General features: G+C 38.9%; 2 pseudogenes; both read left to right on the top strand.

Moving 5' to 3' along the window:
* Positions 1-25,982: 25,982 nt before the first annotated feature.
* LOC100362443 (hypothetical) lies at positions 25,983-28,896 on the top strand (annotated as a pseudogene).
* Positions 28,897-30,374: 1,478 nt separating this feature from the next.
* On the top strand, positions 30,375-71,046 carry LOC100911869 (uncharacterized; annotated as a pseudogene).
* Positions 71,047-72,089: the final 1,043 nt, after the last annotated feature.

Raw genomic sequence — 72,089 nt, 5'->3', positions numbered from 1 at the left:
AGGACTGGAAGAACTTGAAGGAGCTCGAGACTCCATAGGAACAACAATGCTGACCAACCAGAGCTTCCAGGGACTAAGCCACTACCCAAAGAGTATACATGGACTGACCCTTGGTTCCAACCTCATAAGTAGCAATGAATAGCCTAGTAAGAGAACCAGTGGAAGGGGAAGTCCTTGGTCCTGCCAAGAATGAACCCTTTGTGAACGTGATTGTTGAGGGGAGAGTGGTAATGGGGGGAGGATGGGGAGGGGAAGCCCATATAGAAGGGGAGGGGGAGGGGTTAGGGTGATGTTGGTGCGGAAACCGGGAAGGGGAATAACAATCGAAATGTAAATAAGAAATATTCAAGTTAATAGAGTTAAAAAAATTAGGCTTCACCAATAGTCTCTCATAGACTGTCTTTCCACTGTCAAGCCTCTACACCTTTGCATAACCCCTTCAGTCCTGGATTGTCCACTACAACTGAGACTACTTTCACCAACTGCATTCCATGGCCTCTCACAGTCCCCAGCCTCAGCTATTTTTCATGACACCATCTTGCTTTCAAAACCAGTACCATCTGGGTGATTCTTATACATTTCCAAGTGCATCTGCAGCATGAGGTACAACCTTGATTATCTCTGAAACACAGCCTTTTTTCTACTCTCAGAAAACACTTCCCAGAAGATTTCACCCCAGTGATGCTGACCTCTTTCTTAATCAACCACTAATTTCTTAACTCCAGCTGAACATCATCAATTGCCTCAGTAGTCCCATTCTCCTCTTGAATATAAAGCCAGAGACACATGGCCAAAGCTGCTGAGTTCTGCTGCTTACAGGAGCAGGAACATGACACTTTCATTCTATTACATTATCACTAAATTTCCCTTTTCTAACTCCTTCACTACCTAAGCTTGGTTGTCCTGCATTTTGCTCTGTAGATTAACCTTGAACACAGAGATCTGCATGCCTGTCTCCTAAGCACTGGGATTAAAGTTGTGGTCCATCAAGGCAGTAACTAAGTTTGTATTCATCTAGAACTTGCTCTGTGCTAAGCTGACCTTGAACTTAGAGATCTGGAGAGATCTGGTTGTCTTTGCCTCCTGGCATTAAAGGCTTCTACTAACATGCCTGAATCTATATTTAGCTGGGTGGAATCTTGCCCAAGGTCACTACTGCCTTAATTCAATTTGATATCTTTGAATCCAGGATTTAGCTCCATTTTACTTACTGGTGTCCTTTTAATATTCCAGATCCACACAATTCAAATAACTCTCATTAAAAAAATATTCCACATTCCTACTAGGACAGTCCATTAAGCCCAGTTTAAAGCATTCCACTGCTTACCAAATCCAAAATCCCCAAATCCACATTCTTACAAACAATAGCATGGTCAGGCCTATCACAGAAATATCTCAGCCCCTCGTACCAACTTCTGTCTTAGGGTCTTATTGCTGTGAACAGACACCATGACCAATGCAAGTTTTATAAAGGACAACATTTAATTGGTGCTGGCTTCCAGGTTCAGAGGTTCGTTGCACTATCATCAAAACAGGAGCATGTCAGCACCCAGGCAGGTATGGTCCAGGAATTGCTGAGAGTTCTACATCTTCATACAAAGGGAGCCAGGAACAAACTGAGCATCTTCAGGCAGCTAGTAGGAGGGTCTCCAATCCCACCTCTACAGTGAAACACTTCCTCCAATAAGACCAAACCTTCCAATAGTGCCAGACCCTGGGCCAAGCATTTGTAAACCATCATAACGTTCAAGTAGGCTGCATCCCAGGATTACAAGTTTGGTTCAATATACAAAAATTCATTAATGAAATCTTCTATATAAACAAACTCAAAGAAAAAGATCACATGAATATGTCATTAGATGCAAACAAAACATTTGACAAAATACAACATCCTTTCATGTTAAAAGTATTGGAGAGATCAGGAATCCATACCTAAATAAAATAAAAGCAATTTACTGCAAACCAAAAGCCAATATCAAATCAAATGGAGAGACACTTGAAGTAGTCCCATTAAAATCATGGACAAGATAAGTATGCCCACTCTCCTCATATCTATTCAATACAGTACTAGAAGTGCTAACTAGAACAATGAGACAACAAAACTAGATTAAGGGGATACAATTTGGCAAAGAAAAAATAAATCTATCACTCACTATTTGCAGATGATATGGTAGATAGTATACATAAGCTCACTCAAAAATACTGCCTGAGAACTTCTAAAGCTGATAAACAACTTCAGCACAGTGGGAGAATATAAAATTAACTCAAATAAATTTGTAGACTTCCTTATATAAATGACAAACAGGCTAAGAAAAAATTAGTGAAGCAACTCATTTCATAATAGCCACAATAATAGAAAAAGAAGTCAAGTTCCTCGTTTTGCAGATGATAAGATGATAGTATACGTAAGCAAACTCAGAAATTTTATCAGGAAATTGATCTGTATAGTAAATACCTTCAGCACAGTGACTGGATACAAATTTAACTCACAAAAACCAGAATCCCTCCTCAATGCCAGCTATAAAAAGGTTTAAAAAGAAATTAAGGACGAAACACACATTATTGTTGCAAAAATTAATACAAAATACAGTGGCTTATAACCAAGAAAGTAAAATACGTGACAAGAACTTCAAATCTTTGAAAAGAAAAACTGTAGAATATACCAGAAGATGAAATAACCTCCCATGCTCATTAGCAAAAGTAAACTAGAGACAGAACATAATTCCATACAACTTCAAAAGAATTATTTACAGAATTTTAAGAACAATACTTACATTCATAAAGAAAAATAAAGCAAAGAGAGTGAAATCACAGCATACCTACACAATAGTGCACAATAAAAAGACTTCTGGAGGTTTCACCATTACTAATGTCAAACTATTATCAGGAAATATTAAAAAGCAGCATAGTATTGGAATAATACCAGACACATTTGTGGAGACACAGAGATGCAGCTCCCAGGCAGGATCAAGTAAGGACTGGTGACAGGTGAAAACAGGGGCTGGAATGCTACCCTTGAGAAGAAAATACTTTTCTCACTTGACCTTAAACTATATTCTGCTATGTCCTGTTTCTGTGGGAGTGAGTCTCTTGCTCTCTGGGTTAGGACAAGTATATTTTGGTAATAGGAAGAGGGTGATTTGTTATATAATATTTTAAAAAGAAGCCTTTGCTTAGTCTCATTTCTTTGTTTAGTCTTGCCTCAGTTGTTCCTGATATCATGGGAATAACGATCTTATGATATCTTGCCAAAATGGAAATTGAAGTAATGCATATTCATGTCTATATAAGGATTAATAAAGCTTTTACCCCATCCTGCTCTTTGTTCTTCACAGTTCTTGCCCCCTTCCCCATCCAACAACCCTCTCCATGTGCCCATGGCCAGCCCCTTTTCTGCTCTTCTACTCTTCTCTCATTAAACATCTCCACGTGGAAAAAATAAGAATTAAAAAAGCTTGGAACTGCATGCAGTTGTTTCTGCCTTTTCCTGCATCCCCTGTGCCCTGGTTATTTGCGACCATACCCAGGACCCACAACATACTAGACGTTGATAATTGGTCCCGGAACAGGGACCCTTAAGGTAACTCAGGACAGTTGGATAAGGTAAGTATAATTTATTGCAGGGAAACGGGACAAGGTAAATCTTCTCCTTAACTTGCTATGCTCTAACACCTTTTAAAAGTGCAGGGAATTGATTTTTCTCAGTCTGATTTAGAAATGTGTTTAGGGACAGCAAGAGAGTCTCATTCTTTGTTCTCTGAAGAGGTTTCCATAGATTCTGATATCTGGATCAAAATGAAAGCTAATGTGGAAAGAATTGTCAGGCAGTGCAAAAAGATTCCAATTCGTTTTTGGTGTATTTGAGCTGTAATTTTTACTGTGTTCAAGGACATGAATGAAGAAAGGGTGATAATGAATATAGAACATGAAGATACACCTTCATTATGACAAAAATGAAAGTAAAAGTTTCCCTGTCTGCACCAATGCCTGAAGCCGTTTTTTTTTTTTTTTTTTTTTTTTTTTTGAGAAGGACAACTTTTAATGACTAGTGGGCATCAGGAAGGAAATTTTACAGTTCCCAGAATCATGAAAATGAGTGCATAACTTACCAGAGTCATCAGATACACCTAAAAATATTCCCCTCCTTTTTTCTGTGTGGGTGGTTAAGACATTTCTTTTTTTTTTTTTTTTATTAACTTGAGTATTTCTTATATACATTTCGAGTGTTATTCCCTTTCCCGGTTTCCGGGCAAACATCCCCCTCCCCACTCCCCTTCCTTATGTGTGTTCCCCTCCCAACCCTCCCCCCATTGCCGCCCTCCCCCCATAGACTAGTTCACTGGGGGTTCAGTCTTAGCAGGACCCAGGGCTTCCCCTTCCACTGGTGCTCTTACTAGGATATTCATTGCTACCTATGGGGTCAGAGTCCAGGGTCAGTCCATGTATAGTCTTTAGTTAGTGGCTTAGTCCCTGGAAGCTCTGGTTGCTTGGCATTGTTGTAGTTTTGGGGTCTCGAGCCCCTCCAAGCTCTTCCAGTTCTTTCTCTGATTCCTTCAACAGGGGACCTATTCTCAGTTCAGTGGTTTGCTGCTGGCATTCGCCTCTGTATTTGCTGTATTCTGGCTGTGTCTCTCAGGAGCGATCTACATCCGGCTCCTGTCGGTCTGCACTTCTTTGCTTCATCCATCTTGTCTAATTGGGTGGCTGTATATGTATGGGCCACATGTGGGGCAGGCTCTGAATGGGTGTTCCTTCAGTCTCTGTTTTAATCTTTGCCTCTCCCTTCCCTGCCAAGGGTATTCTTTTTCCTCATTTAAAGAAGGAGTGAAGCATTCACATTTTGATCATCCGTCTTGAGTTTCGTTTGTTCTAGGGATCTAGGGTAATTCAAGCATTTGGGCTAATAGCCACTTATCAATGAGTGCATACCATGTATGTCTTTCTGTGATTGTGTTAGCTCACTCAGGATGATATTTTCCAGTTCCAACCATTTGCCTACGAATTTCATAAACTCGTTTTTTTTGATAGCTGAGTAATATTCCATTGTGTAGATGTACCACATTTTCTGTATCCATTCCTCTGTTGAAGGGCATCTGGGTTCTTTCCAGCTTCTGGCTATTATAAATAAGGCTGCGATGAACATAGTGGAGCACATGTCTCTTTTATATGTTGAGGCATCTTTTGGGTATATGCCCAAGAGAGGTATAGCTGGATCCTCAGGCAGTTCAATGTCCAATTTTCTGAGGAACCTCCAGACTGATTTCCAGAATGGTTTTACCAGTCTGCAATCCCACCAACAATGGAGGAGTGTTCCCCTTTCTCCACATCCTCGCCAGCATCTGCTGTCACCTGAGTTTTTGATCTTAGCCATTCTCACTGGTGTGAGGTGAAATCTCAGGGTTGTTTTGATTTGCATTTCCCTTATGACTAAAGATGTTGAACATTTCTTTAGGTGTTTCTCAGCCATTCGGCATTCCTCAGCTGTGAATTCTTTGTTTAACTCTGAACCCCATTTTTTAATAGGGTTATTTGTTTCCCTGCGGTCTAACTTCTTGAGTTCTTTGTATATTTTGGATATAAGGCCTCTATCTGTTGTAGGATTGGTAAAGATCTTTTCCCAATCTGTTGGTTGCCGTTTTGTCCTAACCACAGTGTCCTTTGCCTTACAGAAGCTTTGCAGTTTTATGAGATCCCATTTGTTGATTCTTGATCTTAGAGCATAAGCCATTGGTGTTTTGTTCAGGAAATTTTTTCCAGTGCCTATGTGTTCCAGATGCTTCCCTAGTTTTTCTTCTATTAGTTTGAGTGTGTCTGGTTTGATGTGGAGGTCCTTGATCCACTTGGACTTAAGCTTTGTACAGGGTGATAAGCATGGATCGATCTGCATTCTTCTACATGTTGCCCTCCAGTTGAACCAGCACCATTTGCTGAAAATGCTATCTTTTTTCCATTGGATGGTTTTGGCTCCTTTGTCAAAAATCAAGTGACCATAGGTGTGTGGGTTCATTTCTGGGTTTTCAATTCTATTCCATTGGTCTATCTGTCTGTCTCTGTACCAATACCATGCAGTTTTTATCACTATTGCTCTGTAATACTGCTTGAGTTCAGGGATAGTGATTCCCCCTGAAGTCCTTTTATTGTTGAGGATAGCTTTAGCTATCCTGGGTTTTTTATTCCAGATGAATTTGCACATTTTCTGTCTAACTCTTTGAAGAATTGGATTGGTATTTTGATGGGGATTGCATTGAATCTGTAGATTGCTTTTGGTAAAATGGCCATTTTTACTATATTAATCCTGCCAATCCATGAGCATGGGAGATCTTTCCATCTTCTGAGGTCTTCTTCAATTTCTTTCCTCAGTGTCTTGAAGTTCTTATTGTACAGATCTTTTACTTGCTTGGTTAAAGTCACACCGAGGTACTTTATATTATTTGGGTCTATTATGAAGGGTGTCGTTTCCCTAATTTCTTTCTCGGCTTGTTTCTCTTTTGTATAGAGGAAGGCAACTGATTTATTTGAGTTAATTTTATACCCAGCCACTTTGCTGAAGTTGTTTATCAGCTTTAGTAGTTCTCTGGTGGAACTTTTGGGATCACTTAAATATACTATCATGTCATCTGCAAATAGTGATATTTTGACCTCTTCTTTTCCGATCTGTATCCCCTTGACCTCCTTTTGTTGTCTGATTGCTCTGGCTAGAACTTCAAGAACTATATTAAATAAGTAGGGAGAGAGTGGGCAGCATTGTCTAGTCCCTGATTTTAGTGGGATTGCTTCAAGTTTCTCTCCATTTAGTTTAATGTTAGCAACTGGTTTGCTGTATATGGCTTTTACTATGTTTAGGTATGGGCCTTGAATTCCTATTCTTTCCAGGACTTTTATCATGAAGGGGTGTTGAATTTTGTCCAATGCTTTCTCAGCATCTAATGAAATGATCATGTGATTTTGTTCTTTCAGTTTGTTTATATATTGGATCACGGTGATGGTTTTCCGTATATTAAACCATCCCTGCATGCCTGGGATGAAGCCTACTTGATCATGGTGGATGATTGTTTTGATGTGCTCTTGAATTCGGTTTGCCAGAATTTTATTGAGTATTTTTGCGTCGATATTCATAAGGGAAATTGGTCTGAAGTTCTCTTTCTTTGTTGTGTCTTTGTGTGGTTTAGGTATAAGAGTAATTGTGGCTTCGTAGAAGGTATTCGGTAGTGCTCCATCTGTTTCAATTTTGTGGAATAGTTTGGATAATATTGGTATGAGGTCTTCTATGAAGGTTTGATAGAATTCTACACTAAACCCGTCTGGACCTGGGCTCTTTTTGGTTGGGAGACCTTTAATGACTGCTTCTATTTCCTTAGGAGTTATGGGGTTGTTTAACTGGTTTATCTGTTCCTGATTTAACTTCGATACCTGGTATCTGTCTAGGAAATTGTCCATTTCCTGAAGATTTTCAAATTTTGTTGAATATAGGTTTTTATAGTAAGATCTGATGATTTTTTGAATTTCCTCTGAATCTGTAGTTATGTCTCCCTTTTCATTTCTGATTTTGTTAATTTGGACGCACTCTCTGTGTCCTCTCGTTAGTCTGGCTAAGGGTTTATCTATCTTGTTGATTTTCTCAAAGAACCAACTTTTGGTTCTGTTGATTCTTTCTATGGTCCTTTTTGTTTCTACTTGGTTCATTTCATCTCTGAGTTTGATTATTTCCTGCCTTCTACTCCTCCTGGGTGTATTTGCTTCTTTTTGTTCTAGAGCTTTTAGGTGTGCTGTCAAGCTGCTGACATATGCTCTTTCCTGTTTCTTTCTGCAGCCACTCAGCGCTATGAGTTTTCCTCTTAGCACAGCTTTCATTGTGTCCCATAAGTTTGTGTATGTTGTATCTTCATTTTCATTAAATTCTAAAAAGTTTTTAATTTCTTTCTTTATTTCTTCCTTGACCAGGTTATCACTGAGTAGAGCATTGTTCAATTTTTACGTATATGTGGGCATTCTTCCCTTATTGTTATTGAAGACCAGTTTTAGGCCGTGGTGGTCCGATAGCACGCATGGGATTATTTCTATCTTTCTGTACCTGTTGAGGCCCGTTTTTTGACCAATTATATGGTCAATTTTGGAGAAAGTACCATGAGGAGCTGAGAAGAAGGTATATCCTTTTGCTTTAGGATAGAATGTTCTATAAATATCCGTTAAGTCCATTTGGCTCATGACTTCTCTTACTCTGTCGACATCACTGTTTAATTTCTGTTTCCATGATCTGTCCATTGATGAGAGTGGTGTGTTGAAATCTCCCACTATTATTGTGTGAGGTGCAATGTGTGTTTTGAGCTTTAGTAAGGTTTCTTTTACGTATGTAGGTGCCCTTGTATTTGGGGCATAGATATTTAGGATTGAGAGTTCATCTTGGTGGATTTTTCCTTTGATGAATATGAAGTGTCCTTCCTTATCTTTTTTGATGACTTTTAGTTGGAAATTGATTTTATTTGATATTAGAATGGCTACTCCAGCTTGCTTCTTCTGACCATTTCCTTGGAAAGTTGTTTTCCAGCCTTTCACTCTGAGGTAGTGTCTGTCTTTGTCTCTGAGGTGTGTTTCCTGTAGGCAGCAGAATGCAGGGTCCTCGTTGCGTATCCAGTTTGTTAATCTATGTCTTTTTATTGGAGAGTTGAGGCCACTGATATTGAGAGATATTAAGGAATAGTGATTATTGCTTCCCTTTATATTCATATTTGGATGTGAGGTTATGTTTGTGTGCTTTCATTCTCTTTGTTTTGTTGCCAAGACGATTAGTTTTTTGCTTCTTCTAGGGTATAGCTTGCCTCCTTATGTTGGGCTTTACCATTTATTATCCTTTGTAGTGCTGGATTTGTAGAAAGATATTGTGTAAATTTGGTTTTGTCATGGAATATCTTGGTTTCTCCATCAATGTTAATTGAGAGTTTTGCTGGATACATTAACCTGGGCTGGCATTTGTGTTCTCTTAGGGTCTGTATGACATCAGTCCAGGATCTTCTGGCCTTCATAGTTTCTGGCGAGAAGTCTGGTGTGATTCTGATAGGTCTCCCTTTATATGTTACTTGACCTTTTTCCCTTACTGCTTTTAATATTCTTTCTTTATTTTGTGCGTTTGGTGTTTTGACAATTATGTGACTGGAGGTGTTTCTTTTCTGGTCCAATCTAATTGGAGTTCTGTAGGCTTCTTGTATGTCTATGGGTATCTCTTTTTTTAGGTTAGGGAAGTTTACTTCTATGATTTTGTTGAAGATATTTACTGGTCCTTTGAGCTGGGAGTCTTCACTCTCTTCTATACCTATTATCCTTAGGTTTGATCTTCTCATTGAGTCCTGGATTTCCTGTATGTTTTGGACCAGTAGCTTTTTCCGCTTTACATTATCTTTGACAGTTGAGTCAATGATTTCTATGGAATCTTCTGCTCCTGAGATTCTCTCTTCCATCTCTTGTATTCTGTTGGTGAAGCTTGTATCTACAGCTCCTTGTCTCTTCTTTTGGTTTTCTATATCCAGGGTTGTTTCCATGTGTTCTTTCTTGATTGCTTCTATTTCCATTTTTAATTCCTTCAACTGTTTGAATGTGTTTTCCTGGAATTCTTTCAGGGATTTTTGTGTCTCCTCTCTATGGGCTTCTACTTGTTTATTTATGTCTTCCTGGAATTCTTTCATTGATTTTTGTTATTCTTTCAGGCATTTTTGCGATTCCTCTCTGTAGGCTTCTACTTGTTCTCTAAGGGAGTTCTTCATGTCTTTCTTGAAGTCCTCCAGCATCATGATCAAATATGATTTTGAAAATAGATCTTGCTTTTCTGGTGTGTTTGGATATTCCATGTTTGTTTTGATGGGAGAATTGGGCTCCGATGGTGCCATGTAGTCTTGGTTTCTGTTGCTTGGGTTCCTGAGCTTGCCTCTCGCCATCAGATTATCTCTAGTGTTACTTTGTTCTGCTATTTCTGACAGTGGCTAGACTGTCCTATAAGCCTGTGTGTCAGGAGTGCTGTAGACCTGTTTTCCTCTCTTTCAGTCAGTTATGGCGACAGAGTGTTCTGCTTTCGGGCGTGTAGTTTTTCTCTCTACAGGTCTTCAGCTGTTCCTGTGGGCCTGTGTCTTGAGTTCACCAGTCAGCTTTCTTGCAGCAGAAAATTTGGTCTTACCTGTGGTCCTGAGGCTCAAGTTCGCTCGTGGGGTGCTGCCCACGGGCTCTCTGCAGCGGCAGCAACCAGGAAGACCTGTGCCGCCGTTTCTGGGAGCTTCAGTGCACCAGGGTTCCAGATGGTCTTTGGCTTTTTCCTCTGGCGTCCGAGATGTGTGTGCAGGGAGCAGTCTCTTCTGGTTTCCCAGGCTTGTCTGCCTCTCTGAAGGTTTTGTTAGCTCTTCCTCCCACGGGATTTGTGTGCAGAGAACTGTTTATCCGGTCTGTTTCTTTCAGGTTCCGGTGGTGTCTCAGGCAGGGGTCCTGCCGCTCCTGGGCCCTCCCCCACGGGAGCCCAGAGGCCTTATACAGTTTCCTCTTGGGCCAGGGATGTGGGCAGGGGTGAGCAGAGTTGGTGGTCTCTTCCGCTCTGCAGCCTCAGGAGTGCCCACCTGACCAGGCGGTTGGGTCTCTCTCTCACCGGGTCTGGGCGCCGTTTTTTTTTTTTTTTTACATAGTTTACTGAGGATTGCATATTAACGATAAGATTCAGACAATTATGATCATTAATTACCTGCTTTCTCTTTTCCTATCATTAGGCTAGCACTGGTTCAAGTTGTGGCTCAACCAGCTTATTATAAAGGATGATATTGGTCAGGTGAAAAAGACAGTGACTTTATATGAATCATATATTAAGTTTTGATCTATACTAAAATTAATATTGGAAAGAACAGTAGTAGGAGAGGAAGCTAGAAGAGAACAGCTGAAAAGGATTGCTTTTGAGAATGCTAATAGAAAATGTATCAGAACATTATTACATATAAAGGAGCCTGGAGATATTAGTGTTTATATGAAGGCATGCAAGGATATTTTTTTTTGGAAACGGAAAGATGAATTTTTGGCACATATTGATCCTGATAGTTATTAAATTGTATATTTTATATACTTTTGAATATTGTACAGACATTTTAGCTCAAAATGTGCTGCATTTAGAATGGATATGTATTAAATATAACTTTAGCAAAACATTAGCAAATTATGAGGAACAGATTTCTTGAACTTCTCAACTAGGCAGGCAAAGAGCTGTTATACTGTCGGGATATGATTGTACTGCTATTGTTTTCCCCTTAAGTAAAGATAAAGTTGAATATTTAATGCAGATGTCTGAAGTTTTTGAATTAGCCCTGATTTCTTGCACTGGAAATACTGAATTTTTTATCCCTGTAGTAAATTGAAGGATTGCTTTAGAAAACAGAAATTTGTGATAAATACACTAATTTCTCTTGATCCATTATCATCCACTGTTACTGTGTTTACTGATGGCTCTAAGACCAAGAGTGCTTATTGGACCAAAGATAAATTTTGGGTGCAGGAATCTTCTATTGGTTCACTACAACAAAAAAAAAGTATTAGCAGTATTTAATGTATTCCAGGATTTTACTCTGGAAGTAAATATTATAGCTTACTCAGCTTATGTTGTAGGAGTAGAACAGAATATTGTGACTGCTGTTCTTTCTGCATCTAAGCCTACATTAAATATTTTCTTTTCACATATTAAAAGACTATAATTATTAGGTACCTCTAGAATATTTATTACACATATTAGATCACATTCAAAATTGCCAGGACCTTTAACATTTGGCAATCATATGGTAGGTTAATTAGTGACATTTACTATCCAAGAAGAAGAACATAGTCATAATCATGCCAATGCATAATATTTACTTATTGAATAAGATTCCCTATTCTCAATACAAAGAAATTATTGCTAATTGTTCTATTTGTAAGCCTTTACATGTAAGATGTATTTCATCTGGCATTAATCCCAGAGGAATGCAACCTAATAAATTGTGGCAGATGGATGTAACCCATATTTCTGAGTTTGGTAGCCTTTCATATATACATGTAAGTAGAAATACTTTTTTCAAAATTTATATGGGCTACATGAGAAACACTGCTCATGTTATACAGTATCTGTTGGAAACTTTTGCTGTTATGGGATTGCCCTCTAAAATTAAAACTGATAATGGACTAGCATGTATTTCTTATAAATTTGAACAATTTTATCAACAACACTCATATTGTACATATTACTGGTATAGAATACAATCCACAAGGACCAGCTTTTGTTGAAAGAATACACCATACCTTGAAACAACAAATTAAAAATTAAAAAGGAGGGAAAGAGATGATCTTGCACTGCCTGAAGGGAGTTTGCAGTCAAACCCAGAGCGATATTGGAATATGCATTATTTGTTATTAATTTTCTTAATTCACCACAAGGTAAAGTTTTATCAAGAGCAGATAGACACTTTATTGAACTTCCCCCTGAAGGCATGGGTATTTAGGTAAGGGATAGGTTTTTGTCTCATTACAGAATGGGAGACAATTCTGGTTACCTGGGAGATGGATCCAAATATGGACTGATAAGAACTTTTCAACATCTTTAGTCATAAGGGAAATGCAAATCAAAACAACCCTGAGATTTCACCTCACACCAGTGAGAATGGCTAAGATCAAAAACTCAGGTGACAGCAAATGCTGGCGAGGATGTGGAGAAAGAGGAACACTCCTCCATTGTTGGTGGGATTGCAGACTGGTACAACCATTCTGGAAATCAGTCTGGAGGTTCCTCAGAAAATTGGACATTGAACTGCTTGAGGATCCAGCTATACCTCTCTTGGGCATATACCCAAAACATGCCCCAACATATAAAAAAAGACACGTGCTCCACTATGTTCATCGCAGCCTTATTTATAATAGCCAGAAGCTGGGAAGAACCCAGATGCCCTTCAACAGAGGAATGGATACAGAAAATGTGGTACATCTACACAATGGAATATTACTCAGCTATCAAAAACAATGACTTTATGAAATTCGTAGGCAAATGGTTGGAACTGGAAAATATCATCCCGAGTGAGGTAACCCAATCACAGAGAAACACACATGGTACGCACTCATTGATAAGTGGCTATTAGCCCAAATGCTTGAATTACCCTAGATGCCTAGAACAAATGAAACTCAAGACAGATGATCAAAATGTGAATGCTTCACTCCTTCTTTAAAAGGGGAACAAGAATACCTTTGGCAGGGAATAGAGAGGCAAAGATTAAAACAGAGACAGAAGGAACACCCACTCAGCCTGCCCCACATGTGGCCCATACATATACAGCCACCCAATTAGACAAGATGGATGAAGCAAAGAAGTGCAGGCCAACAGGAGACGGATGTAGATCTGTCCTGAGAGACACACTCAGAATACAGCAAATTCATAGGCAAATGCAAGCAGCAAACCACTAATCTGAGAACAGGACTCCCGTTGAAGGAATCAGAGAAAGAACTAGAAGAGCTTGAAAGGGCTGGAGACCCCATGTGAACAACAATGCCAAGCAACCAGAGCTTCCAGGGACTAAGCCACTACCTAAAGACTATACATGGACTGACCCTGGACTCTGTCCTCATAGGTAGCATTGAATATCCTAGTAAGATCATCAGTGTAAGGGGAAGCGCTGGGCCCTGCTAATACTGAACATGATTGTTGGGGGGAAGGCGGCAATGGGGGGAGGATGGGGAAGGGAACACCCATAATGAAGGGGAGGGGGAGGCATTAGGGGGATGTTGGCCTGTAAACCGGGAAAGGGAATAACACTCGAAATGTAAATAAGAAATACTCAAGTTAAAAAAATAAAAATGAAAAAAAAAAAAGAATTGTGCCTTACTCTTGCAGGAATTAAACCAGCTACATTTTCTCCTGATACAAGTCCTTCGGAGATAAAAGCAGTGTCTTTGGTTACTGAATCCATGTATTCTCTTAATGTTGATAAACAACAATGGAGAAGGATACATGCTGTGACAACCCCATTATGTATGTGATGTCAGGTGAAGCGATTAACCACTGAAGGACAAAAAATGTTGTCTTCTACAGGAAAGTCCTTTACTGCTGAACATTTATTTTTAGCAATGTGTGCTTTACTTATGGTATCTTCTGCTGAGACCAATGTGACTTTTTGGGCTTATATTCCTAATCCACATTTATTTGAACCTGCTCCTTGAGGGGAAACAGATATGGTTTTATATACTATTCCAAGCATTTTCTCATCTCCTTGGAATAATTTGACTTATTTGAATAGGCATGATGGAGCTTTGTATAATTTTTCTTACGCTGGCTCAAAGATGCCTTTATATTTAGGACTGAGACCATGCCTACAAATGGGTTATCAAAATTGTCTATTACAGGGAATAAATGTCACAGGCATAATATCATCCATTCACTTGAAAAAATTGCCTTGGTACTTTTGAAAAAAATCAAGATAAATGGAAAAATTGGGGTCCTTATGGCCAATTTATAAATACATGTTCAGAATGGAATATTACCACTGGTGATTTTTCTAATGTCAACAGAATGAGCAGAGAGAAGAATGAACATCTTAATCGATCGTTGCTGATGGAATGGGGAGATGGTGATACTACTGATAATTGACTGGCCTCTGCGAAAAGGTCTACTACATTTTAAATTCATTTGTGGAAGACTCCTGCTATATTAAAAGAATTTGTGCTTGCTAATGGAAGTGTCTCTGGGACTGTTTAATCTGCCTCTCAGTATAATTTTACATTTAAAAAAGAAAAGGTTACTACTTGTATTCCTATGCCATATATTATTAATAGGTAGATTTAATTTTACTCATAGATTTGCTTATATTAACTGCTGTTTGTATTCATGTATTCATTCCTCTATTCAGTTTAATATGAATCAAGATTCTATTATGATTATTCAACAAAAATTATATGTATGAATGCCTGTTTACTTGGGATATAGAGCTCTCCTGAGAGACACATCCAGAGCATGTCCAATACAGAGGACAATGCTAGCAGCAAACCACAAAACTAAGAATAGGACCCCAATGTGGGGAATTACAGGAAGTACTGAAAGAGGTGAAGGAGCTTGCAACCCCATAAAAACAATAATGCCAACAACAAGAGCTTCCAGGGACTAAACCACCACTGAAAGACTATACATGGACTGACCCAGGGCTCCAACTGCATATGTAGCAGAAAATAGAATTGTTGGGGCACCAGTGGAAGGGGAAGCCCTTGGTCCTGCCAAGGTTCAACCCCCATTGCAAGGGAATATGGGGTGGGCAATAAGGAGGATGTATAGGGGGAATACCTACATGGGGGAGGGGAAGGGGAGGGAATGTGGGCTTAGGGACAGGAAACCGGGAAGGAGAAGAACATTTGAAATGTAAGTGAAGAAATATATCTAATGAAAAATTTTTGACAAACAGCTAGAGGAACTACCCCTGAGGAAATAGCTAAATTATTGGCTGATCACTTGACAGGATTAGATCCCAAAGTTGGCTTCAAAGTATTTTCCATAGTATGGGAGGAGCTAGTTTTGCCATAATATTATGTGTATTATGTATTATGTTGCTTTATTTTTGCATGATTAAACCCCTACAAGGGCATTTAGCTCTCTTGTGGAAAGTGTTACTTTTTTTTTCTTTTTTCTTTTTTTTTTCGGAGCTGGGGACCGAACCCAGGGCCTTGCGCTTCCTAGGCAAGCGCTCTACCTCTGAGCTAAATCCCCAACCCCAAGTGTTACTTTTAAAACAAAAAATAAAGGAGAGAAGGAATTGTGGAGGCATACAGATGCAGCTCCCAGGCAGGGTTAAATAAGGACTGGTGACAGGTGCAAGTAGAGGCTGGAATGCCGCCCTTTAGAAGAAAATGTTTTTCTCACTTGGCCTAAACATATGTTCGACTGTGTCCTGTTTCTACAGAAGCAGTTCTCACGCTCTCTTGATAATGGCAAGTATACTTTGATAACAATAAGAGGTTTGATTTGTTATGTGAATATTTTAAAAAGAAACCTTTGTTTAGTCATAATTTTTTTGTTTAGTCTTGCCTCAGTTGTTCCTGGTATCATGGGAATAACGATCTTATGATCTCTTGCGAAAATGGAAATTGAAGTAATGCATATTCATGTCTATATAAGGATTAATAAACTTTTACCCCCTCTTGCTCTTTGTTCTTCGCTGTTCTTGCCCCCATCCCCACACCACCCCCCTCTCTACATGCCTACAGCCGGCCCCCTTTCTGCTCTTCTATTCTTCTCTCATTAAACCTTTCCACATGGAAAAAATAAGAATTAATAAAGCTTGGAACTGCATGCAGTTGCTTCTGCCTTTGCTCTACACCCCCTGTGTCCTGGTTACTTGTGACAAAACTCAGGGCCCACAATGCACTGGATGTTGACACATATTGATCAAAAAATTTAATCAAATACCATGAAAACTGTTCACATGCTGATATCTGTTCCTTGTATGCAACTGAAAGATGGATCCTGATTTTGTTTCCATATAGTTACATATACCAGAATGTGTCAGAAATAAAAAGACATTAATGGCCAATGATTGTTAATTCCTGGGTTTTTTTTTTCTGTTGTTTCTTATGGTGATGATGGTAGTATGCTTTTTATCTGTATGTGAGTTTCTCTCTCTTTCTCTCTCTGTCTCTCTGTCTCTGTCTCTCTCTCTCACTGTCTCTCTCTCTTTTTTCTCTCTCTCTCTTCATCTGTCTGTCTTTCTCTCTCTCTCACTCTGTCTCTCTGTAGGTATGTGTGTGTGTGTGTGTATGTATGTATGTATGTATGTATGTATGTATGTATGTATATGTGTATATGTGTTCTTCCAGTTAGTTCGTATGATTATTTCCTATGTCTTCATGAGTATAGTTATCCCCGTGGTATTAACTTCTGTTACAAACTGTGGGTTTGAATATATGAGTAGATAGTATTCAAATTTCATTTTATTATGGAATGTTTTATTTTCTTCATCCCCATTTTTTTCTATTTACTTTTAGTTATGGGCTTTTGTTAAACTGCTTTTATTATGTTGAGGTATATATCTTGCATCCCTATTTATTCAGGAGTTTTATTATATGTGAATTATCTCCACATCTCTATGATGGAGCCAACATAAATACTATGGACAGTATTTCTTCCATGTCCTTATTCATTTACACTGAATTTTGGTAAAAAGGGTTTGCATCTAATACATAGAAAACTTTGTCTTTAATTTTACTTAGATCTTTTTATGGTATGGATTTGGGACAATAGTGGGTATGATAAAATGCATTAAAATACATTACTTCAGTTTTTATGTTATGAAATAATTTGGAGAATATTAGCCTTAACTTTATTGTGAAATTCTCATAAAATCTGCAATTAATGTGTCTCTTTTTCTTTGATACTTTGGGATAGTAGATTTTTCAATTACTAATTTATTAGAAATTGTGGGTGAGTTTAAGTAATTAACCAAATCAGACTTAAACAGGGTAGGTGGCATATATGAATACATTCATCATTTTTATACTTTAAAGTTTGTAAGAGCACATACTTTACATTTGTTTTTAAGATTATACTTTAATTCCATTTCTTCCTAACAAATCCTTCTGATAACCCTCAATTTTTTCTGACAAATCTGCAGTATTATACTGAAAGTTATTTTGTGCCTACATACAGAGGTGTACACCAACCTCAACACACACACACACACACACACACACACACACACACACACACACACAAGTTTTTATATGAATTTATGTTTATATATGTATACACAAACACATACATATATACATATACATATTACTATGTAGTCTGTGTAATGAATGCCAACTTTGTAAATGTTTTCAAGGTTGATCATTTGACTCTGGTTTTCTTTTCCTTGGATAATACCAACTCTCCAATTTCAGCTTCCCTGAGTTGCCTATAATATATTTTCTAGGTTTGGGGTCTCCTTGTCTTGTTCCTTCCCAGTTTTACATGCTCTTTGATATCATTCTTCTGCTTCCAATATTTGAACAGTAATGATTGTGAGATTTTATAGTTATGTCTTCTGATATAACTTAGGGATACAATCTGAAAAGTAACTCCATAATACTCTTATGGTATAATCTTTCAGCTCCACCTTCACAGTATTTTCTTTTTTTTTTTTTATTAACTTGAGTATTTGTTATATACATTTCGAGTGTTATTCCCTTTCCCGGTATCCGGGCAAACATCCCCCTCCCCACTCCCCTTCCTTATGGGTGTTCCCCTCCCAACCCTCCCCCCATTGCCGCCCTCCCCCCACCAGTCTAGTTCACTGGGGGTTCAGTCTTAGCAGGACCCAGGGCTTCCCCTTCCACTGGTGCTCTTACTAGGATATTCATTGCTACCTATGGGGTCAGAGTCCAGGGTCAGTCCATGTATAGTCTTTAGGTAGTGGCTTAGTCCCTGGAAGCTCTGGTTGCTTGGCATTGTTGTAGTTTTGGGGTCTCGAGCCCCTTCAAGCTCTTCCAGTTCTTTCTCTGATTCCTTCAACAGGGGACCTATTCTCAGTTCAGTGGTTTGCTGCTGGCATTCGCCTCTGTATTTGCTGTATTCTGGCTGTGTCTCTCAGGAGCGATCTACATCCGGATCCTGTTGGTCTGCACTTCTTTGATTCATCCATTTTGTCTAATTGGGTGGCTGTATATGTATGGGCCACATGTGGGGCAGGCTCTGAATGGGTGTTCCTTCAGTCTCTGTTTTAATCTTTGCCTCTCTCTTCCCTGCCAAGGGTATTCTTGTTCCCCTTTTAAAGAAGGAGTGAAGCATTCACATTTTGATCATCTGTCTTGAGTTTCATTTGTTCTAGGCATCTAGGGTAATTCAAGCATTTGGGCTAATAGCCACTTATCAATGAGTGCATACCATGTATGTCTTTCTGTGATTGGGTTAGCTCACTCAGGATGATGTTTTCCAGTTCCAAACATTTGCCTACGAATTTCATAAAGTCGTTGTTTTTGATAGCTGAGTAATATTCCATTGTGTAGATGTACCACATTTTCTGTATCCATTCCTCTGTTGAAGGGCATCTGGGTTCTTTCCAGCTTCTGGCTAATATAAATAAGGCTGCAATAAACATAGTGGAGCACGTGTCTTTTTTATATGTTGGGACATCTTTTGGGTATATGCCCGAGAGAGGTATAGCTGGATCCTCAGGCAGTTCAATGTCCAATTTTCTGAGGATCCTCCAGACTGATTTCCAGAATGGTTGTACCAGTTTGCAATCCCACCAACAATGGAGGAGTGTTCCTCTTCCTCCACATCCTCGCCAGCCTTTGCTGTCACCTGAGTTTTTGATCTTAGCCATTCTCACTGGTGTGAGGTGAAATCTCAGGGTTGTTTTGATTTGTATTTCCCTTATGACTAAAGATGTTGAACATTTCTTTAGGTGTTTCTCAGCCATTCAGCATTCCTCAGCTGTGAATTCTTTGTTTAGCTCTGAACCCCATTTATTAATAGGGTTATTTGTTTCCCTGCGTTCTAACTTCTTGAGTTCTTTGAATACTTTGGATATAAGGCCTCTATGTGTTGTAGGATTGGTAAAGATGTTTCCCAATTTGTTGGTTGCCGTTTTGTCCTAACCACAGTGTCCTTTGCCTTACAGAAGCTTTGCAGTTTTATGAGATCCCATTTGTCGATTCTTGATCTTAGAGCGTAAGCCATTGGTGTTTTGTTTAGGAAATTTTTTCCAGTGCTCATGTGTTCCAGATGCTTCCCTAGTTTTTCTTCTATTAGTTTGAGTGTGTCTGGTTTGATTTGGAGGTCCTTGATCCACTTGGACTTAAGCTTTGTACAGGGTGATAAGCATGGATCGATCTGCATTCTTCTACATGTTGACCTCCAGTTGAACCAGCGCCATTTGCTGAAAATGCTATCTTTTTTCCATTTGATGGTTTTGGCTCCTTTTGTCAAAAATCAAGTGACCATAGGTGTGTGGGTTCATTTCTGGGTCTTCAATTCTATTCCATTGGTCTATCTGTCTGTCTCTGTACCAATACCATGCAGTTTTTATCACTATTGCTCTGTAATACTGCTTGAGTTCAGGGATAGTGATTCCCCCTGAAGTCCTTTTATTGTTGAGGATAGCTTTAGCTATCCTGGGTTTTTTATTCCAGATGAATTTGCACATTGTTCTGTCTAACTCTTTGAAGAATTGGATTGGTATTTTGATGGGGATTGCATTGAATCTGTAGATTGCTTTTGGTAAAATGTCCATTTTTACTATATTAATCCTGCCAATCCATGAGCATGGGAGATCTTTCCATCTTTTGAGATCTTCTTCAATTTCCTTCTTCAGTGTCTTGAAGTTCTTATTGTACAGATCTTTTACTTGCTTGGTTAAAGTCACACCGAGGTACTTTATATTATTTGGGTCTATTATGAAGGGTGTCGTTTCCCTAATTTCATTCTTGGCTTGTTTCTCTTTTGTGTAGAGGAAGGCAACTGATTTGTTTGAGTTAATTTTATACCCAGCCACTTTGCTGAAGTTGTTTATCAGCTTTAGTAGTTCTCTGGTGGAACTTTTGGGATCACTTAAATATGCTATCATATCATCTGCAAATAGTGATATTTTGACCTCTTATTTTCCGATCTGTATCCCCTTGACCTCCTTTTGTTGTCTGATTGCTCTGGCTAGAACTTCAAGAACTATATTGAATAAGTAGGGAGAGAGTGGGCAGCCTTGTCTAGTCCCTGATTTTAGTGGGATTGCTTCAAGTTTCTCTCCATTTAGTTTAATGTTAGCAACTGGTTTGCTGTATATGGCTTTTACTATGTTTAGGTATGGGCCTTGAATTCCTATTCTTTCCAGGACTTTTATCATGAAGGGGTGTTGAATTTTGACAAATGCTTTCTCAGCGTCTAATGAAATGATCATGTGGTTTTGTTCTTTCAGTTTGTTTATATAATGGATCACGTTGATGGTTTTCCGTATATTAAACCATCCCTGCATGCCTGGGAAGAAGCCTACTTGGTCATGGTGGATGATTGTTTTGATGTGCTTTGGATTCGGTTTGCCAGAATTTTGTTGAGTATTTTTGCGTCGATATTCATAAGGGAAATTGGTCTGAAGTTCTCTTTCTTTGTTGTGTCTTTGTGTGGTTTAGGTATAAGAGTTATTGTGGCTTCGTAGAAGGTATTCGGTAGTGATCCATCTGTTTCAATTTTGTGGAATAGTTTGGATAATATTGGTATGAGGTCTTCTATGAAGCTTTGATAGAATTCTGCACTAAACCCGTCTGGACCTGGGCTCTTTTTGGTTGGGAGACCTTTAATGACTGCTTCTATTTCCTTAGGAGTTATGGGGTTGTTTAACTGGTTTATCTGTTCCTGATTTAAATTCGGTACCTGGTATCTGTCTAGGAAATTGTCCATTTCCTGAAGATTTTCAAGTTTTGTTGAATATAGGTTTTTATAGTAAGATCTGATGATTTTTTGAATTTCCTCTGAATCTGTTGTTATGTCTCCCTTTTCATTTCTGATTTTGTTAATTTGGACGCACTCTCTGTGTCCTCTCGTTAGTCTGGCTAAGGGTTTATCTATCTTGTTGATTTTCTCAAAGAATCAACTTTTGGTTCTGTTGATTCTTTCTATGGTCCTTTTTGTTTCTACTTGGTTGATTTCAGCTCTGAATTTGATTATTTCCTGCCTTCTACTCCTTCTGGGTGTATTTGCTTCTTTTTGTTCTAGAGCTTTTAGGTGTGCTGTCAAGCTGCTGACATATGCTCTTTCCTGTTTCTTTCTGCAGGCACTCAGCTCTATGAGCTTTCCTCTTAGCACAGCTTTCATTGTGTCCCATAAGTTTGGGTATGTTGTACCTTCATTTTCATTAAATTCTAAAAATTTTTTAATTTCTTTCTTTATTTCTTCCTTGACCAGGTTATCATTGAGTAGAGCATTGTTCAATTTCCAAGTATATGTGGGCATTCTTCCTTGATTGTTATTGAAGACCAATTTTAGGGGTGGTGGTCCGATAGCACGCATGGGATTATATCTATCTTTCTGTACCTGTTGAGGCCCGTATTTTGCCCAATTATATGGTCAATTTTGGAGAAAGTACCATGAGGAGCTGAGAAGAAGGTATATCCTTTTGCTTTAGGATAGAATGTTCTATAAATATCTGTTAAGTCCATTTGGCTCATGACTTCTCTTAGTCTGTCTACATCTCTGTTTAATTTCTGTTTCCATGATCTGTCCATTGATGAGAGTGGGGTGTTGAAATCTCCCACTATTATTGTGTGAGGGGCAATGGGTGTTTTGAGCTTTAGTAAGGTTCCTTTTACATATGTAGGTGCCCTTGTATTTGGGGCATAGATATTTAGGATTGAGAGTTCATCTTGGTGGATTTTTCCTTTGATGGATATGAAGTGTCCTTCCTTATCTTTTTTGATGACTTTTAGTTGAAAATTGATTTTATTTGATATTAGAATGGATACTCCAGCTTGCTTCTTCTGACCATTTGCTTGGAAAATTGTTTTCCAGCCTTTCACTCTGAGGTAATGTCTGTCTTTGTCTCTGAGGTGTGTTTCATGTAGGCAGCAGAATGCAGGGTCCTCGTTGCGTATCCAGTTTGTTAATGTATGTCTTTTTATTGGGGAGTTGAGGCCATTGATGTTGAGAGATATTAAGGAATAGTGATTATTGCTTCCCGTTATATTCATATTTGCATGTGAGGTTATGTTTGTGTGCTTTCATTCTCTTTCTTTTGTTGCCAAGACGATTAGTTTCTTGCTTCTTCTAGGGTATAGCTTGCCTCCTTATGTTGGGCTTTACCCTTTATTATCCTTTGTAGTGCTGGATTTGTAGAAAGATATTGTGTAAATTTGGTTTTGTCATGGAATATCTTGGTTTCTCCATCTATGTTAATTGAGAGTTTTGCAGGATACAGTAACCTGGGCTGGCATTTGTGTTCCCTTAGGGTCTGTATGACATCAGTCCAGAATCTTCTGGCCTTCACAGTTTCTGGCGAGAAGTCTGTTGTGATTCTGATAGGTCTGCCTTTATATGTTACTTGACCTTTTTCCCTTACTGCTTTTAACATTCTTTCTTTATTTTGTGCGTTTGGTGTTATGACTATTATGTGACGGGAGGTGTTTCTTTTCTGGTCCAATCTATTTGGAGTTCTGTAGGCTTCTTGTATGCATATGGATATCTCTTTTTTTAGATTAGGGAAGTTTTCTTCTATGATTTTGTTGAAGATATTTACTGGTCCTTTGAGCTGGGAGTCTTCACTCTCTTCTATACCTATTATCCTTATGTTTGATCTTCTCATTGAGTCCTGGATTTCCTGTATATTTTGGACCAGTAGTTTTTTCTGCTTTACATTATCTTTGACAGTTGAGTCAATGATTTCTATGGAATCTTCTGCTCCTGAGATTCTCTTCCATCTCTTGTATTCTTTTGGTGAAGCTTGTATCTACAGCTCCTTGTCTCTTCTTTTGGTTTTCTATATCCAGGGTTGTTTCCATGTGTTCTTTCTTGATTGCTTCTATTTCCATTTTTAATTCCTTCAACTGTTTGATTGTGTTTTCCTGGAATACTTTCAGGGATTTTTGCGATTCCTCTCTGTAGGCTTCTACTTGTTTATTAATGTTTTCCTGTGTTTCCCTAAGGGAGTTCTTCACGTCATTCTTGAAGTCCTCCAGCATCGTGATCAAATATGATTTTGAAACTAGATCTTGCTTTTCTGGTGTGTTTGGATATTCCATGTTTGTTTTGGTGGGAGAATTGGGCTCCGATGATGCCACATAGACTTGGTTTCTGTTGCTTGGGTTCCTGAGCTTGCCTCTCGCCATCAGATTATCTCTAGTGTTACTTTGTTCTGCTATTTCTGACAGTGGCTAGACTGTCCTATAAGCCTGTGTGTCAGGAGTGCTCCTGTTTTCGTCTCTTTCAGTCAATTATGGGGACAGAGTGTTCTGCTTTCGGGCGTGTAGTTTTTCCTCTCTACAGGTCTTCAGCTGTTCCTGTGGGCCTGTGTCTTGAGTTCACCAGGCAGCTTTCTTGCAGCAGAAAAGTTGGTCTTACTTGTGGTCCCGAGGCTCAAGTTCGCTCGTGGGGTGCTGCCCACGGGCTCTCTGCAGTGGCAGCAACCAGGAAGACCTGTGCTGCCCCTTCCGGGAGCTTCAGTGCACCAGGTTTCCAGATGGCCTTTGGTGTTTTCCTCTGGCGTCCGAGATGTGTGTGCAGAGAGCAGTCTCTTCTGTTTTCCCAGGCTTGTCTGCCTCTCTGAAGGTTTAGCTCTCCCTCCCACGGGATTTGGGTGCAGAGAACTGTTTATCCGGTCTGTTTCCTTCAGGTTCCGGCGGTGTCTCAGGCAGGGGTCCTGCTGCTCCTGGGCCCTCCCCCACGGGAGCCCAGAGGCCTTATACAGTTTCCTCTTGGGCCAGGGATGTGGGCAGGGGTGGGCAGTGTTGGTGGTCTCTTCAGCTCTGCAGCCTCAGGAGTGCCCACCTGACCAGGCGGTGAGGTCTCTTTCCCACGGGGTCTGGGAGCAGAGAGCTGCTGCGGGCCGGGATCCGCGGGTGTGTGATTTCCGGAAAACACAGGAGGTGCCCTGTCCTAGAGGAGTTCTGCCTCTGTGTGTCCCTATTTCACCAGGCAGCTTTCTTGCAGCAGACAAGTTGGTCTTACCTGTGGTCCCGAGGCTCAAGTTTGCTCGAGGGGTGCTGCCCACGGGCTCTCTGCAGTGGCAGCAACCAGGAAGACCTGTGCTGCCCCTTCCGGGAGCTTCAGTGCACCAGGGTTCCAGATGGCCTTTGGTGTTTTCCTCTGGTGTCCGAGATGTATGTACAGAGAGCAGTCTCTTCTGGTTTCCCAGGCTTGTCTGCCTCTCTGAAGGTTTAGCCCTCCCTCCCACGGGATTTGGGTGCAGAGAACTGTTTATCCGGTCTGTTTCCTTCAGGTTCTGGCGGTGTCTCAGGCAGGGGTCCTGCTGCTCCTGGGCCCTCCCCCACGGGAGCCCAGAGGCCTTATACAGTTTCCTCTTGGGCCAGGGATGTGGGCAGGGGTGGGCAGTGTTGGTGGTCTCTTCTGCTCTGCAGCCTCAGGAGTGCCCACCTGACCAGGCAGTGAGGTCTCTTTCCCACGGGGTCTGGGCGTATTTTCTGAGCCTTACATGCAAGTACAATTTTAGATATGTCCAGTGAGAGTGGATTAACAAATCTGCATTCTTATTGGTTATGTTTTCTGGAGAAGTCTTTGAAACAGGTTAATATTTTTACTTTGTCTCATTTCCATCTTTACTTACAAGTGATCGCGATACTTTTAAGATACAGTTATAGTTACTTCAGAAGAAATTTAACCAACAAAACCACATAGCTTCAAGTCCTTAGGAATACAGTGACCTGCCTGGATGTTATACTTTTGTAAGTTCTATAAAGGTTATGGGAGTAACAAACAACATTTATATTGGACTGTCTCAGGGTCCATTTCAAGAGGTAGAACCCATTTACAACAATGCCTAAGTCGACAAGCACCTGATATTAGATAAGTCATCACCATAGGAGAAACCTAGTCCTAAAATTCTAATCAAGGCATATTGAAGTAAGATCACTCTTAATATAAACCTCATTTACTCATAGATTTTGGCCTTACTCAACACATTTCATAGGCTTCGTTTGCTGTAGATGATAATTAACAAAGAAACCGACAAACCCACAGTGTTGGAGACATTGAGGTATGTACTGCTAAATGATATCTGTTCATCATGCTGCTGTGATTCATGAGACTGTGATAGTATGTACACAAGTTCATACCAGACAATACCAATATCGTCATAAAGTAATTAACACAAAGAATCACCACTCTCCAAGAATTTATTTTTATTGAAAGCCTGCTAGAAAAAAGAAAGACATTTTTACCAAAGGAACATCACTTTGTACATCTAGGACAGCCAACATGACAGGGAGTAATAACAGCACTTATCAATAACTCTTGAGAGTTTTTTTATTATCAGAGTATATTTCAAATGGAACAACTCATCATTGGTACACGAAGATAGATCTGTAAATTAGTTTTTTGAGGGATTTCTAAGTGGATCTGTATGAAGCACTTGCATTTACACTATAAGATTCAGACATGAGAATTGCCAGATACCAGATACCGTTAGGCTATCATATTTGTGTGGCATAGCATTTTTTACCTGTCTCTGGTTGTAAATGCAAACTTACTGCCACTTCAGTTCACTGCTGTAGATCTTCCTTTGTAAGTAAAAAGGTGTGAGTAAGGTATTACTGAAGTCACCATCAATTGAAATCCCATATTTTGGCTGTAACTTTTCAAGGGATACAATTACTATTTTCTCCAAATAGGGAATCACATGCCACAGAAACTGTCCAGTATTGTTTTCTTCGGAGGGAAAGTTTTTGAGCCAGAAGATCCTGATTTTAGTACCTTTATAAATTTTGCAAGGAGAGTAGCAATGAAATTAACCACCGACTTGGTAGCTGCAAACATTTGTTTACTTGGAATTCTACTCAAGCACCCCATGCCATCACTCAGGAAATAATTTTCTATGACCATTAACACTTACTACCTCCAAAGTTATGAATGCAGGACACATCTAAATGAATTTGCGCATACATTACATGTGGAGTCTTTATTTTTTGCTAAGAGATATATACAAGTTAGTCTGGGAAATTGATATGCAATAATCAAAAAAGTGCATCTTCTAAAAGTGTTTATTTGTTTATTTCATGGGTAAGTTATGGAAATATTAACAAGTCTTCATGGTTTTCATGTAAATTTTAGATGTTAGTCTTCAAGAGTGAATTCAGGATCTTTCAGGGTTTCAGCAATCACTCTCCTCTGAGGAATTTCCTTGGCACAGATATCTAGAGACTTTGAAAGTCATGTTATTATGGCTTTAATATATATATATATATATATATATATATATATTAAAAGTTTTGCATTTCAGAAAGAGTATATAAGAATAACATTCCACACTGTTAGTTTGATCTATTTAGTGTTCCTTTTTGAAATGCATCTATATGTTCCTATCTCTTTTCCTGTGTGTTGTGTCCCTGTCCTTGTATTAAAGCATGTATACATATATAAGACTATACATGTCTCATGTAGGGATTTTAGACATGCATCTTCATAAAATATGGATTATTTTTATTTTGATTGTTATTTCTCCAGAATTCATTGCCCAATAGATATGTGATAGTCCTGAGAAGTAATTTAGAAATTATATTTGAAAATCCTTGTGATTTTTATTCTCATTTATTTATGTATGTGTATTGAAAACACAGATGACAAAACATCACCTTTCATGTGAAAATATATACTTTTTTTCTTACTATAATTACTATCAATATTCTTTGTTACTAAAGCTTACAATTTATTACTTGACAAGTACATTGAAATTGTGAGAGTAAAAACACTTGTAGATGGTAATCCTTTCATGGTTCTAGATTTCCAGTCTTCTTATATCCTTACTTGTATTATGTTAACCATTAATGGCTAGACTTCTCTTTCTTCATGATTTTTTGTTGGGAATATTTCTTAATTTACATTTCAAATGTTTTCCATTTCCCAGTTTCCTGCCTATAATCTCCCTATCTGCTTCCCCTCCCCAACAAGGGTGTTCCCCCCTTCCACCTCCCCTACCTTAATCCCAACATTCCACTGTCCTGGGAATCCAACCTTGGCAGGCGCAAGAGCTTCCCCTCAACTAGTGCCCCAACAAAGCTATTCTCTGCTACATATGCAATTGGAGCCCTAGGTCAGTCCATGGTTAAGTCCATGGAGAAGGTTCTTAACATCTGCTGCCATGTTCTCCCAGTTCCTTTTTCCCTGCTTCTTTCTCCTTTGTAAAACCTGTGTTCCTGCCTCCATTCCTTCTCTTCCAATGACAGAAAATGGCCTCATTTTATCTTGTCTGCCTTAACTTGCATAATGCAACAGACTGTTCCTATATTTCTGTTCCCAGAGGCACTGTGCAGTTTCCTTTTAGACCATGGACCTGGGCAGAGGTGGGCAGAAGTGGCAGTCTGTCCTGCGGTCTCAGGATGTTCCATACTTCTGGATGTTCAACTCTCTGCCCCACAGGATTTGGGTGCAGAGAGCTCGGCCATGGTTAGACTTTATAAATGTAACTGTGTGAAATTAGTGGCATGTGGTGAGATCTTAGTACTCTATGTACAGTGACTATTTTGTTCTGCCAAATTCCTTTGTGTCCCTGTCTTGACTTTATACTTCTTCAATATTAGCTTCAGATTTAGCTGTAGAAAGGAGTGCATCTACAAGTTGAGTGGATTAATTATCAGCTTATCAGCTTTCCAGTTGTAAATGCTCATTGCCAGCAGCTTATGCTGGCAGCTGTGGGAATTTGACAATGTTGTGCAGTTTGTGTCCTTTGGACTATGGGAAGCATATTGTCAACAGCTTAATGTCTTTTGGACACTAACCAAGATGCTGGTGTACACCCTATTAATTCAACTTTGAAAATTTCAAATGAATTTTTGTATGCACAAAACCTTGTAGTATGGGCCATTTGATGAAGCCTGTGGTTCTGACTTTCAGTGCAATGCCCTTTAAGATCAGCTGCATTAAAGACCAACTTCTGGAGATGCAGATATATTGCTATAAGATTTCTGCCTTAATTTTGTTTGTTAGCAGCATGTTCATATTTGTTTCTGTGACCTGGAACCATATGGTAGATCTTTATGGCCAAACCAGTCTTGAATTTCCACCTGAATTTCTGGTTAAGAAAAAAAAACACTGAAAAGCAAACCTTTAACTGCAGTGTTACCAGTAGGCCTCTTCATATCCACCATGACTTTGTTTTCTATATTCATGTTCATCTCTGAGATAAGAAACTACAGAATCCTCTGAAAACCAAATCTGGTTCCACAACAACCCGACTCAATGCCTGAAGCTAACAATTATGCATTTGTAACATCTTTGAGAATGTTCCTTGTGAAGTTTCCTATTCCTACAGGGAACTCATGTGGCCACCTACTCATTCTAAATAACTTTGTTCTATATCAAATTTCAAATGGTTCCCAGGCTGTGGTTAAGCTTACTTCATCCTCCATATCCCTTGATATTTTTACTTTTTTAATTTTGTTATATCCCAAACACTAAAGTCTATGATAATGTCTTCAAATTTTTCCAACAAGCAATTGCTAACAGGTAGAATAATTATCATCTTAAGTACTCATTGCAAAAATAAACAAATGCCAAGTGAAATCACTTCATAAAGAAGTTGATGCCTAAACAAAGAAAAGTAAGCAAATTCCTGTGTGGAGAAATTCAGATCCTAACAATAGATAAGGCCCTTTTAAAAACTTTATGAAAATCCACTAATAAACAAACTTCGTACATATTTACACATTTGTAAGGGATTTAAACAGTGTCACAACCTAATTGGTGACATAACTCCCACAATAGATATTATATGTCTCCAATAAATTTTCAGTTGACAGGATGGAAAACATTATTTTTAATCAGTGGTGAGTAGAGTTCCATAAAAATATGCTTCTGGAGGTAAAACAAAACAAAACAACACCATAGACACTTGTGATTCCACTCATAATTCTCTACATTGAGATATTGCTGCCCTGTTGTGGAGAACAATATTTTCATGCAATTGATCATGGGACATTAGAACACATGCCAAATATATCTTCACCACCTTTTGATAAGTATTCGTGAAAATTAATGTTAGACTACTTCCTATTATCAATATCAAACAGCTGCAATTCCTGTGAACTACCATTGTGACCTGATTAGTGAGCTATTGGTATAATGGTGTCAGAAATGTTATGTGAGTAACCAACATAATTTAAATGGACTTAAGGCACATTCCATGAAATAGAAGCCATTGAATATATGCTGAAGTGGAAAGGATCCTGATGTTATAGACTTAGAAAACTTCTTTACTCTTTCTGTTCAAAAAAGATAGAAATAAAATGACTTTTAAAATAATACTGATATACCCACAGATTAGTGTCTTACATACAACACTTAGTAGAATAATATTAATTAATGGTAAAAAATAGATCATCACTAGAACAATTCATTGTACCATCTGTCTATGCATAAGTAGGTTAGGAAATTATGGCAATGTTCTTATGAGTAAAGAGATCAGCAGAAAAAGCCAGCATGTTATCTCTGAACACATATCAAGTCTGGACAGAGTGCACCTGGTGTATCTGTGCTAATTTATAAAGGATTTCACCAAGGTTTTGCGATCTAGGGGGCACAGGCAGGTGGATCATGAGGAACCATGTCAGAAGACAGAAAAACTCGGGAGGTAAAGCAGATTTTGGAGCCCCAGAAATTCTCACACTTGAAAGTGTTAAGCTTTTAATTCTGCTACAGATCAGATTCCTATCATTATCATGCGACCATGACACCCCGATATGATTTCTATCATCATCATGTGACCATGACACCCCGATATGAAGATCATGACAACTGGTCATATCACACATGTAGGGAGCGGCTCGGTAAAACAAAGATGGCACCGACATCCAGTCCCGTCTGGTAGTAAATGACTTATAACGCATGCGCAGGCTTGTCCCCTTGCCAGGGCGGCCTTAGGATAATGAGGTGATCCGGCGCCCACCTGTGGTGAACAACGGTACTGCGCATGCGCTGGTTTTGCACCTGGCATCAGTTGGCAGGGACGTTAATATGCTAATGAGGGATTCATGCTCCGCCAATCTCTGAAGGACAACTAGCATAGACCCAGCCTGCTGTGTATATAAGGCGAGAGCTTTTGCAGCTCAAGGTCCCCGTATCAAGCAAAGAGGTGGTCCTGTAATAAAGGATGTTGAGAAGAATCCGACCGTGTTGCGTCTTCCTTGCCGGCCGAGGCGGGCGTGACAACACAGACCAGATTTCTCCATTTTAATGAGGTATATAGATATACCTTGATTTCTGGGGCATACACTCATGGAAAAGGTATTTAATATTTTGTCCAAATTGAATAAATAGTAGGCACCTTTTTGACCATAAATAAACTGATTGGCACAAGGGTGGAATCCTTTGTTATATCAACCAGCATCTAAGTCTCCTGCGTAAAAACACTCCATAATCCTGGTACTCAACCCTGAACTAAGCTGGATTTCCCTGTCTCCAGGTTCATCTTAGGACCAAGAGCCTCATTCTAAACTCTTTGCAGTTCCCAGGATGGTCTGTGTGTCCAGAAGTTTGAAAACAAACACCTTGGTTCTAGTCTTTTCAGTGTTTCTTGTGGAGAAACACAGTCTTCGATCCATATTTTAGGCAGCATTTAGCCTCCCCAGTGAGATTACTGGCTTGTTCCCAATCATGAAACACATTCAATACTGCTTATGCCAAGAAGTATTTGCTGACAGGAGCCCGATATGGATATCTCCTGAGATGTTCTGCCAGAATCCAGCTGATACAGATGAGGATGGTTTCAGAGAACTATTGGACTGAACAAGGGGACCCCAATGTAGGAGTTTGAGAACACTGAAGAAGCTGAAAAGATTTGGCACCCCAGAGGAAGAACAACAATACCAACCAACAGGACCCCACCAGAGCTGCCATGGACTAAACCACCAACCAATGAGTACACATGGAGGAACCCATGATTCCAGCCACAAATGTAGCAGAGGATGACATAGTCCATCGTGCATCAAAGGAAAATCCTTTGGTCTTGTCAAGGTTCATTGCACCAATGTAGGATAATATTGAGATTGGAGTGAGTAGGTGGGAGTAGAAGCATCATTACAGAATCAGGTGGAGGTTGGAGGAGTATGAGAGAGGGGAGAAAGGGAATAACATTTGAAATTCAAGTACATAAAATATCCAAGAAAAATGAAATTAAAAAAACATAATTCTCAAGAACTGAATATCAAAAGATCAGGAATCACTAACAGATATTCAAGATCTATAGTCATCAGGGAAATATGAATCAAAATGATCCTGACATTCCATTTTACTTCCATATTATAGATAAAAATCAAAATCTCAAGCAACAACTCATGCTGTAAAGGATTAGGCACTAGTCCATTGCTGTAAGAATTGCAAACATTTACAACCATGTTGATTTGGAATTCAACTTGATGGTTTCTCTGTAATTTAGGAATAGTTCTGTCTTAAGACTCAACTATACCACTCCTTGCTCTATACTCAAATAATGCTCTTTAACACAAGGACAAATGCTCCACTATGTTCAGAGTCACTTTTTTAATAGTCCTGCAAAACTGGAAACAACCTAGCTATCTTTCAACTGAAAAATTGATATAGAAAATACAGTGCATTTGCACAATAGAATATTACTCAGCTACCAAAAATAGAGCATTATGAAATGGGTAGGTAAGTGGATAGAACTAGAAATTATCATCCTGTTTGAGATAAAAGAGACTCAGAAAGACATGTGTGGTATGTACTCAGTTATAATCGGATATTAGCCACAAAGTACAGCATCAGCATGCTAAAATCCATAGACCCAAAGAAGCTCATTAACAAGTGGAACTAAGGCAGGATACTTGCATCTCACTGAGAAGGAGATTAAAATAGATAATTGTGGGAGATTTGAGGTAGGGTCCTGAGAGGAAGAGGGAGTAGGGAGGGAAACAGGATGGATCAGTGGTGATGATCACCATGGGAAAGCGAACTGGGAGATTGAACTGGGATTGGTTGGTGGTGCCATCTCTAGGATAAACTAGAAGCCCAGGGCAAGGGAAACTGCCAGGAAACTATCGGCATGACCCTAGCTAAGACTCCTAGCAATATTAGATTTGGAACCTGAAATAGCAACCTCTTATAACTAGGTAAGACTTCTAATGGAGTAATAGGAACACCAATGTACCCACAAAACCTTTCACTCATAATTTGTTCTACGTGCAATATGTGCATGTATAAAGATGAAGCAAAATAGAGGGCTGGGCCAACCAAAGACTAGCCTGACTTAAGACCCATGCCATATGAGAGGGCTCACGATTGACAATATTCATGATATTCCTATACTTGCAGAGAGGAAGCTAGTAAAACTTTTATCTGAGAGGCTTCACCCAGCAGTTGATGGAAAGAGATGTAGAAACCCACAGCCAAACATTAGATGGAGCTCTGGGAATAATGTGTAAAAGGAAGCATAGAAATATACTAATAGGTCAAGGATAACACAGGATATCTTAATCAATCAACTAAATTGGGCCCATAGTGGATAACAGATACTGAAACACCAACAAAAGAGCATTCATGAGGTGGTCCTAAGTCCCCTACTCTTATATAAATTTGTGTAATGCCTAACAATTGGATCAGGGTGTGTCACTAATTCCATTTCCTGCCTTTAGATCCATTTCCTTTAATATGTCTGCCTTATCTAGACTTCATAGGAGAAGATACCCTAATCATGCAGCAATAATTTGCCTAGGCAATTGTTATACATAGGAGGCCTCTTGTGCTTTTCTGAGGAGAAACTTAGGTGGCAGGGAATGTGCAGGTGAGAGGGAAGGACTGAACGTCTAGGAGGAAGGGAAAGTTGTGAAAGGGAAGAGGGAGGGGAAAATGGGTCAGAATAAGTTATGTGGGTGAGAGAATAATTCCAAAGAGAATGAATGGAGATATGAAGCTGTGGGAGGTGAGGTGGGGGTAAACTTTAGAAAGTACTAGAGAGCTCTGATATGAGAGGCAGCTAGGACTCAGTGAGGATGACATTAGCTAAAATGCTTACCAGTGGGGAGATGAAACTTGAGGAGACAATTTCCAGGAGATAGACAGTTTCCCCAGTTTTGGGATGGAGTCACCCAACAACAAAATTGTTGACTGAGAATCATTTCTGTTTAAAATAAACACAAGGGCAGAACAGAGTAGAGACTTAACTAAAGGCAATCCAGCGACTGGCCCAAATTTGGATCCATCCTGTTTACAGGCACTAAACCCTGACACTATTTCAGAGGCCAAGTTGTGCTTGCATTCAGGAGCTTAACATAGCTGTCCATTGAGTGGCTGTACCAGCACCTGTCTGAGACAGATGGAGACACATGATAAAAATATACATTCTGTTTATCTGGGCATGGAAACTTATCTAAAATGGATTACATTATGAACATGAAACACATTTTAAAAAGTTCAGAAAATTTGAAATAATTTCAAATATCCTACATAGCCAGTATGTAATAAAACCATGAAATCAACAGCAAGGGAATCCACAGGATTCATCCAAAAATGCAGAGATTAAACATTTTAGCATTAATTTTTTAAATTTTAATGTACAAAATGAGCGTTCTTAAATGCTTCACCCTCCCTTTAACCCACCAGCCAACAGAGATAGTGGGAAAGTAAGGATATGTGAGAAATGGACATGATTAGAAAGGTTCTTTGGAACTCAAGAAGTTAGACCGCAGGGAGACAAATAACCCTATTAAAAAATGGGGTTCAGAGCTAAACAAACGATTCACAGCTGAGGAATGCCGAATGGCTGAGAAACACCTAAAGAAATGTTCAACATCTTTAGTCATAAGGGAAATGCAAATCAAAACAACACTGAGATTTCACCTCACACCAGTGAGAATGGCTAAGATCAAAAACTCAGGTGACAGCAGATGCTGGCGAGGATGCGGAGAAAGAGGAACACTCCTCCATTGTTGGTGGGATTGCAGACTGGTACAACCATTCTGGAAATCAGTCTGGAGGATCCTCAGAAAATTGGACATTGAACTGCCTGAGGATCCAGCTATACCACTTTTGGGCATATACCCAAAAGATGCCCCAACATATGAAAAAGACACGTGCTCCACTATGTTCATCGCAGCCTTATTTATAATAGCCAGAAGCTGGAAAGAACCCAGATGGCCTTCAACAGAGGAATGGATACAGAAAATGTGGTACATCTACACAATGGAATATTACTCAGCTATCAAAAACAATGGCTTTATGAAATTCGTAGGCAAATGGTTGGAACTGGAAAATATCATTCTGAGTGAGCTAACCCAATCACAGAAAGACATACATGGTATGCACTCATTGATAAGTGGCTATTAGCCCAAATGCTTGAATTACCCTAGATGCCTAGAACAAATGAAACTCAAGACGGATGATCAAAATGTGAATGTTTCACGCCTTCTTTAAAAGGGGAACAAGAATACCCTTGGCAGGGAAGAAAGAGGCAAAGATTAAAACAGAGACTTAAGTAACACCCATTCAGAGCCTGCCCCACATGTGGCCCATACATATACAGCCACCCAATTAGACAAGATGGATGAAGCAAAGAAGTGCAGACCGTCAGGAGCCGGATGTAGATCGCTCCTGAGAGACACAGCCAGAATACAGCAAATACAGAGGCGAATGCCAGCAGCAAACCACTGAACTGAGAATAGGACCCCCGTTGAAGGAATCAGAGAAAGAACTGGAAGAGCTTGAAGGGGCTCGAGACCCCATATGTACAACAATGCCAAGCAACCAGAGCTTCCAGGGACTAAGCCACTACCTAAAGACTATACATGGACTGACCCTGGACTCTGACCACATAGGTAGCAATGAACATCTTAGTAAGAGCACCAGTGGAAGGAGAAGCCCTGGGTCCTGCTAAGACTGAACCCCCAGTGAACTAGACTGTTGGGGGGAGGGCGGCAATGGGGAGAGGGTTGGGAGGGGAATACCCATAAGGGAGGGGAGGGGGGAGGGGGGAGGGGGATTTTTGCCCAGAAACCGGGAAAGGGAATAACACTTGAAATGTATATAAGAAATACTCAAGTTAATAAAAAAGAAAAAAAGAAAGAAAGGTTCTTTGGGGCAACGCCCGTCTGTGATGTCTGGAAATCTGCAGGTCAGTGCACAGGTTAGCAGAAGTAGTTAGATCCACTTGCAGACAGTTCACAGATGCATCAGTAGTCCAGATTTGGTAGAGTCTGGGTAGCTCCAGCAGTGACACTACCTAGAAGAGCCATCCAGGTTTCAGCCTCAGGATGACTCTGCACAAAAGACCAGGACTAATGTCAGGAGAATTTATTGGCTTGGCCTATTTCAGTGAAGCAAAGGTAAGTGAAGACTAGTAGTAACCTACAAATATTGCAGTGACCCCAATAAGCAAGAACAGCACAGACTTTACCATTGTCCATTAAGTCTTATTTATACATTTCAAACTTCACCTGTCTTCCCTAGTTCTTGTCATCACATATGTTGCCTCAGAAGAAGTGCCTCTCTCAGCTGACATCACTCTGTCAATCTGCCAGTGTCCACAGAATTGGCAAGAAACTGCAGCAGAGCACTAGAAGATTTTTGTTGCATTTCTTTCTGTGGAGTCCTGGCAAATGCAGCTCAACAAATCAATATTAGGCAGACCAATACATGCATGTTTTCTTCTTCACATGTGCTTTCAACAATCTTTCTCTTGTGTCTGCTTCAGCAAAACATTCCTTGAAGTGTCTGTCTTAGACTTTCACACCTGTGTCCACTTTAATGAAACATTCCTTCACATGTTTGTCCTGGCAAGGCACCATCCAACTGACTATCCAAAGTTTCAATTTTACTGAATGATGAGTTGGGGATAGAAGAAATGAAGAAAGAAGCAAAAAACTTGCTGGAACAAAAGTGAGTGAATATGAAAGCAAATAAAAGAAGCTTCTGAGAGAGTTGTTGATATACTCTCAATTAATCCCCTTGTGAATAATTATACAAAAGAAAATACACACCACCTGATCAAGCCTTCCCTTTCCCCCCAGATCTACATTATGCCTCACTGAATAGAACCAATTTTCAGGGTTACAGTCCCATTGTGCTTACTTTCATTCCCCTTCATCTGGCTCTCATTAGAAACGTGGTCTGGGTCATTTTATTGCTGATTCTTTTTCAATCCCAGCTGAATATCAAGTTTTTTTCTTGTGTTCTCACAGGGGAAAACCATGATTAAGTAGACACAAAATTAAAACATAAATAAACCATATTAATAATTATTTAATTAATAATAATTTTAAGTTGTAAATTCTTTTCTCTTATAACTTTTAACTGTCAGGTGTCAAACAGGTATCTTTAAATGAATCACAATTTTAGTAAGCAAAAAAGTATATTTAGAGTCAGTAAACAACTATGCTTCATTCTATTACCTGGAATTAAAAAGCAAAAGTGATTTGTGGCTTTCTTCATCTTATGAACCTCAATTTTATAGATAGATAGGTAGATAGATAGATAGATAGATAGATAGATAGATAGATAGATACATAGATACATAGATAGATACATAGATAGATACATAGATAGATACATAGATAGATACATAGATAGATACATAGATACATAGATAGATACATAGACATACAGACAGATATAAATATAGATAGATATTTATATACATATATCTATATATATCTTTCATGTAGTCATAAAATTCTTAATTTGTGACAAATACAAATACAATACACAAAGGAAACACAGTAGGAGAGCCTTTGCTTGGGTTATTGCCACCAATAACCAAGGAATTTGGGAAGAACTCAAGCTGAGTGCACAGAGAGTAAGCTTCCTACTAATTTGCTTCACTTGGCTTCTTTAGAAAATTTAAAATTTATTCACTTTACATCCTGATTGCTGTCACTACTCCAAGTGTCTGCCTCCCACAGTCTGTCCCTCATCCCTATCCCCTCCACGTCTCAGAAAATGGATGCTTTCCCTTGGTATCTCCCATTCTGTGACATCAACTCTGTCAATGGCAGGCCCTTCTGCTCCCATGAAGGCCAGACAAGACAACAAAGTTAGGGGAAGGATTCAACACAACAGCTCTAGGGATAGAAGTTGCTGAAGTTGTTTGGAACCCACATGAATACCAAGCTATATATTGCCAGGAGAGCTAAGGTCCAGCATGTGTATGCCCATTGGTGCCAAAAGAAACCCAGCTCTGACACTAGAGGTTAAATTCGAGCACAGAGACAATATTGAGTCAGTCCTGACTCTGGTTAATGTGAGTGGATCCAGATACTAGGAGTTGCTTCCTATTGGTGCCAGTTTTTGGAGAGTAGAGAGAAAATTCTCTCTGCCCCTCTCTCTCTCTCTCTCTCTCTCTCTCTCTCTCTCTCTCTCTCTCTCTCTCTCTCTCACACACACACACACACACACACACACACACACACACACACACTGGATGTGCAAAAGTAAAAGCAGAGTCCAAATAACTTCATACATGAAAGTAAATAAATACTTGCATATTTTTCAAACACTGTTCTGAATCTCTGCTAATTTCATCCCCCACTGATTATTTGGAACCTACCCTATCCAAGATATATGGCATACCTGATAGATGGCCCTTAACCCAAACTCTGCCACCTGTAGCTGTTCATTCATATTTACTACCTTCTGGCTCTCTCCAGTTTCTCCTCACATATAATCCTTAATCCACACCCTTAATCTCCAGGGCATTTCTTCTCCCTCACAATTTCCTCCCACCATATGCCTCATATGACTAGTTTATTCTCTCCTTCAAAGTGAACTCTGATCATCCTTGCTTGGTTCTTCCTTCATCTTTAGCTTTTTTGTTTCTATGGAGTATAGTGTGAGTATCCTGATTTTATAGCTAATACCCATTTGTAAGTGACTACATACTATGCATTTCCTTTCTGGACTAGGCTACTTCACTGTAGATACTATTCTCAAGTTCCATCTCTTTGCCTGGAATATTCATGATAATTTTATTTTAATAGCTGGATACTGTTTAAATTTTTAGATATGCCATTTTTATCCATTCTTCAGTTACTGGGTATCTATGTTGATTTAAATTTCTGAATCTTATGAATAAAGCACCTATGAACATAATTGAGCAAGTATTTTCACACAGTAGGGTACCTTTGGGGTATATGCCCAGAAGTGATAATGTTAGGTCTTGAGGTATAACAATACCAAGTTTTCCAAGAAACTGACAAATTGATTTACAAATTGTACAAGTTTACACTCACAACAGCAAGGGTGGAATGTTCCCCTTGTTCCATACCCTCATCAACAAGTCAACAACTTGAGTTATTATATATTAATCATTCTAAGGGCTTTGAGATGGAGTTTCCATTTTCATTTTGTTGGTTCTGAAGACTGTTGAACACTTCCTTCAGTGCATTTCAGCCGTTTTAAATTCCTCTGTTGAGAATTATTTTTGGTTCTGCACCACATTTTTTTTATTAACTTGAGTGTTTCTTATTTACATTTCGAGTGTTATTCCCTTTCCCGGTTTCTGGGCAAACATCCCCCTAATCCCTCCCCCTCCCCTTCTTTATTTGTGTTCCCCTCCCCATCCTCACCCCATTGCTGCCCTCCCCCAACAATCACGTTCACTGGGGGTTCAGTCTTAGCAGGACCAAGGGCTTCCCCTTCCACTGGTGATCTTACTAGAATATTCATTGCTACCTATGAGGTCAGAGTCCAGGGTCAGTCCATGTATAGTCCTTAGGTAGTGGCTTAGTCCCTGGAAGCTCTGGTTGCTTGGCATTGTTGTTCATTAGGGGTCTTGAGCTCCTTCAAGCTCTTCGAGTTCTTTCTCTGATTCCTTAAACGGGGGTCCCGTTCTCAGTTCAGTGGTTTGCTGCTGGCATTCGCCTCTGTATTGCTGTATTCTGGTTGTGTCTCTCAAGAGAGATCTAAACGCGGCTCCTGTTGGCCTGCACTTCTTTGCTTCATCCATCTTGTCTAATTGGGTGGCTGTATATGAATGGGCCACATGTGTATGGGCAGGCTCTGAGTGGGTGTTCCTTCTGCCTCTGTTCTAAGCGTTGCCTCCCTATTCCCTGCCAAGGGTATTCTTGTTCCCCTTTTAAAGAAGGAGTGAAACATTCACATTTTGATCATCCTTCTTGAGTTTCATGTGTTCTGTTCATCTAGGGTAATTCAAGCATTTGGGCTAATAGCCACTTATCAATGAGTGCATACCATGTGTGTTTTTCTGTGATTGGGTTACCTCACTCAGGATGATATTTTCCAGTTCCAACCATTTGCCTATGGATTTCATAGAGTCATTGTTTTTGATAGCTGAGTAATATTCCATTGTGTAGATGTACCACATTTTCTGTATCCATTCCTCTGTTGAAGGGCATCTGGGTTCTTTCCAGCTTCTGGCTATTATAAATACGGCTGCGATGAACATAGTGGAGCACGTGTCTTTTTTATATGTTGGGGCATCTTTTGAGTATATGCCGAAGAGAGGTATAGCTGGGCCCTCAGGTAGTTCAATGTCCAGTTTTCTGAGGAACCTCCAGACTGATTTCCAGAATGGTTGTACCAGTCTGCAATCACACCAACAATGGAGGAGTGTTCCTCTTTCTCCGCATCCTCACCAGCATTTGCTGTCACCTGAGTTTTTGATCTTAGCCATTCTCACTGGTGTGAGTGCACCACATTTTTTATTTGGATTATTTGGTTTGCTAGTGTCTATCATTTTTTAGTTCTTTTATACATTTTGAGTATTTTCCTTTTGTGAGATGTAGGATTGGTAAAGACCTTGTCACAATTTGTAGGCTGCTGTTCTGTCCCTATGACATTGTCCTTTTCCTAACAGTAGTTTTTCACTTTCTTGAGTCCTGTTTATCAAATTTTTATACCCTAAGCAATGGGTGTCCAATTAAAAAAATAGTATATTGTACCAATTCATTCAAGAGTATTTTCCATTTTTCTGTTATGAGATTAAGTGAATTCAGTATTACGTTTATGTCCTTTATCTACTTGAACTTGAGTTTTATGCAGCATGACAAATATAAAACTATTTTTGATCTACCACATGTAGACATCAAATTAGACCAGTATGATTTGTTGAAGATGCTTTCTTTTCTCTATTGTACAATTTTACCTTCTTTGTAAAAATTGAAATGTCCATAGGTGTGTGTGTTTCAGAGGCTTCAATCTGACTACATGAATCAAGCTGCATGTTCCTATACCAATACCATGCAGTTTTTATAACTAATGCTCTGTAATACAGCTGTAATATCATCTGTAATATAGTGTCTTAACCACAAAAGAACACATATGGTATACACTCACTGATAAATGGATATTAGCCCAAAAGCTCGGAATACCCAAGATACAATTCACAGACTTCATGAGGCTCAAAAAGATGAAAGACAAAAGCATGGATGCTTCAGTCTTTCTTAAAAGGAGGAACAACAAAATACTCAAGGAAAGAAGTACAAAGACAAAATGTGGAGTATAGACTGAAGAAAAGGCCTTCCAGAAATGGCCTCACTTGCAGAAACACCCCATAAACAAACACCAAACCCAGACACTATTGCAGATGTCAATAACTGCTTGCTGACAGGAGACTGATACATCTGTATCCTGAGAGGTTCTGCCAGAGTCTGACAAATACAGAGGTGGATGGTCATAGCCAACCATTTTAATGGGGACATGGGTTGCCAAATGGAGGAGGTAAAGAAAAGGATTGAAAGAGTTGAAGTGTTTGGTACCACAGGAAGAATATCAATATCAACCAAGGTGACTGCCCAGAAGTCAAAGGGACTGAAGAACCAACAAAAATTATGCATGGAGTGACCCATGGCTCCAGCTACATATGTAGCAGAGGATGGCCTTCTCAGGCACCAATGGGAGGAAAGTCTTTTGGTCCTGAGAAGGCTCAATGCCCCAGTGTATGGAAATGTCAGGGCAGAAAGACAGGAGTGGGTGGGTGGTTAGTTGGGTGAGTAACCTCATAGAAGCAGGGGCAGGGAGGATAGAGGGTTTCCAGAGGGGAAACTAGAAAAGGGGATAACATTTGAAATTTAAATAAATAAAATATCCAAAAAACCAATCAAAAATAAGTGCTGGTTTATTTAAAAAATTAACAAGATATACAAACACTTAGTGAAGGACAGAGAGACACTATCCAAACTAAAAAATGTGACATAAAAATGGAGACATAACAACAGACACTGAGGAAATCCAAAGAGTCGTGAAGTCTTACTTCAAAACACTATAGTCCACAAAATTAAAAAAAAATGTTCAAGAAATTAATGATTTTCTAGACAGAGGCAACTTACCAAAATTAAATATTTAACCGGACTACAACCCCTAAGGAAATAGAAGCACTCATTAAATTCTCCTAATCATAAACTGCAGGGTCAGATGGTGTTAGTGCATAATTATGCCAGTAGTTCAAAGAAGTGATATTTATGACCTTGGCATCTTATAAATGTTTTTATCATTTACCAGTATGCATGGTAAAATCTACACACAATTGCTAAAATAAAGGTCACCCTCCATTCTTTGTTTTTGTTTTTATTTTTTTCTTTGCTCTTCATTGTCTTTCTTTTTTTAAACATTGTTAAGTGGATTATTAAAATTTACATTTAATTGTTATCAACTTTCCCTGTTTCCCTTTCATAAACCCCCTGATGCACACTTCCCCCTTCTTCTATGAGGGTATTCCCCACCCACCAACCCTTTCCTGACTCCCTGACCTGACATTCCCCTGAACTGGGGAGTCCAGCTTTGGTAGGACCAAGGGTTTCTCCTTTCAATGTGCACAATATGGCCATCCTCTGTTAATATGCAGATGGAGCCTTGGGTCTGTCCATGTGTCCTCCTTGGATAGTTGGAAGCTGTGGTTCGTCGGTATTATTGTTCTTATGGGGTTGCAAGTGCCTTCAGCTCTTTTAGCCTTTTCTCTAACTCTTTTAATGGGGACCCCATTCTCAGTTCAACGGTTGCCTGCAAGCATTCACCTTTGTATTTATCATACTCTGGCATATTCTCTCCGGAGCCAGTTCTATCAGGCTTCTGTCAACTTGCACTTCTTGGCATCAGCGGTATTGTCTGGGCTTGATCCTGGGCTGGATCCCCAGGTGGGGTAGGCTCTGAGTGGACTTCCCTTAAGTCTCTGCTCCAAAATTTGTCTCCATATTTAGTCCTATGAATATTTTTGCTCTCCTTTCTAAGAAGGACTAAAGTATCTACAATTTGGTAATCCTTCTTCTTGAGCTTCATGTAGTCTGTAGATTGTATCTTGGATAACCCTAGCTTTGGGGCTAATATCGACCTAACAGTGAGTGTATATCATGTGTGTATTTTTTTGATTGGGTTACCTCACTCAGGATAATATTTTCTAGTTCCATCCATTTGCCTATGAATTTCATGAAGTCATTGTTTTTAATACCTGAGTAGTACTCCATTGTGTAAATGTACCACATTTTCTGTATCCATTCTTCTGTTGACAGATATCTCGCTTATTCCTTGGTTCTGGCTATTATAATTAAGGCTGCTATGGACATGGTGGAACATGCATCCTTGTTATAGGTTGGAGCATACTTTGGGCATATGCACAGGAATGGTATAGCTGGCTTCTCAGGTAGTACTATGTCAAATTTTCTGAGGAACTTCCAGACTAATTTTCAGAGTGGTTGTACACCCCAACAATGGAGGAGTGATCCTCTTCTTTCACATCCTAGCCTGCATCTGTTGTCAACTGCATTTTTTAACTTACCTATTCTGACTAGTGTTAGGTAGAATCTCAGGGTTATTTTGATTTGCATTTTCCTGATGAGTAAAGATGTTGAACATTTATTTAGGTTCTTCTCTGCTATTTAATATTCCTCAGCTGAGAATTCTTTGTTTAGATTTGTACTCCATTTTAAAATGGTTATTTTATTCTCTCTAATATAACTCCTTGAGTACTTTGTACATGTTGGTATTAGCTTTCTATGAGATGTAAGATTGGTATATATCTTTTCCCAATCTTTTGGTTGCCATTTTGTCCAAATGACAGTGACCTTTGCCTTACAGAAGCTTTCTAATTTTATGAAGTCCCATTTGTTGATTCTTTATCTTAGATCATAAACCATTGGTGTTCAGTTCAGTTAATTTTCCTCTGTGCCTATGTGTTCAAGGATCTTCCCCACTTTTTTTCCAATTAGTTTGTGTGTATTGGTTTTATGTGAAGATACACTGGGACTTGAGCTTTTTACAGGGAGATAAGAATGGTTCAAGTTGATTCATCTACATGCTGACCTCCAGTTGAACCATTTTGTGAAAGTGCTATCTTTTTTCCACTGGATTGTTTTAGCTATTTTGTGAAATATCAGGTGACCATAGGTGTGTGGGGTCCATTTCTGTATCTTCTATTCTAATTGATCTACTTTCCTGTCTCTGTACTAATATGATACAGTTTCTGTTACTATTTCACTACAATGCAGCTTCTGATCAGGGACGGCGAGAACCTCAGAAGTTCTTTTATTGTAGAGGCATAGGTTTTACTATCCTGGGTTTTTGTTATTCCAAATAATTTTGTAAATTGCTCTTTCTAACTCTATGAAGAATTGAGTTGGAATTATGATGGGCGTTGTATTGAATCTGTAGATTGCTTTTGGCAAGATACAAATTTTTACAATATTGATCCTGTAATTCCATGATTGTGGGAGGTCTTTTCATCTTCTGAGATCTTTTCAATTTCTTTCTTTAGAGACTTGAAGTTCTTGTCCATCAGATCTTTCACTTGCTTGGTTAGAGCTACAGCAAGGTATTTTATATTATTTGTGACAATTTTGAAGGGTGTCATTTACCTAATTTCTTTCTTAGCCTATTTATCTTTTAAGTAGATGACAGATACTGATTTGTTTGAATTAAATTCATATCCAGCCACATTTCTGTTGTTGTTTATCAGGCTCAGGAGTTCTCAGGTGGAACGTTTGGGGTCACCAAAGTATACTATCATATCATCTGCAAATAGTGATATTTTGACTTCTTCCTTTCCAATCTGTATCTCTTTTACCTGTCTTGGTTTTCTGATTTCTCCCCCTAGGACTTTGAATACTATAGTGAATAAGTAGTAAGAGAATGTGCAGCCTTGTCTAGTCCTTGATATTAGTGGGGTTGCTCCAAGTTTCTCTCCATTTAGTTTGATGTTGGCTACTGGTTTGCTCTATATCACTTTTACTGAGCTTAGTTATGGGCCTTGAATTCCAGATCTTTCCAAGACGTTTTACTTGAAGGGGTGTTGAATTTTGTCAAATGCCCTCTCTGCATCTAATGTGATAGATGATGTGTTTTTTTTTTTGACTTTGTTTATGTAGTGAATTACATTGATGGATTTCCATATATTGAACCATCCCTGCATCCCTGTGATGTAGCCTACTTGAACATGATGGATAACAGTTTTTGGTGTGTTCTTTGATTCTGTTTGTGAGAATTTTATTGAGTATCTTTGTGTTGATATTCACAAGTAAAATTATTCTGAAGTTCTCTCTGTGTTGGGTCTTTTGGTGGTTTAGGCATAAATGTAATTATGGCTTAATAGAAGGAATTGGTTAGTATTCATTCTATTTATTTTTGTGCAATAATTCGATAGTATGTTAGGTCTTCTATGAAGGTCTGATAGAATTCTGCACTAAACCCATGTGGTTGTGGGCTTTTTTGTTTGGGAGAACTTTCATAACTGCTTCTCTTTATTTAGGAGCTATGGAACTGTTTAGATGGTTCATCTGATGTTGATTTAACTTTGGAACCTGGTATCTCTCTAGAATTTTTTTATTTCATCCAGATTTTTCAGTTTTGTTTTCAGTAGGATCCATTTTTTTAATTTACTCATATTCTGTTGTTATGTCTCCCTTTTAATTTCTGATTTTCTTCATTTGAATACTCTCTCCCTCCCCACTGGTTAGTCTGGCTAAGGTTTTATGTATCTTGTTGATTTTCTCAAAGAACCAGCTCCTGTTTTTCTGTTTGCTTGTTTTTCTTTTTTAATAGTTATTTTGGTTCTAATTGGTTGATTTCAGCCCTGAGTTTGATTATTTCCTGCCTTCTACTTCTCTTGGGTTATTCGTTTCTTTTTGTTCTAGTGCTCTTAATGTGTGTTGTCAAGCTGCTAGTGTATGCTCTCTCCTGTTTCTTTTATGAGATTCTCAGATCTATGAGTTTTCTTCACAGCACTGTTTTCATTGTATCCCATAAGTTTAGGTATGTTGTGCTTTCATTTTCATTAAATTCTAAAAAGTCTTTGTTTTCTTTCATTATTTCTTTGCTTGGGTCAGCGTACCATAAATTTGACTACCAGCAGTAGGCCGGGATTAGATATCTCAGAAGCATGTGGCAGCTTCTTGTACAAAAGTATGGTGTCTGGGACCCTGAGGAGCAGGAGACCCATCCCTCCAGGGGAGCTGTAATCTGAAATAAGAGGCTGCCCACAGTTGGCTGGAATGGAGACATCTCAGGAACTGCCAGAAGCTTTTTGTAAGAAAAGGTTGTTCCCATTTCTCTGAACCTTAGCTCTGGACAATGACTGTATAAATTTCATTTGTGTGTGACTGATTTTCAGTTGTCCTTGCTGTGTATATTTATTCTATGATATCTGACTTTTCTACTTCTTTATCCTTCTGCTCTGGTAAGTTCTAGGAAACTAGATGTTCCTTGATGTAATAACTCTTAAACAATTGGAAATTGAGTCATAGAAGCACAGCACAACACAGCCTTAATGACCTAGGTGCATGCTGTGTGTTCTCATCTTAGAAACAATGTAATAACTCCACAATGGTAGTTCCAGATTAATGCTTGACTTTCAAAAAAACTTTGAAGAAATTATTAGAAAATAAATTAGAGCCAACATTGAGACCACAAGAAAGGAAAAGAGTTATTGATGTTAGGAAATAAGTTTTGCATAATATTTGCGAGTGGTTTCTGGATAAGGAAGTATAGAATGCATAAAATTTTATACTAGTAAAACTAAGTCAAAATACTGGGACTCTTATGAGAGTCATTGTGTGCAATGTAAAGGAACAGATTGCTAGGGGAACTAATGAGATTAGGGTTAACTTGGTTCTTTCTTGCCACTGACTGGCAGCTTTGCCCATATCATTTATCAATATATCTTCATAGGAAAATGAATGTTGCTGACCTCACAGCTCGGAGCTCTTAAGTATAATAAGGCAAAAGTTAAAGTTTAAAAATGGTAAGTTTGCAATTATTATTGGCTACAGGCCTAGGAATAGAGGAAGCTTGAATATTTGGGGAACAATTGTAATTCTTAATTCTTTATGGGATGTGGTTATTCTTTTGAGTTTGATTTGGCAATGACTATACAATGTCTTTTTTCTCCCTGCTTTTGGGTTATCAATAACAGACTGGGGCAAGAGAAAAGCTAGAGAGTGATTGAGAGAACAAATGAGAAAGCTAGTGAAGGTGTGAGTGAGAGAAAATGTGTGAGCTTCTAAAGAGCAAATGGAGAGTAAGTAGAGAGAGAGTGAGGTGTACATGAAATTGTGTGTTTGTGTGTTTGTGTGTGTGAGAGAGAGAGAGACAGAGACAGAGATTGAGAGAGAGACAGAGAGAGCACGCACGTGAGAATAACATGTAAAGAGTGAGTGAAGAGATAATGTGAGGTGTGTATAAAGACTGTGTGTGTGAAAGGAGAGTGGATGTGGTGTGTGTGGTATATGTGTGACGTATGTGTGAAGAGTGTGGGTAAGGATAAAAGAGTAATGGACAGCGGTGTGCATGAATGTGGGAAATGAGAAAAGAAAAGGACAAATGAAAAAGCAGAGTTTAAAAGGAAAGCAGAAAGTGTATAGCCACAAGCTGCAGGCAAGCAAGAGAGAGAGAGAGAGAGAGAGAGAGAGAGAGAGAGAGAGAGAACAGACAGTAACTTCTTTGAGCCTTGAAATTTCCTGTCAGTTTGTACTCAAAGAGTAGTTTGTGTATATTTATTATGAGCCTTCCAGATATCCCTGCTTCCAGCTGAGAATTCTGATCCAGTGTTGAGGCTAGACCACAGCATTTCTTCTTCAGCAAGATATCATGAAGTAGAGGATGGTTCAATTTCCATGTGTATGTTGGCTTTCTGTCATTTTTATTGTTATTGAATTCCAGCCTTAGTTTGTGGTGATTTAATCGGATGCAATGGATTACTTCAATCTTCTTGTATCTGTTCAGTCCTGTTATGTGACAAATTATGCGGTCAATTTTGGAGAAGGTACCATGAAGTGTAAGAAGAAGGTATATTATTTTGTTATGGGATGAAATATTATATAGATATCTGTTAAATCCATTTGGCTCATAACTTCTATTAGTTTTTCTGTGTCTCTGCTTAGTTTCTGTTTCCATGATCTGTCCTTTGCAGAGAGTGGGGTGTTGAAGTATCCCACTATCATTTTGTGAGGTGCAATGTGTGCTGTGAGCTTTAGTAAGGTTTATTTTATGGAACTCACTGCCATTGCATTTGGAACATAGATATTCTGGATTGAGAGTTCATCTTGGTGGATTTTTCCTATGATGAATATAGTGTCCTTCCTCATTTTTTTACAAATGTTTGTGGAAAGTCAATTTTATTTGTTATTAGAATGGCTACTCCAGATTTTTTTCTTGGGAACATTTGCTTGGAAAATTATTTTATAGCATTTAATTAAGGGGTCTGGCTTTTTCACTGTTCTGTGCTGGATCCTCTTTATGTATCCAGTCTCTTAGTTTATGTCTTTTTATTAGGGTATCATATCTATTGATGTTAAGAAGTATTAAGGTATAGTGTTTGTTGTTTCCTGTTACTTTTGTTTTTAGAGGTGGAATTACATTTGTGTGGCTCTCTTCTTTTGGGTATGTTATAAGAATATTACTCTCTTGCTTTTTCTAGGGTTTAGTTTCCCTTCTTGTGTTGGAGTTTTCCATCTATATCTCTGAGTTCAAGGCCAGTCTTGGACAGAGAAAATTCCAAGTAGAGAAAACTTGAAGGGTAAGTGTGATGACATGTGCCTATAATCACAGCTTTCAGAATACAGAGCCCTAGAGATCACTGAGTTCAATGTCGATCTACAGAGCAAGGTCTTGTATAGCCAAGCTTATGTAGTGAAGGAGTTAGAAAACCAAAAGCTGGTGATAATTTAATAGAAAAGGGGGCAATATTCCAGCAGCCCAAGGAGGCAGCATTAATCAGTAGCTTTGACAACTCCTCTCTGGATTTCCAATTCGAAATTGAAGGGACTTCAGGGACAAATTATGCTCATTACATGAAGTTAGGAATTTAGCACTTATTAAGAAGGTATCAGCACCAACAAGCTTAAATATGGGAGATGTTTTCTAGAGCATAAAAAGGCCATGTTCCAAAGATAGCCAACTTTTTATGTTGTGCTGTAGCTGGACCTAGTAGTTTTGTAGGCAAGAGAAAATCATTGAGAGATGCTGGTGTTTGGCACTGTGAGAGATGAGCAAGAGACATTGATGAAGGTGCAGCCTCAGTTGTACATGATATCCCAAGAGTGAAAGGGTCATGCAAAGTATTTAAGGATTGGAATCATGTAAAGAACATACCGGAGACTATTGATTAAACATAGTTACAGCAGAAGACGTTAGGGTATTTGAGATGCCAGTACAATGAGATGAACAGCAAAAGAAGCAGCAGTGAAGTGGAGTAAAGTAGAACCTGGAGTGTAAAGAGAGAAGACATATATGTTATCTAAGCCAGTTGGAGTCCAGAAGATCACATGTGGATCCCAGATACTGGTACAAGAGGCTGTTATGTTGAAGTTCCCTTGGAGACCCCAAGAAGTTCAAGATGCCAGCACCACAGGATACCTTCTGAGCAAAGCGCTATCAGAGGGTAGAACTACACATAATAAAAGAACTGTGCTGCAGTCAACAAAGCAGAAATGGGTTGGAGATCTAAAGAGCACTTTGATATCTGTTATGGAAATGCAGAATTTGAAGTTGACCCATCTGGTTATTGAACTGGCTGTGGTTTTTGATTTATAATCTGCCTTTTGCTATTGATTTTACAGGGGATTCCATTAAGGTATTATGTGAATCTCAGAAGTAACATTGAACTTTGGAAATCTAAACATTGAAAAGACTGATAGACTGGGGATTTTTGATGTTGGACACAATTCATTTTGCATTATTGTATTGCTAAATATGACACATAGACTCATAGACTCATGTATTTGAACAAGCATATGTTGACCAGAGTGTGGAATGTGGTGGTTAAATATGTTTGGCCCTGCGAGTGGCACTATTTTGAGGTGCGGCCTTTTTGTAGTACGTCTGACTTTGTACAAATTTTGTCACTGTGAGGGTGGGCTTTAAGTCATTCCTCCTAGCTTTCTAGCAGTCAGTCTAACCCTATATGCCTTCAGAAAAAGATGTGGAACTCTCAACTCCTCTTGCCTCACATTTGTCTGGATGATTTCATGTTCCTGCCCTGATGATAATGGACCAAATCAGTGTACCTGTAAACCAGCACCAGTTAAAAGCTGTCCTTTATAAGAGTTACTTTGGTCATTGAATATGTTTACAACACTAAAATCCTAACTAAGACAGCAGTGTAGGTCCTATCATTCAGTTAAACATTAACTATCTTTTCTAGTGGTGTGGTTATAATTTGAACACTCCTAGTTATATCAAATACCTTCCTCTCTCTAGGTGTTTTCTCTTTGTAATTTCTGGAGTTCATTTCATGTCTTCAGTTATTGCCAACACACAAGACTGCTGGTATAATTCATGTTTCAATAGTAAGCATAACAAATATAATGCAAATGATTGGATGTAGGGAAGCTGGAACCTCAACTCTGAAAAGAAACCACTTCATGTCTGGGAAAGTTTAAGTACCTATATATTTGGGGGGTAAAGCTGAATATCTTAGCCTTTGCATTGTTGACAGTGAGGGCCAACTTGGATCAGGGAGGAAATTCTATGCACTTTGGATGCTAATGCTATTTGTTTCTTGTCTCTATGAGAAGACAATAGCCATCTACTCACTTGACTGTGAATATCACAAAAACCAAGAGGATTCCAACGTGATCTTGTGGCACAAGTATTTTATATGTAATGGCAGCTTGTCAGAGTTGGTGGTGTTGTTTCATCAGCATGAAGCCCGTAAAATATATGTCAATATACAAGGTAGATCTGGTGAAGGTTGTACTTAACAATATATGGATTACTTAGATTTTACAGAAAGACATGAACCAGTATAATTTAGAAAGGAAATTGACCTATGGAAGTACAAGTCAACCTATACCTGAGGCTGTGAGGATGGAGTCGATACACAAGGTTCTGTTAAAATTATATTTAAAATTTAAGCAATGACACTTAATGGAGCCATTCTTACAAGAGTTTATGTGTCCTTGCAAGTTTTTTTGGAAACAATCTGAAGAAAATTGGTTCAGGAACTGAATTGCTAGCCATAGTTTTAAGAATGTTGTGATGGATTCATTGGGAATTTTGAGTTGATTCCACCATTTGAAGCTAGTGACAGAGTTATATTGACAGCTAATCCTGAAAATATTATAACACTGGTAGAATGTACTCTGAAGCCTCTCACCAGGTAATTCCAGACCAGGTGCTGAATGACCACAGTTAAGAATGAGAGTGTGAAATATCCCTGTAAGAAAAAGTTCCATGTACCCCATCAGATAAACACAAGTAACCAATTGCTCATTGTTAGACAGTCATGAGGCTTTTCAATTAGATTCTGCCAGGTTTTTCTAACAGATATGGTGAAGTAAAAACTAGTCAGAGATATTGCTGTGCTGTGTGGCTATGGATAAACCAAATAGTACATATGGCACAAATACTGTGTAAATTTCAATGGAGATAAAAGTGTCATGTGTCATAGAAATACACAGCCAGGTCAGTGTGCCCAGATCTAAGCCTAGTAGTATGGAAAAATAGAGACTGGGGATATGTTGCCAACTAAAAAGATTTTAGTGAATATCATGAGGGTAATCAGTATGAGATATATGCAATATAGCTACTCCTTGAAATATGTGGTAAAGTGGAAGACATTCTAAGTTACTATATAACTTATGAAGAATACCATGTTCAGGCATAGTATGACCATAGCTATTCCTGGGAAGTTATGGTTGGCACTGGAAGGCAATGATGTCCCCATTGTGAATGCAACAAATAGACCTGATCTATGGGTGTAATATCTTGCATTAGTGTGTATAACATGCAGGCTAATTGATTTCCAAGACCTACAGATGAAAGGTGATTCATACCCCATGAGTCATAATTTTTACCTTGTAGGATAATTGATATACTGTTAAGTGAGTGTAAGGAGTTTTTTTTTTTTTTTTGAGAATGCATAAAGAACCATCTCAGGAATTGCATTGATTCTTGATACTCACAAGATTGTGTTAAAATACCCACCTGGCAAAGTAATTGAACCAGGATGTTTTCCTGTAGTTTGAGGTGAAGGAATGCCAGAGTATTGTAATCCCCTTGAAAAGGGTGATTTTGCTGCTGGGAATGACTGCTAGCTAGTCTTCTCCCTGGAAGAGGTTATGCTCTGAGGCATACAAGAGGACCTACTGAATTCAGAGCATTTCGTAAGAACCCACACAAAGATTCACAGCTGCCTCTGGGCGCCCAGTGGCCTAGGGAACCACCATCCCCGAACTCCCCCTTCCTCAACCTTCAAATACCACTTCCCTTTTTTCCTGGTCCTTTCTGCTGGGTCAGACTGTTAGCTAGTGTGCTTCCTGGAAAAGGCTACATTCTTAGGCATACAAGAGGATCCACTGCCCTCATACCATTTGAAAAGAACCTTCCTGATGTCCCACAGCTGCCACTGCAATCACAGTGGAATCAGGGACCCACCATCCCCCAAATAACCTCCCCCAGCTGGCCCCCCAAAACACTGTCTTTCTACCTTTTGTTTTCTGCTGGTACAGACTGCTAGCTAGTCTGCTCCCTGGAAAGGGATATGTCTGAGGCATAACAGAGGATTTGCTGATCTCAGATAATATGACTACTAGCTAATATGCTCCCAAGAAGACACCATATCCTGAGGCATATCAGAAATTTAGCTGCACTCAGAGCATTTGACACCACATCATAAGGCATGCCAGGAGATCTGCTACAGCCATGGCATCTGACATCACAGGTGGAGACATTCCATGAGATCTACTGCATACAGGGCTACACAGCTTAAAGCATCTAAGAAGTACCTCTGTACACAGGGAAACTGGGCAGGCAACTGACACCACAATCTGAAGATCTTCCAGGTGCTCTGTGGAAAACAGGGCAACTGACACAAAAGACAGAAAGCCTTGCTGGAGGTAAGCTGCAAATAGAGAAACAGAAACCACAGTCCATATGCCTACCCTGGAGAACAGCTTCACACAGGACAACACTTTGAGTGATCCTCTGAAGACCCAATATTCTGATGCCTTCTCAGAAGACTTATTGCAGCCAGTGCAAAAAGTCAGCAGCTTCATTGACCCTCTTAATACCCTCTAGGTGGAAACCCACAAAGGAGATCGTCTACAGCCACTGCAGCAGGCCTAACAGGAGACCTGTATTAACCAAGGAACAAAAGAGGAAGTCTCCAGATAGAGTTATATTGACCACCACACACTAGGGATAACCACATGGTGAAAGGCAAGACCATAAGGAACAGACACCATTTTGTGTGGTCATAATCAGAACCCATTTATCCCACCACAGCCATCACAGAATACACTAACAGACCTGGAAATCAGGAACCTGATCAAAAATTCTATTTTGGTCTCACACCCGCGAATCCCGGCCCGCAGCAGCTCTATGCTCCCAGACCCCGTGGGAGACAGACCTCACCACCTGGTCAGGTGGGCACTCCTGAGGCTGCAGAGCGGAAGAGACCACCAACACTGCCCACCCCTACCCACATCCCTGGCCCAAGAGGAAACTGTATAAAGCCTCTGGGTTCCCGTGGGGGAGGGCCCAGGAGCGGCAGGAACCTTGTGCCTGAGACACCGCCGGAACCTGAAGGAACAGACCAGATAAAGAGTCCTCTGCACCCAAATCCTGTGGGAGGGAGAGCTAAACCTTCAGAGAGGCAGACACGCCTGAGAAACCAGAAGAGACTGCACTCTGCACACATTACTGATTCCAGAGGAAAACACCAAAGGCCATCTGGAACCCTGGTGCACTGAAGCTCCCGGAAACGGCGGTGCAGATCTTCCTGGTTGCTGCCTCCGCAGAGAGCTCGTGGGCAGCACCCCGCAAGCGAACTTGAGCCTCGGGACCACAGGTAAGACCAACATTTCTGTTGCAAGTGACCTGCCTGGTGAACTCAAGACACAGGCCCACAGGAAAAGCTGAAGACCTGTAGAGAGGAAAAAATAGAAGCCCGAAAGCAGAACACTCTGTCCCCATAACAGGCTGACAGAAAACAGGAAAACAGGTCTACAGCACTCCTGACACACAGGCTTATAGGACAGTCTAGCCACTGTCAGAAATAGAAGAACAAAGTAACACTAGAGATAATCTGATGGCGAGAGGCAAGCTCAGGAACCCAAGACTACATGGCACCATCGGAGCCCAATTCTCCCATCAAAACAAACAAGGAATATCCAAACACACCAGAAAAGCAAGATCTAGTTTCAAAATCATATTTGATCATGATGCTGGAGGACTTCAAGAAAGATGTGAAGAACTCCCTTAGAGAAACACAGGAAAACATAAATAAACAAGTAGAAACCTACAGAGAGGAATCACAAAAATGCCTGAAAGAATTCCAGGAAAACATAAATAAACAAGTAGAAGCCCATAGAGAGGAGACACAAAAATCCCTGAAAGAATTCCAGGAAAACACAATCAAACAGTGGAAGGAATGAAAAATGGAAGTAGAAGCAATCAAGAAAGAACACATGGAAACAAACTTGGATATAGAAAACCAAAAGAAGAGAAAAGGAGCTGTAGATACAAGCTATACCAACAGAATACAAGAGATGGAAGAGAGAATCTCAGGAGCAGAAGATTCCATAGAAATCATTGACTCAACTGTCAAAGATAATGTAAAGCGGAAAAAGCTACTGGTCCAAAACATACAGGAAATCCAGGACTCAATGAGAAGATCAAACCTAAGGATATTAGGTATAGAAGAGAGTGAAGACTCCCAGCTCAAAGGACCAGTAAATATCTTCAACAAAATCATAGAAGAAAACTTCCCTAACCTAAAAAAAGAGATACCCATAGGCATACAAGAAGCCTACAGAACTCCAAATAGATTGGACCAGAAAAGAAACACCTCCTATCACATAATAGTAAAAACACCAAACGCACAAATTAAAGAAAGAATATTAAAAGCAGTAAGGGAAAAAGGTCAAGTAACATAAAAAGGCAGACCTATCAGAATCACACCAGACTTTTCGCCAGAAACAATGAAGGCCAGAAGATCCTGGACTGAGGTCATACAGACCCTAAGAGAACACAAATGCCAGCCCAGGTTACTGTATCCTGCAAAACTCTCAATTAACATAGATGGAGAAACAAAGATATTCCATGACAAAACCAAATTTACACAATATCTTTCTACAAATCCAGCAAGACAAAGGATAATAAATGGTAAAGCCCAACATAAGGAGGCAAGCTATAACCTAGAAGAAGCAAGAAACTAATCATCTTGGCAACAAAACAAAGAGAAAAAAAGCACACAAACATAACATTACATCCAAATATGAATATAACAGGAAGCAAAAATCACTATTCCTTAATATCTCTCAACATCAATGGCCTGAACTCCCCAATAAAAAGACATAGATTCACAAACTGGATACGCAACGAGGACCGTGCATTCTGCTGCCTACAGGAAACACACCTCAGAGACAAAGACAGACACTACCTCAGAGTGAAAGGCTGGAAAACAACTTTTCAAGCAAATGGTCGGAAGATGCAAGCTGGAGTAGCCATTCTAATATCAAATAAAATCAATTTTCAACTAAAAGTCATCAAAAAAGATAAGAAAGGACACTTCATATTCATCAAAGAAAAATCCACCAAGATGAACTCTGAATCCTAAATGTCTATGCCCCAAATACAAAGGCACCTACATACATAAAAGAAACCTTACTAAAGCTCAAAGCACATAGTGCACCTCACACAATAATAGTGAGAGATTTCAACACCCCACTCTCATCAATGGACAGATCATGGAAACAGAAATTAAACAGAGATGTAGACAGACTAAGAGAAGTCATGAGCCAAATGGACTTAACAGATATTTATAGAACATTCTATCCTAAAGCAAAAGGATATACATTCTTCTCAGCTCCTCATGGTACGTTCTCCAAAATTGACCATATAACTGGTCAATAAACGGGCCTCAACAGGTACAGAAAGATAGATATAATCCAATGCGTCCTATCAGACCACCAAGGCCTAAAGCTGCTCTTCAATAACAATAAGGGAGGAACACCCACATATACGTGGAAGTTGAACAATGCTCTACTCAACGATAACCTGGTCAAGGAAGAAATAAAGAAAGAAATTAAAGACTTCTTAGAATTTAATGAAAATGAAGGTATGACATACCCAAACTTATGGGACACAATGAAAGCTGTGCTAAGAGGAAAACTCAGAGTACTGAGTGCCTGCAGAAAGAAACAGGAGAGAGCATATTTCACCAGCTTGACAGCACACCTAAAAGCTCTATACCAAAAAGAAGAAAATACACCCAGGAGGACTAGAAGGCAGGAAATAAACTCAGAGGTGAAATCAACCAAGTAGAAACAAAAAGGACCATAGAAAGAATCAACAGAACCAAAAGTCAGTTCTTTGAGAAAATCAACAAGATAGATAAACCCTTAGCCAGACTAACGAGAGGACACAGAGAATGCGTCCAAATTAACAAAATCAGAAATGAAAAGGGAGACATAACTACAGATTCAGAGGAAATTCAAAAAATCATCAGATCTTACTATAAAAGCCTATATTCAACAAAACTTGAAAATCTGCAGGAAATGGAAAATTTCCTAGACAGATACCAGGTACCGAACTTAAATCAGGAACAGATAAACCAGTTAAACAACCCCATAACTCCTAAAGAAATAGCAGCAGTCACTAAAGGTCTCCCAACCAAAAAGAGCCCAGGTCCAGACGGGTTTAGTGCAGAATTCTATCAGACCTTCATAGAAGACCTCATACCAATATTATACAAAATATTCCACAAAATTGAAACAGATGGAGCACTACCGAATTCCTTTTATGAAGCCACAATTACTCTTATACATAAACCACACAAAGACCCAACAAAGAAAGAGAACTTCAGACCAATTTCCCTTATGAATATCGACGCAAAAATACTCAATAAAATTCTGGCAAAACGAATCCAAGAGCACATCAAAACAATCATCCACCATGATCAAGTAGGCTTCATCCCAGGCATGCAGGGATGGTTTAATATACGGAAAACCATCAACGTGATCCATTATATAAACACACTGAAAGAACAAAACCACATGACCATTTCATTAGATGCTGAGAAAGCATTTGACAAAATTCAACACCCCTTCATGATAAAAGTCCTGGAAAGAATAAGAATTCAAGGCCCATACCTAAACATAGTAAAAGCCATATACAGCAAACAATTTGCTAACATTAAACTAAATGGAGAGAAACTTGAAGCAATGCCACTAAAATCAGGGACTAGACAAGGCTGCCCACTCTCTCTCTACTTATTCAATATAGTTCTTGAAGTTCTAGCCAGAGCAATCAGACAACAAAAGGAGGTCAACGGGATACAGATCGGAGAAGAAGAAGTCAAAATATCACTATTTGCAGATGATATGATAGTATATTTAAGTGATCCCAAAAGTTCCACCAGAGAACTACTAAAGCTGATTAACAACTTCACCAATGTGGCTGGGTATAAAATTAACTCAAATAAATCAGTTGCCTTCCTCTACACAAAAGAGAAACAAGCCGAGAAAGAAATTAGGGAAACGACACCCTTCATAATAGACCCAAATAATATAAAGTACCTCGGTGTGACTTTAACCAAGCTAGTAAAAGATTTGTACAATAAGAACTTCAAGACACTGAAGAAAGAAATTGAAGAAGACCTCAGAAGATGGAAAGATCTCCCATGCTCATAGATTGGCAGGATTAATATAGTAAAAATGGCCATTTTACCAAAAGCGATCTACAGATTCAATGCAATCCCCATCAAAATACCAATCCAATTCTTCAAAGAGTTAGACAGAACAATTTGCAAATTCACCGGGAATAACAAAAAACCCAGGATAGCTAAAACTATCCTCAACAATAAAAGGACTTCAGGGGGAATCACTATCCCTGAACTCAAGCAGTATTACAGAGCAATATTGATAAAAACTGCATGGTATTGGTACAGAGACAGACAGATAGACCAATGGAACAGAATTGAAGACCCAGAAATGAACCCACACACCTATGGTCACTTTATTTTTGACAAAGGAGACAAAACCATCAAGTGGAAAAAAGATAGCATTTTCAGCAAATGGCGCTGGTTCAAGTGGAGGTCAACATGTAGAAGAATGCAGATCGATCCATTCTTATCACCCTGTACAAAGCTTAAGTCCAAGTGGATCAAGGACCTCCACATCAAACCAGACACACTCAAAGTAATAGAAGAAAACTAGGGAAGCATCTCTAACACATGGGCACTGGAAAAAATTTCCTGAACAAAACACCAATGGCTTATGCTCTAAGATCAAGAATCGACAAATGGGATCTCATAAAACTGCAAAGCTTCTGTAAGGCAAAGGACACTGTGTTTAGGACAAAACTGCAAGCAACAGATTGGGAAAAGATCTTTACCAATCCTACAACAGATAGAGGCCTTATATCCAAAATATACAAAGAACTCAAGAAGTTAGACCGCAGGGAGACAAATAACCCTATTAAAAATGGGGTTCAGAGCTAAACAAACAATTCACAGCTGAGGAATGCCAAATGGCTGAGAAACACCTAAAGAAATGTTCAACATCTTTAGTCATAAGGGAAATGCAAATCAAAACAACCCTGAGATTTCACCTCACACCAGTGAGAATGGCTAAGATCAAAAACTCAGGTGACAGTAGATGCTGGCGAGGATGCGGAGAAAGAGGAACACTCCTCCATTGTTGGTGTGATTGCAGACTGGTACAATCATTCTGGAAATCAGTCTGGAGGTTCCTCAGTAAATTGGACATAGAACTGCCTGAGGATCCAGCTATACCTCTCTTGGGTATATACCCAAAAATGCCCCAACATATAAAAGAGACACGTGCTCCACTATGTTCATCGCAGCCTTATTTATAATAGCCAGAAGCTGGAAAGAACCCAGATGCCCTTCAACAGAGGAATGGATACAGAAAATGTGGTACATCTACACAATGGAATATTACTCAGCTATCAAATACAATGACTTTATGAAATTCGTAGGCAAATGGTTGGAACTGGAAAATATCATCCTGAGTGAGCTAACCCAATCAGAGAAAGACATACATGGTATGCACTCATTGATAAGTGGCTATTAGCCCAAATGCTTGAATTACCCTAGACGCCTAGAACAAATGAAACTCAAGATGGATGATTAAAATGTGAATGCTTCACTCCTTCTTTAAAAGGGGAACAAGATTACCCTTGGCAGGGAAGAGAGAGGCAAAGATTAAAACAGACACAGAAGGAACACCCATTCAGAGCCTGCCCCACATGTGGCCCATACATATACAGCCACCCAATTAGACAAGAGGGATGAAGCAAAGAAGTGCAGACCTACAGGAGCCAGATGTAGATCGCTCCTGAGAGACACAGCCAGAATACAGCAAATACAGAGGCGAATGCCAGCAGCAAACCACTGAACTAAGAATAGGACCCCCATTGAAGGAATCAGAGAAAGAACTAGAAGAGCTTGAAGGGGATCGAGACCCCATATGTACAACAATGCCAAGCAACTAGAGCTTCTAGGGACTAAGCCACTACCTAAAGACTATACATGGACTGACCCTGGACTCTGACCCCATAGGTAGCAATGAATATCCTAGTAAGAGCACCATTGGAAGGGGAAGCCCTGGGTCATGCTAAGACTGAACCCCCAGTGAACTAGACTGTTGGGGGGAGGGCGGTAATGCGGGGAGGATGGGGAGGGGAACACCCATAAGGAAGGGGAAGGGGGAGGGGGATGTTTGCCCGGAAACCGGGAAAGGGAATAACACTTGAAATGTATATAAGAAATACTCAAGTTAATAATAAAAAAAAAAGAAAAAAATTCTGTTTAATGAAAACAATAGAGTACTGTAAGAAGGATATACATAACACACTGAGAGAAATACAGGAAAACACAGTAAAGAGATAAAAACCCTTAGAAATGAAACAAATAAATTCTTTAAACAAATACAGGGGGAAACAAAGCAGGTAAAGGAATTGCATAGAGCCTTCTAAGACCTAAAATGGGAGTAGAAGCAATAAAGAAAATGCAAATGGAAGCAGAAATGGAAATGAAAAATCTAGCAAAGAGGTAAGGAAATACACAACTAAACAGGTGAAGGAAACAAAAGAGTTGAAGGTGAACAAAACCATCCAGGATCTAAAAAATGGAAGTAGAAACAATAAAGAAATCATAAAGAGAGATAATCCTGGAATTAGAAAACCTAGGAAAGAGATGAAGAGTCATAGAGTCAAGCATCGCCTTCAGAATATAAGAGATTGACGAGACAATCTGTGATGTAGAAGATACTTTAGAAGAGATTAACACAACTGTCAAAAAAATTTAAGTCATAAAAACACCTAACCCTCAACACTCAGGAAATTCAGAACAAAATGAAAGACCAAATCTAAGGATAATTGGAATAAAGGAGAATGAAGTTTCCCAGGTCAAAGGCCCCAAAAACCTCTTCAACAGAAGCATAGACAAAAACTTAATCATCCTAAAGATAGCAATGGCCAATAAGGTAGGGGATGCTTATATAACACAAACAAATCGGACCAGAAAAGAAAATCTTCTTGTCCCATAATAATCAAAACAATAAGCAGAGAACAAATCAAGAATATTAAAATTTTAAGGGAAAAGGGCCAAGTACCATACAAAGGTAAACCTATTAGAATAACAACAGACTCCTCAACAGAGACTATGAAAGTCAGAAGAGCCTATTCAGAGGTCATTCAGATTCTCAGAGAACACAAATGCCAGCCCAGGCTACTATACCCAGCAAAACTATCAATCAATATAGATGGAGAAACCAAAATATTCCATGATGAATCCAAATTCAAACAGCATCTATCTATTAATCCACCCTACAGAGAATCCAAGAAAAAACTCAAGACAAGGAAGGTAACTACCAAATAAAAGAAAAGATGTTAATCATTTCACAAAGAAGCCAAAAGTAGGAAACCACAAGCACATAAAGAAAGCCACATACAGAAGCAAATATAACAGGAACAAACAATAATTTATCTTTAATATTTCTCATTATTAATGGACTCAGCTCACATATAAAAGGACATAAGTTAAAAGACTGGTTATCCAAACAAGGTCCATCATATTGCTGCTTATTAGAAACACATCTCAGCAAAAAGACAGACATTATCTCAGAGTAAAAGGATGGAAAAAGGTTTTCCATGCAAATGGTTCTAAAAAAACAAGATGGATTTGCCACTCCAATGTTCAATAAAATAGACTTTTAATCAAAAGTTATCAAGCAAGATGGGAAAAGACACTTCATATTCATCAAAGGGGGGAAAATAAGAGAAAGTCTCAATTCTGAATATCTATTCCCCAAAGGCAAGGCTACCCACATTCATAAAAGGATCTTTACTAAAGCTGAAAACACACATTGAACCCCATACAATAATAGTTTGAGACTTAAACAGCACATTCTCACAAATAGACAGGTCATTAAATCAGAATCTAAACACAGACACAGTCAAACTAATAGAGGTTATGCAACAAATGGTTGCAACAGATATCTACAGAACATTTCACCCTAATATAAAAGAATACATCTTTTTTAAGCAACTCATGATACCTTCTCTGAAATCGACCATGTAATTGATCACAAAACAATGATCAACCAATACAAGAACATTGAAATAATGACATGCACCCTATAAGAACTCAGTGGCCCAAAGTTTGTCTTCAGTAACAGCAAAAACAACAGAAAGTCCACATACAGGGGGAAAGCTGAATGATTAACTAGTATATGCTAATTTGATCAGTGAATGAATAAAGAAAGACTCCTGCAATTAAATGAAAAATTTGACATATTACACCAAAATTTATGAAATAATAAAAACAGCATTATGAGGAAAATTCATAGCACTAAGTGCCCTAGTGAAGAAACTCAAGAAATATTACACTGGCAATTTAACAGCATATCTGAGAGCTCTAGAACAAAAAGAAAATCAAAATAACCCAAGAGGAGTAGATGGCAGGAAATATGTCAAACTCAGTGATTAAATCAACCAACTAAAAACAAAGAGATTAATATAAAGAATCAACAAAACCAAATGATGCTTCTTTTAGAGAATAAAGAAGATAGATAAACTGCTGGCCAAACCAACTAAAAGGCCCAGAGGCAGCATCCAAATTAAGAGACTCTTCCATGAAAAGGGAGACATAACAAGAGAAATGGAGGATATTCAAAAAATCATCAGATCCTACTAAAAAAGCCTATACTCATTAAAACTGTAAACTAGATGAAATGGATGGTTTTCTAGACACCACATACCAAAGTCAAGTCAAGAGCAGGTAAACTTTATGAACAGGTGCATATCCCATAAGGAAATAGAAAAATTCATTGAAACCATCTCCCAACCATCCAAATAAAAGCCCAGGGCCAGACAGATTTAGTTCAGAATTTTACCAGACCTTCAATGACCTGATACCAATATTCATCAAAATTTTTCATAAAAAGGAAACAGAAGGTATACTACCTAATTCATTCTATGAAGCCAAAAATTACTTTGATAAGTAAACCACACAAGAACCCAACCAAAAAACAGAACTTCAGGCCAATCTTAATTAGGATAAAAACTTCATAGAACTGGTACAGAGTTTGATCAATGGAATATAATTGAAGACCCAGAAATAAAAATACACATGTATTTACTTGTACTTTGACAAAGAAGCCAAAAATATACAATGGAAAGAAGAAAGCATCTTCAATAAATGGTGCTGGTCTAACTGGCTATGTGTATGTGGAAAAAATGAAAATAGACTCAGAGTTGTCAACTTGCACAAAGCTCAAGTCCACACGGATCAAGGAACTTAACATAAATCCAGATGCACTGAATCTAATAGAGAGAAAGTGGAAAAGAGTCTTGATCTCATTGGCACAGGGGGAAATTTCCTAAACAGAAGTTTAATGGGTCATGCTCTAAGATCAAGAATTAAAATGTGGGACCTAGAAAACCTCTGTAAGGTGAAAGACATTGTCAATCAGACAAATAGGCAGTCTACCTATTGTGAAAAAACTTTAAAATTGCCACATCCAATAGAGGGCTAATATCCAAAAGGTAAAAAGAACAGGAAGCACACTGGGTAAGTTCCCAGGTCTGAGCCTCCAAACGGTGTGGAAGCCTGTGGCCCTGTTGTCGAAATAGTGACATGATGCTGCCCCAGGACAGGGCCTGGGTGTGAGCCTTCATGAATGTTGATGGCTGCTGTGGGCATAAGTCATGTTTGTATAATAATGCACATATTTTCACATTCCTCCTAGGAATGTCCTCCCTGTTAATATTAATTACTCCAGAAGAATTAGATGCCACAGGACTCCAGGAGCTGAAGTTTTGGCTAATATCTCAGTGAAATGGTAAATGCTAGGACCTTAAAGTCAGCCCTTGATTCTTTGGGAAAGGGCTCTAGATAAGATCAAGAATACATAACTTCTCAACTTCACAAAATATCAGGATTCAATATGAATTGAGAGGTGTTTCACCAATCTAAAGGAACAAATGCAGATTCATAAATGAGCCAGATTTGCAGAAAGATATAAACTCATCCACATACAAAGGACAGCAGATTCCTGTCTTCAAGGTTACCATTGAACACAGCTAGCTTAGGCCCAAGTGTGGTCCGAGAAGACCAGCCTAAATCTCAAGGATAAAGGCTGAGGAAGCAAAAGGCAGAAGTAAATTGACCACCATCCAGGTGTGGTCCAGGTGTGTCAGTTCCACATGCATCAGCCTGGCTCAGCAGAGGTCATGCAGTGGAGACACTGGATGTTTACTACTTGGTCTTTTCTTCCTGTGATGTAAATACATGGGAGAGGCCTCTGTCCAACAATCCCATGACTTCTTAACTGTGGCCATGCAGTTACAAAGCAGCCAGGCACAAATTCAATATGACTCACTACAGAGCACCTGGAATTTGATATGCCATTGCCATAGGGAAGTCTACTAAGAATATTTTGATCAACGACATAAGATAACTCTTAATGTAAATCTATTTTACACACAGATTACTGCTTTACACAACCCACATCTGAAAAGTTTTTCTTGCAGTAGATAACAATTGACAAATAGACCTACAATTGAACAGTGAGAAGAATGTGCAAGATTTTGAAACATTCATTCCTCAATGACATGTATTCACCATGACCTTTCCACTGATACCACAGTTTGTGACAGCATGCACACAACTTCACACAAGACATTAGTCATATTTTCACCAAGTACCGAACACAGTGAACCAGCTTTTAACCTGGAAGCTATTTTAATTTGATGTCTGCTGGAAGAAAGAACGTTAATTTTTTACAAAAGGAACATCACCAGATACATCTATTTTATTCCTGGACAAGCACAATGGCAGGAAACAGTTAAGGAGTTTATGTGTGGTCCAAAAATGAAACTTTGTATGGTGTGGGACACACACACACACACACACACACACACACACACACACTCACATGCACTTAACTTGATGGGGAATATCAGAAACCAAATCCAACAACAAATCAAAAAAATCATTCACTATGATCAAGTAGGCTTCATCACAGTGATACAGGAATGGTTCAATATACAGAACTCTGACAGAATAATCCACTATATGAATGAACTCAGAGAAAAAAACACACATGACCATCTTATTAAATGCTGAGAAAGCATTTGACAAAATTCAACTCCCATTTATGAAAAATGTCTTGGAAAGATCAGAAATTCAAGGCCCATACATAAACATAGTAAAAGCAATTTTTTTCTTTTTTTCGGAGCTGGGGACCAAACCCAGGGCCTTGAGCTTCCTAGGCAAGCGCTCTACCACTGAGCTAAATCCCCAACCCCAGTAAAAGCAATTTTATGCAAACAAGTTGCCAAAATAAAAATAAATGGAGAAGAACTTGAAGCAATCCCACTGAAATCAGGGACTGGACAAGGCTGTCCACTCTCTCTGTCTACCTATTGAATATGATATTTGAAGTCATACCCAAAGCAATTAGACAACACAAGGAGGTTAAAGGAATACAAATTGGAAAGGAAGAAATCAAAATATCACTACTTGCAGATCATATGTTAGTATACTTAAGTAACCCCCAAAAAATTGCCCAGAGAAACCTGAACCTGACAAATGATTTCAGTAAATTGGCTAGATATATAATTATCTCAAAGAAATTAGTAACCTTCCTCTATGCAACTGATAAAAAGATTGAGAAAGAAATTAGTGGCACAACACTCTTCACTGTAGTCTTAATATAAAATACTTTGTTGTGACTCTATCTAAGGAAGAGAAAGACCTATATAACAAGAATGTCAAGTCTTTGACGAAAGAAATTGAAAATCTCAGAAGATAGAAAGATTTCCTGCGCTCAGAGATTGATGAGATTAATATAGTAAAAATGGGCATCTAGCCAAGAGAAAACTGCAGATTTAATGTAATCTTCATCAAAATTCCACTTTAATTTTCCATGAAGTTAGAAAGAACAATTTACAAATTAATTTATAATAATAAAGATAAAAGCCCAGGATAGCAAAAAATTCTCAAAAATGAAAGAACTGAGGGAATCACAACCCCTGACCTCAGGCAGTATTACAGAGCAATGGTGATAAAAGCTGCATGGTATTGGTACAGAGACAGGCTGGTTGTTCAGTGTAGTAGAATTGAAGACCCTGAAATAAACCCACACACCTATGGTCACTTTATCTTTGAAAAAAGAGCTAAAACCATCCAGTGGGAAAAAGAGCATTTTGAAAAAATGTTGCTGGTTCAAATGACAGTCGGTATGTAGAAATAAATCAATCCAGTTTATCTCCTTGTACCAAGATCAAGTACAAGTTAATCAAGGCCCATCACAGAAAACCAGATACCCTGAAACGAATAATAAAGAAAGAGAAGAAGAGCTTCAAAGACATAGGCACAGGGGACATATTCCTGAGCAGAACACCAGTGGCTTATGCTCTAAGATTAAGAATTGACAAATGGATCCTCATAAATTTCCAAAGCTTCTGTAAGGTAAAAAACAGTCAATAGGACAAAATGGCATCCAAGCAATTGGGAAAAAATTCTTTACCAATCCTACATATATTAGAAGGCTAATATTCAAAATACACAATGAACTCAAGAAGATAGACACCAGAGACCAAAGTAACCTTAAAAATGGTGAGTAGGAAGAAGAACAATATGAACTAATCAGACTCCACCAGAGCTTCCAGGGACTAAACCACCAGTCAATGAGTATATATAGTGGGAAACAACTCCATCCGCATATGAAGCAGATGATGCCATTGTCCAGCAGCAGTAGGAGGAAAAGCCTTTGGTCCTTGAAGACTCATTTCCCCAATATAGGAGAATGGCAGTGCATTAATTTGGGAGTGGTTAGAACAAAGTAGGAGCCTCCTCACAGAAGCACGGGGAGGAGGAGGGAATATGGGAGACAAGTTACATCTAAAACATAAAAAATCCAAGAAAAATAAAGTTTAAATGATAGTGGGGTGCAGAGCTCAACAAGAAATTCTCAACTGAGGAATAGCGAATGACCAAGAAGCACCTAAAGAAATATTCAACATCTTAGTCATAAGGAAAATTCAAATCAAAACAATACTGAGAATCCTCCTCAAATCTGTCAGAATGGCAAAGATCAAAAGCTCAAGTGACAACAGATGCTGGCAAGAATGTGGCGAAAAAAGAAAACCCCCCCATTGTTGGTGGGATTGCAAGATGGTGAAACCATTCTGGAAATCAGTCTGGTGCTTCCTCAGAAAATTGGACATCTTTCTATCTGAAGACCCAGCTCTACAACTCATGGGCACATACTCAAAAGATGCTCTAGCCTATAACAAGGACACACGCTCAATTATGTTCATGGTAGCCTTATTTATAATATCCAGAAGTTGGAAAGAACCCAGAAGTCCATCAACAGAGGAAAGAATATAAAAAATTTGGTACATCTAAAAGCAATAATTCATGAAATTCATGGGCAAATGGATGGAATTAGACAATATCATCCTGAGTGCGGTAATACAGTCCCTAAAGGATACACATGGAATGCACTCACTGATTAATAGATATTTACCCAAAAGCTCTGAATACCTAAGATACAGTTCTCAGACCATATGAAACTCAAGCAGGAAGACAGAAATGTGGATGTTTCAGTTCTTAGTAGAAGGAAGAATAAAATACCCACGGGTGGTAGAGGGTTGGAGGGATTTAGGAGGAAGATAGGAGGGGGGAAGTAATATAGGGTGGCAGGATAAGATAGAAAAATATATGAGGACAATATACAGAGAGAGGATCAGAAATATGAACAGAGGTGTGTAACAATGGGGGCTGGAGAACTGTGATTAGCCACAATCATGTCTAAGATGATAGGAAATCAATATGCTTGCAGAACAAAATGGGTAAGATATTACCTGAAATGCTGAGCAAAGGGGAGGGCAAACCTGTAGAGACCATATATAGAAATTAGGCAAAGGCCCCGATTGGGGGACCAAGACACCCACCATTATCAAAATTTTAGTGTAGAACTGCTCCTTGTATAAATGAAATACAAGGACACAAAGTGGAGCAGAGGCCATCCATTGATTGCTCCACCTGGGGATTTATCACGTATGCAGCCACGAACTGGGTTCAGTTATTATTGCTTATACCAATAAATGCTTGCTGAGAGGAGGCAAGTGTGGATGCCTCCTGAGAGGCCTTGCCAGAGCCTGACAAATACAAATGTGGATTCTTGCAGTTAACCATCAACTGAGCACAGGGACCACAATGGAGGAGTTAGAGAAAGTACTGAAGGAGCTGAGGGGATTTCCAACCACATAGGATGAACCACAATATCAACCAACCAGACCCCTCAGAGCTACCAGTGACTAAATCCCCTATCAAAGAGTATATGTAGAGAGATCCAGCCACATATGTAGCAGAGGATGGCATTGTCTTCCATAAGTTGGAGGAGAAGTAGGGGGATGGGAGAGGGATATGGGATGACATTTGAATTGTATATACATAAATTCTCCAATATAAAAAAAGAAAGAAATTATTTTTCTAAACCTTCTCACCTATGAGAAGGACATTTACCTTAATGGCACTATAAGACCATAAGTCTTGACTCTGAATCATCGCTCATAATGAGTCATTTAGCTTTGGTAGTCATGGCAACAAGAATTTTTAAGGTCACTGCCTAACACTGGGTAATCACTAACACTTCCACTTCAAGGAATATATAGAGGCAAGTATTTAATATTTTATGTAGTTATCAGTAACAACTTACTATTTCACAAAATAAAGAGTGACAGAGGGGCCACTGATATATGATTGAGCAGTTTGTTGATAACATTTCCATGTATGTAAATCTGACAATATCAAGTGCCATGAAGCCCTGCATATGTAAGAGGGTTCTTCAGCTTGTGCTGACCAGAATATATGTGTAGTTTCCTGAAGTTGAGTATATGATTTAGACTATCTCTTCTATCAATAAAAAGTAAATGATGATTGCTTGCATCTGATTGGAGGTTTAGGAAAATCAAATGTGTTAATATCCATAAAGTGTATGTCAGAGGTTCCATTTAATCAAAGCATAGAGCAGAATTTTAAAGGTTTGTGTGACCCAGAAGTTGGTTGGTAAGACACTTTTCTGAGTTGAAGTGTCTTCCTAAAAAACTGCTTTTCTTGAAGGTGATTCACATCTTGTGTGACTCCATTTCTGTTCAACATTTCTGTTAGTTGGCAGATATTTTTGATCATAGCATCTTTCAAATGGATTACTCATCCTTGATACATCCTTGGTAAAACTTTAAATGAGTTAAATGGGGGCTTTCAAATTGGGAATGGATGAAACAGATGCACATATTGCATGGAATTCAAATATGAGCAGAACCTGATCCTGCTACGATAGCACATTTGTTTGAAACTGTAGCATTTTCTACCTGTGTGAGGTTATAAATCAAAATGCACTGCTCCTGTAGTCCACTACCCTGAATCTGTCTTTGTGAATAAGAAGGTGTTAGTAGGGTATTACTGAGGCCTAGATCAATTGAAATCACATCTTTCTGCTATAACTTTTCAAATGGTAGAGCTAATATGTTCTTCAAATTGGGGAGCAAAGTCCACTGAAACTGCTCAGTTGTTGGTACCTGGGAGGGAAGATTTTTTCCAGCAACTAGATCCTGTTTTTAGTACCCTTACTTCTAGTACCCTTAGTACTTCTGAATGGAAAATGGCAATGAAATTTATCACATACCTGGTAAATGTAAATAAGTGCCTGCTTGGTGTTCTTCTCAAGTATACTCTGTCATCCCTGAAAGAATAACTTTCCATGAGCACAAGCACGGACTACATCCAAAATTTTGAAATCAGGAGAGATGAACATGAATTTGTGCATACATGTGGAATCTTCATTTTTTCTGCTAAAAGGTACACATGCAATAGTTAGGAAAATTTACATTCAAAAATCAAATAAATTTCATCAATAAGAGTTTACATTTGATTACATTATGTGTAAATCATCGAAACTTCAATAAATCCTCAGGGTTTACATGCAGATTTTGGATTTAGGCACTGAAGAATGAATTTTTCACGAGGAATAACAATGTACAATTATCTCCAGAATTTGAAAGTCATTGTCATTGTGACTTTAATTATAAAATATTTATAGCTATTTTTTTTAATTTCAGAAAGAATATATAAGAAAGATATACCACACAGTTAGTGTGCTCTACACAAGGTTCCCATCTGTTTGTAAGGGTGTGTGTGTGTGTGTGTGTGTGTGTGTGTGTGTGTGTGTTAAATACTGTAAACACATATAAGACTATAGATGTTTCATGTATGTAATTTGGACATGCATTGTTATAACATGTGAATAATTTTTCATTTTACTTGTTCTTACAGTGGACTTCATTTTCCAATGGTTATATGATAGTCTTGCAATATAATTTAGAAATGATATTCAAGAACTCTTGTACTTGTTGCTCTCATTATTTTATTACATTTGGGCATTGAAAAAACAGATGATAAACCATCACATTATTTGCAAAAGTTATTTTCTTTTTAAATAGTAATTCCAAGTGTTAATATTCTTCATAAATAAATACTTTCAGATTATTATTTGAAAGATACACTAAAATTATGCAAAAAAATCACTGGTAAATGGTCATCCTTCCACTGTCATGGATTTCTAGGCTTCGTCTATTGTTATATGCAGCATTTTAAACACTGATTCATATACTACTTAAATGCAAATATGTGAAAATAGATATGTGTTATGAGATCTTTGTCCTCCACAAAATGTGACTTTTTGTTTTCCCAGATACTTTCATGTGACTGCATTGAATTTATACTTGTTCAATATCATCTTCAGATTTAACAGTCGGACAGAGTGCATCTACATGCTAAGTGGACTCCTTGGCTGACTATCAGCTCTCATCTTTGATATACACATTGCAAGCAGGATATGCTGGCAAATATGTGGGAAATTGACAACCATTTTGTGCAGTTTGTGTCCTTTGGACTATGGGAAGCACATTATTTGAACAGTTTAATATCTCTGTGACACTAACCCACATGATGGTGTACATACCTATTGATTCAACTTGGAAATTTCAACTGAATTCTTATATGCACAGAAACTTATAGTATGGGCCATTTTGATGAAACCATGGTTCCCGTTTTCAGTGCAATGAACATTAAGATCAGTTGCAAGAAACAACCATTTGTGGAGGTGCATACATAGTTCTACATGAACTCTGCTGTAAGGGTGAGTGTTAGCAATGTATACATATTTGTTTCTGTGACGTGGAATCACATGGTAGATCTTTATGTCCAAACTACTCTTGATTTTTCACCAGATTTTCATGTTCAGAAAGAAAGCTTAAGAAGCAAGTATTTAACTACTGTGTTGCCAGTAAGCCTCCTAGTATCCACCATGTCACTCTTTAGTGTAATCGTGCTTGTCTTTGAGATAAGATATTTGAAACTAAAGAGTCCTGTTAAGGGTAAGTATGCTTCCAAAGAGGCTCTTTCAGAGACCTAAATGAGGCCTTTTGCATTTGCAACACCTGTGAGAATCTTCCTTGAGGTGCTTCTTAACACTGAAGGAAAATCATGTAGACCTGAAAGGATTCGAAATAAATGTGTTCTATATTTGCCGTTTTGTCTGGCAACCAACAGATTGGGAAAAGATCTTTACCAATCCTACAACAGATAGAGGCCTTATATCCAAAATATACAAAGAACTCAAGAAGTTAGACTGCAGGGAAACAAATAACCCTATTAAAAAATGGGGTTCAGAGCGAAACAAAGAATTCACAGCTGAGGAATGCCGAATGGCTGAGAAACACCTAAAGAAATGTTCAACATCTTTAGTCATAAGGGAAATGCAAATCAAAACAACCCTGAGATTTCACCTCACACCAGTGCGATTGGCTAAGATCAAAAACTCAGGTGACAGCAGATGCTGGCGAGGATGTGGAGAAAGAGGAACACTCCTCCATTGTTGGTGGGATTACAGACTGGTAAAACCATTCTGGAAATCAGTCTGGAGGTTCCTCAGAAAATTGGATATTGAACTGCCTGAGGATCCAGCTATACCTCTCTTGGGCATATACCCAAAAGATGCCTCAACATATAAAAGAGACACGTGCTCCACTATGTTCATCGCAGCCTTATTTATAATAGCCAGAAGCTGGAAAGAACCCAGATGCCCTTCAACAGAGGAATGGATACAGAAAATGTGGTACATCTACACAATGGAATATTACTCAGCTATCAAAAACAACGAGTTTATGAAATTCGTAGGCAAATGTTTGGAACTGGAAAATATCATCCTGAGTGAGCTAACCCAATCACAGAAAGACATACACGGTATGCACTCATTGATAAGTGGCTATTAGCCCAAATGCTTGAATTACCCTAGATCCCTAGAACAAACGAAACTCAAGACGGATGATCAAAATGTGAATGCTTCACTCCTTCTTTAAATGAGGAAAAAGAATACCCTTGGCAGGGAAGGGAGAGGCAAAGATTAAAACAGAGACTGAAGGAACACCCATTCAGAGCCTGCCCCACATGTGGCCC

The sequence above is a fragment of the Rattus norvegicus genome, chromosome X, assembly GCF_036323735.1.
Source record: "Rattus norvegicus strain BN/NHsdMcwi chromosome X, GRCr8, whole genome shotgun sequence".
In the NCBI taxonomy this organism is placed as follows: Eukaryota; Metazoa; Chordata; class Mammalia; order Rodentia; family Muridae; genus Rattus; species Rattus norvegicus.
The sequence above is the reverse complement of the archived record's forward strand: the minus strand, read 5'-3'. Positions and strand labels throughout refer to the sequence as shown.